The sequence below is a fragment of the Mytilus californianus genome, unplaced genomic scaffold (genome assembly GCF_021869535.1).
Source record: "Mytilus californianus isolate M0D057914Y unplaced genomic scaffold, xbMytCali1.0.p SCAF_9, whole genome shotgun sequence".
Lineage (NCBI taxonomy): Eukaryota > Metazoa > Mollusca > Bivalvia > Mytilida > Mytilidae > Mytilus > Mytilus californianus.
In genome coordinates this window covers 21,732,765-21,785,276 of record NW_026262745.1, presented here as the reverse complement: position 1 = coordinate 21,785,276, position 52,512 = coordinate 21,732,765, and the positions used below count along the sequence as shown (strand labels likewise).

Sequence of the window (52,512 nt, the reverse complement as noted above, 5' to 3'; positions counted from 1 at the left end):
GTTGAAAAAGGTTAGAAATTAGTATGTCTGAAGCTGTCAAACAGAATTCAAGACCCCTCAACATGAAATTGTACATATTTTGAATTTGAGTTAGAGCTGATGAAATTTTCTATAGTTTTGATATAGTTTGCCCCAAAAGTAGTAAAGCACACAACAAAACTATAATTGAGAAAGTGCAGGTGTGATTTTTAAATATTTTTAATTTATTGTCTGAAAGATTAAATGCACTACGAAATAACTAATCTAGTGTAAGGAATTTGCGATCCTCAGTCAATCATGGTCTGTTGACTTCAAAATTTTTCCTTAATTTAAATGTTAAAATTTTGTGATTAGGACAGTTTGATTTGTTTAAGGGCAACAAGTAATGATAGGTCAATGATGATTGGTATGCAGTTGTTTTAGCATTGGCACATCCCATGGAGATTATTTGGCTCCTCCCCCTCATTTGTATAATTATGCTATAAAAATAACATAGAGAAGCTGGGACTATTATACTAAAAATAGTCCCAGATAGAAGCAAGTAATCTCTGTGTCAATAGTTTATATATATATATATATATATCTATGTATTATTAGTTTTATTTAGTTTGACTGATGATGTAAAAGTATTTAGGCAACCTGTGTTTAAAAATTGCCCAGAACATTTATCTTGCCATAATTTATTTCTGATACTGCACATATGAATCATAGTTAATATCATTATTATGTACAAAATGTATTTTGTTGCATCTGTTTTTTACAGGTCAGTATACAATTCTTACACTGCATGTTATCCTGGCTGGACGAGAAAATATTCTAGTTCCTACGGTTGTGAATTAGGTTTGTTTAAAATTTACCTATATTTCATTAAATGGAGACTAAATATGACAGCATCCCAACCAAAAAAAAAAAGTAGACATTAAATGGTCCAAATATTGTTTCTTACTTTACAAGTGTTTTTACAGTATGCAAAGCTTTGAATTGTGCAAGGTCTTGATAAGGAATGTAAAGCCATTTATCGCTATTTTATGAAATTTTCCTTTCATCTTACTGACTGATAATTTCCTTTCTCAGCACAGTAGAGTGATATGAAAAATAATCGCTAGAAACTAAGGTCATACGTGCCGTTGTCAATTAAATTAACAACGTCGTCACAGGTAGAATAGCCGTAAACAGATTATCATTGGTCATCTCAACTTGATTGCTAATTTCTCACTTTGCCGTACCAGTACAATTGAGAAAATCAATCTCTTTGAGATGAACAATGATTATCTATTATTATAGTTCAGGTTAATGTTGACAGGATAGATATGCCACACTAAGTATTATTACAAAGCTGTTACAATAAAACACAGAATTACATTGTATTACACTATAGGGCTCTGCATTGAAGATGTTAAACCCCAAAACATAAGGATGTACATGTTATACTGGGGTGAAATTAAAATAAATTAAGAAATTTAAATTGATATTATAAGTCGGAAGAGCATTAGTTAAGAAACAAAATAAGCTAAAAATATTGATAGGTTATGGAGCTACTTTTCGTGATATTTGGATTTTAAAAAAAGGCAGGAAAAGGCTGACTCGGACTTTTACCTTATATTTGCATTGGTATTATTTGGGTCTCAAACCGAAAGAAAAGAAATCTAGAATCTGCTTAAATTTAGTAAATGACATTTTATGAGCTATTGAAGTCTTATATGGAAAGAAAAATGGGTGTTATGGGGCAAAAATATTTTACCCTGTATTGAAGGAAAAAAACCAAGGAGTCAGAACATTTGACACAAATTCCTAAACCTCACCTAAGTACATCCTTAAAGCAAAAAATTGGATAGAGCATGGATAAAATTAGTGTTATGAATAAATTGAGGATATTTATATTATTTAAAAATTTTTTTTTTAGAAAACTAGTTTTGGAAAAAAATGTTTATATCAGACCTGGGGTAATTAGAAATGTAATTGTAATTAGCTGTAATTAATTTGGGTCCCGCCGAATGGTGGCGCCTTAAAGTGATCAGCCTGTCTGTCCGTCTGTCTGTCCGTCCGTAACAAATTGTGTCAAAGGTCAAGGTCAAAAGCTTAGGTTTCAGTTGACAACCATGTCCTTCCATCCGTCCGTAACAAATTGTGTCCACTCTATATCTAGAGAACTGTTAAGATTTCAAAGTTTATACTTGACATGTATATAAACCAACACCAGAGGGTGTGACATAATGTATGTTCAACATCCTAGGTCAAAGGTCAAAGTCAAAAACTTAGGTTTCAGTTGACAACCCCATGTCCTATGGTAAAGATCGTGTCCGCTCTATATCTTGAGAACCGTTATGATTTCAAAGTTTATACTTGACATGTATATAAACCAACATCAGAGGGTGTGTCATAATGTATGTTTCAACATCCTAGGTCAAAGGTCAAGGTCAAAAACTTAGGTTTCAGTTGACAACCCCATGTCCTATGGTAAAGATTGTGTCTGCTCTATATCTTGAGAACCATTATGATTTCAAAGTTTATACTTAACATGTATATAAACCAACATCAGAGGGTGTGTCATAATTTATGTACAACTTCATTGTCAAAGTTCAAGGTCAAAAACTTCAGGTTCAGTTGACAACCCCATGTCCTATGGTAAAGATCTTGTCCGCTCTATATCTTGAGAACCGTTATGATTTCAAAGTTTATACTTGACATGTATATAAACCAACACCAAAGGGTGTGTAATAATTTATGTACGACTTCCTAGGTCAAAGGTCAAGATCACAAACTTTGGTTTCAGTTGACAAACCCATGTCCTATGGTAAAGGTACAAATTTTTTAATGCACATTATTCACATCAGGGCCCACATAGTTTTATACTATGGTTCAGGAATATGGGGACATACAAATTGGAGAGATGTACAAGTAATACAGAACAAAGCATGTCGGTTATTCTTAGGAAGTGCTTCAAATGCGTCAAATATAGCCATTCAGGGTGATATGGGACTAAAAAGTACGAAATCAGCAGAAATTTTGGAAACTTTTCGTCTTTTTCTTAGAGTGAGCAAAACTTACAATACAAGACTTACATATAAGGTTCATGTGTGGAGTAAGGATTGTGCTAGGTCATGGGATAAAAACTGTATAAAGAAAGCACAAATTTTAGGTATTGAAAATGTTATTAATGATACTTTTTCCATCAAACATAAGCTTCAAGAAATCAAATCCAAACTCTTGTGAAATAGATAAAAATGAGTGGGTTGAAAAATTGTTTAATAACAGAAATGAATGTAACGGTAATAAATTACATATTTATAGGAAGTATAAAAATGTTTTAGAATTTAGTTCTTATGTAAAATTAGTTCGTAATAGGCAGCATAGACTTGTTTTGTCAAATTTTAGAAGTGGCTGTTTACCACTGGCAGTTGAAACGGGTAGATACACCAAGCCAAAAATTCCTTTAAATGAGCGTACTTGTATATATATTGTACAGAGAATTGTGTTGAGGATGAAAAACATCTTGTTAGGGTGCGATTTTTATGGAGATTTAAGACATGATTTAATGAAAAAATCTGGTGATATTTGTGAGACTTTTAACAATCTTGATTTACAGGACAAATTTGTTTTTTTAATGTCAAATGATGCAATTCAATCATTTTTAGCAAAAACTTTACATCACCGTAAAAATGATTGTTTTATTGAAGGAGGTATTGTGTGTAATGAAATTATTAGTGCATAAGATTTAATTATTTTATGATATGTGGTTTTTTTTAAAGTGTCTCATAAGTCAGTAATTTGGCTGGGTCCCAATATTTTAATTGTAATATTTAATTTTTAATTGCATATTATGTAATTATGCATTCATTGTGTTTTATATTGGCATGTGACACTATAATACATTATTCTGATTCTGATTCTGATTCTTAACTAATTATTAAGTAAAAGTTTGTTCCTTGATTAAAATGCCAAAGGCAATTTTTGTTTTAAACCATCATATTTATATGGCAAAATATGTTCAGATGGATATCATTCAAATAATTTCTTCAAAATTTTATATACAGCAGTGAAAACATACTAGAATGGAGTCCAATTTACTTGACAATTTTGACTTGTCAAAAGACAAGTCTGGAAAATGCTACTATTACTTCTTCTGTAATAAATAGATAAGAAGCTTCAAAGTTAGTTCAAATGAGGTACAAAAGACAACCTTTTATAATAACATCTAAATTAACATTTTTAGTGGAAATTTGCAATTTTTAAGAAAAAGATTTTTTTTAAATGAAAAAGTATTTTCATATATTGATCTATAAACATATTATATAAATTTGTTTGCCTAAAAATAAGAAATCCAATCAAATAAAACAATCACAGTAAAATTCTAATGGTGATTAAATATAACAATGACGTTAGAAATTTGAAAACTTAAAACAAATCTTCTACAAATATTTTTACTGTCTAGCCTGTTGCCATTTTTACGATTTTGTTTTTAATGATGTAACTCTTACATTTCTTAGGACAAAAGTAATTGAAATGTAATTAATTACTTTGGCAATGTAATTGTAATGTAATTAATTACATTTGAAAATCAATGTAATTGTGATGTAATTAATTACATTTAAAAATCAATGTAATTGAAATGTAATTAATTACTTTGGCAAGTAATTTACCCCAGGTCTGGTTTATATCAGAAAATCACAAAGTGTTTAGATACTTTATGTTGTGCAAGGATTTCAATGAAAATCAATATATGGGAATAATATGTTATTCCAAATTGAATTTCCATTATATATAATTAGTGTCAAAATTCTCTGTCGGCCATCATAATTTGAAATGTTTGCCAAAGTACATATGTTCAGCATTGAAAAAGCAAAAGAGTACATAATCCTTAAAAAAACTTGACAGATAAATTTGTAGATGTAATATAAGTAAATTAGATTACTACAGAACCTTTTGTTTATTTTATAGCATTATGTGGTGGAAAGACTAATGTAAATGGTGCCTGTAATATAAACTATGGATATGATTACCAGAAAACTAGGGCAGGTTATTTATATTCTAGTGGTGGATCATGTACATCACCAGATACTTGTACATCCTGTAATACAGGTTTTTTTAGTGATGGCCCATACTGTCGCAGTAAGTAGAGTTATAAGACTTGTTTATATTTATTTCGTTTGGGCTTGTATTATATTTTCCCTCCGGTTTATATAATCCATTCATCCTATTTCGACTCCTTAAAATTCAAGAGTCTATCCTAAATTGAGGTAAATTATATGGCCTTCCTAATACTTTTTCAATCCCAAACATCACTGAAGAGACATTAATTGTCGAAATCCGGATATGGTGTAAAAAAAAATAAATTTAAGCACCTCATGTTTGTGGTTTACCATTTTTGCCGCAAGTTTATTGTTTTCTGTTTGGTATTAAATTAATTTAAAGATCCATTTTGTTACATCTTTGTGATCAATTTATTTGGCAATCGTTATTGGCAGACAGCAGGGTTTAAGAACATCAGTTGTTCGACCTGTTAGTCAAATGCGTTTTGTTAAAATATACTTTTTCACTCTTTTGGTCTTTTTGGAAAATGTTGTTTGTGCTGTATTTAAACCCCTCTACAACGAAATTTGTTTTACATGCACACGTAAAAAAAATGTGTTTTTTATCCAACGCAATCATAGGTTTGAACGTTGTTTTCAATTTAGACTTGTATATAAATATATAGATATAAGAAGATGTGGTATGAGTGCCTGAGACAACTCTCCATCCAAGTCACAATTTGTAAAAGTAAACCATTATAGGTCAAAGTACGGTCTTCAACACGGAGCCCTGGCTCACACCGAACAGCAAGCTATAAAAGGGCCCCAAAAATGACTAGTGTATAACCATTCAAACAGGAAAACTAAAGGTCTAATCTATATAAAAAAACAAGAAACGAAAAACACTTATGAACCACATCAACAAAAGACAACCACTGAACATCAGGTTCCTGACTTAGGACAGGTGCAAACAAATGCAACGGGTTTAAACGTTTTAATAGGTACCAACCTTCACCCTTACCTGAAACAATAGGTTAACATCACAACATAGAAATACCTCTGACAAATCTTGATAAGGATAATTTGACGAATTTGGATAAAATTTGAACCAATTTGATGCTAACGGTAGCCGAAAATGACCAATTGACGCCTAATGGTAAAGGGCATTCCTACCCTTTTATATGGATATTGTCATAATTATTTGTATTGTTTAGTGAAGAAAACTGGTAAAGATTGTCTCTTTTGACAAAGTCATCTTAAATTAATGTAAAAGAGTGGAGGAGATAACAAGGGTGGGATGGGATGGGGTGGAGGTTAAACAAAAACCATAAGTTGAACAAAAATACACAACATCAGAACCAAAAGAAAAAAAACCATTCACACAACTGTACCAAAGAAACTTAAGATTTAGAAAAAAGCAAAATAAATAACCAGGGTGAAAGCAGGTGCTCTGGAATGTTATATTTATATATTACTTTTAATTGTAAATTAAAGATGGTCGGTCATGTTGTAGGAGTAATTTTATTGAATGTGATTCATACAGTTTTAGCAAGGCAATTGTATAAATTAATTGAAGCAAACTAGTTCTGTCAAGCATTACATTTAGTTAAAAAGAATTATTCTAAATTTATATTACGGCTTTTTTGTCGGGACACAGAGGGATAACTTATGTTAATGTCTCTGTCATACTTTTTATACCCCCCCGCAAACAAATTTTGGGGGTATAAACAGGAATCACGTTGTCCATCTGTCTGTTAGTCTGTCCCTCTGTCCATCTGTCTGTCAGTCAGTCTGTTTTGCTTCTTGTCTGGTGCATAACTTTTGTATCATACAACTTGGGTTTGTCAAACTAGGTATGCAGATGCATCATGGACTGAAGGTGTGTCAGTCTGACCTTGACTTTGAACATTGACTCCTATTAAAGTAAATTCTTGTCATAACTTTATTAAAAAATGACTTAGGTTAACTAAACTTGATTATGCAGTTGCAAGGCTAAAAGTGTGTCATCAACCAAAATCTGGTCATTGTTACCTTGACTTTGACCCCTATGACAGTAATATGTCTAATTTGTGCCCTGCGTATAAATTTTGTAGCATAGAACTTAGGTTGACCAAATTTGGTATGCTGATGCATCATGGGATGGGTGTGAGTCATATATAAAAATCTGGTTACACTAATGCTGACTTTGACCTTTGACCCTAAAGATAGTGAAACATTTGTCTGATTTGTGTTAGGAGGATAAGTTCTGTACCATAGAACTTAGGTTGACATAATATTGTATTCAGAAGAATAATGGGATTGGGATGCATCAAATACCCAAATCATGTCACTCTGACCTCAAACCTTTTTATAGTTATTTGTATTTGGAGCTTAACTGTTGTTTGGAGAACTTATTTAACAAACTTAAGTTTGCAGATGCTTATAGGAAGGTGATAAGTGAACCCCCCCCCCCCCACTCAAAAAAAAAAAAAAAAAAAAAGTTGATTTACCTCTAACATTGATATCAGCAAAAATTGAACTGAAATATCTAACAAATATCAAATCATATTTGGACAAAATAGAAAAAGGTCCTTGTCTCAATACTGAATTTCACAGCAGTATGCATGTTCTGGGGTTTTTTAATCCTGCTATGCGGAAAGCTCTAGTTTTGTCTGCAGATCCTCTCCTTGAAGAAAACATAATACAATGCAACCAAAATTGTACAGATTCTTCTACAGGAGATCAGCTTGGTGCACCTAATATGTTTAGATTCAATCTTAGTGATTCTTCAGGTTTCTTATACTAAAACATGGACATTCCTGTTTTTGTTTATATTATTTGGTGACGGTAGGGGACAAATGTCTGCGTTAGAAGATTCACACATTTTTATAAGACCGCAAAAATTTTTTTGCATTGTATAATGATATGATGTCGTCGTCGGCGTCGTCTGAAGACGCATTTGGATTCCGGACAATAACTTTAGTTAAGGTAAATGGATCTCTATGAAATTTTACCAGAAGGTTCAATACCACAAAAGAAAGGTTGGGATTGATTTTGGGGGTAATGGAACAAACAGTTTAGGAATAAGGGGCCAAAAAGGGGCCAAAAAACAATCATTTTTGTAGTTTCTGGACAATAACTTGTGTGCAAGTGTCATGGATGGATACCCCATATCCTTTGTTTTTCTGTTATAGATCTCTCTGAAATTGTACCACAAGGTTCCATATTACAAAGGAAAGGCTGGATTGAGTTTGGGGGTAATTGCCCCAAACATTCAGGAATTAGGGCCAAAAAAGGGGCCAAAAACAAGCATTTTTCTAGTTTCCAGACAATAACTTGTGTTTAAGTGTATGGATCTCTCTTAAATTGTACTACAAGGTTCCATACCACAAAGGGAAGGCTGGGATTGAGTTTGGGGGTAATTACTCCAAAAGGGGGGGGGGGGGGGGGGGGGAGGGGAGGGGGTTCTAATTTTTTTTGGAAAGTTCATTTTTATCTTTTCCAAATTTTTGAAATCTTCAATTGCACAGTATTGCCCACTTGAAAGAAATCTTCAATTGCACAGTATTGCTCAATAGCAAGAAATTTTCAATTGCACACTATTATGCAATAGCAAGAAATCTTCAATTGCACAGTATTGCGCAATAGCAAGAAATCTTCAATAGCACAGTATTGTGCAATAGCAAGAAATCATTAATTGCACAGTATTGCACAATATCACAGTATTGCGCAATAGCAAGAAATCTTCAGTTGCACAGTATTGCACAATAGCACAGTATTGCGCAATAGCAAGAAATCTTCAACTGCACAGTATTGCGCAATAGCAAGAAATCTTCAATTCCACAGTATTGCGCAATAGCAAGAAATCTTTAATTGCACAGTATTGTGCAATTGCAAGAAATCTTCAATTCCACAGTATTGGGCAATAGCAAGAAATCTTCAATTGCAAAGTATGGCACAACATCACAGTAGTGCTCAATAGCAAGAAATCTTCAGTTGCACAGTATTGCACAATAGCACAGTATTGCACAATAGCAAGAAATCTTCAACTGCACAGTATTGCACAATAGCAAGAAATCTTCAATTGCACAATATTGCGCAACACCGTGCAATAGCAAGAAATCTTCAATCTACAGTATTGCACAATAGCAAGAAATTTTCAATTGCACAGTATTGGGCAATAGCACAGTATTGCGCAATAGCAAATAATCTTCAATTAAAAACAAATACAAAATTTTAATTAATTTTAATGGGATTGATTAAGTGTTTCATTTTTGGAGGTTCTAACCTTGTATAATTTTTTTGGGATATTGGGCCCCATTTTTAAATTGGTCTACATTTTTTGTCAGAAACCTATATTATGTCAAAAATTTTATCACAATCCAAATTCAGACAGTATCAAGCTTGAATATTGTGTCCAAATTGCCCCAACTGTTCAGGGTTCGACCTTTGCGGTTGTATCAGGCTGCGCTCAGCAAAGCTTTTTATCTATATAAGAAAGGGAAGACTTCTATCCAGTTTGGTTAATATCCCATTTGATAATGATTATTTGTTTGCAGATCTATATATTACGTGAAAACTCACTGCAGAATATGTACCATCATCTGTCTAGTATATTACAAGTAACATCAGATGTGCCACAAATTTGTCTTAAAATAATTTTTACAAAATAGGCTTTTAAAGAAACCCGATCATTAATATATAGATATTATATAAGATCATAAATGTCAATATAATACACAGCTTAATATTTGATGGCAGTTTTTTGTTTATTGTACTGAAATATTTGAAAATTACAGAATTATTTGATAAAAAATGACTAGAACACCTTTTTTAAGTATACTCTAAATTTAGAAATTATTGCGAAAAATGGGACAGGGTTATTATCGCAATAATTTAAACTCGCATTTGAAATTTTTTATATGAATTAAACAGGATTTTTCTCAATATGGCAAAAATCAAAATCGCATTTCATTCTAAAATGACAAAATCGCAATAATAAATGCAAGCAATAATTTCTGAATTTACAGTATTTGAATTTATATTTTAGTATGTGCGAAGATAGACCATTGCAATCACAGAGTTTGCACATCTATTACTAATCATCAATGTCAATGGTGTGAAGGTGAACTACAACCAAACCCTTATTATAGAGCTTATACTCAACATCTAGATAGAACAAAATGTCAGAGTAAGTAGAAATGTTTCCTTGACATATAGATATTTGTGGAGTTATATCTCTTACTTGTGATCATATTGACATTATTGTGTCCCTTAAATATAGGATATTGTAGAGTTATGTCTCTATGAGAAGATACAAAGAGATCATATCTGGGAACCAGAACGTGAACAAAACAAACGGCACTGTGTCCCTTACGTATGGCACTATGTCCCTTACATATATAGGATATTGTAGAGTTATGTCCCTTACTTGTGATCAATATGGCACTGTGTCCCTTACATATATAGGATATTGTAGAGTTATGTCCCTTACTTGTGATCAATATGGCACTGCATGTGTCCCTTACATATATAGGATATTGTAAAGTTATGTCCCTTACTTGTGATCATTATAACATTGTGTTCCATTACTCATTTGAAAATGTAAAGTTATGTCCCTTTCTTGTGACCTTTATGACATTGTCATGTCCCTTACACAGGGGATTTTGTAGGTTTTTGCCTATGGGAGATATATAATATTCAAAGATAGTTTGTTTTGTTCACGTTCTGGTTCCCAGATATGATCTATTTGTATCTTCTCATAGAGACATAACTTGGGAATGTTACCAGGATAAATAAACATAATTAGCGGCTGCCTTGAATTCTGAGGTAGTCCCATAATAAAGGTAGGGGTAGTACAGAATTTTAGTTATGTTTAAACTCTCAGAAGTTCGGGGGATATAAATGTTGAAAATATGCCGCACAGCCCTATATTTTGACATTTGATAAAAATAGTAGTGGATATGAGCTTTCCATTCTGGGATATAATTTTTTTCAAGACTTCATAGTAAAAGAAGTACAGTTTTAATCGTAAAAGGAGTTCCTGTGGGAAATTGTATTGTCTATATTTACAGAAATGCAACTTGTAAGGATGATCAAAAGAGTTTTTAATAGATATTAATTCAAACAATTTAGACAAGAATTCAAACAACAATTACAAAACATCTTCAAGATCTTTGTTTGAAAATGTGACAATGAGAATCAGGATTGAAATGAGCATTGAACATAGATGGATTGTATTGGTAGTGTTTATACCATGAGAAATTTTCAGTACTGTGGAATTTTTTTTTTTTCGTGGGCATCAATTTTCGTGGATAGAGAAAAAAAGAAATTTGTGAGATAAGTAAATTTGTGGATCACTGCTTCAAAATAAAAAAAAGTTTCAGATACATAAATTCTTGGATTCATGAAACAAAAGATAGAAATTCATTGTAAATGGTTTGAATTGTCATAAACCTTGCTTGGTCATTCTAGGGCTAGGTTAAAGTGTTCATCTAAGTCTTTGATTACAAGCGTGGAAATAAGGCAATTAATTATTTGTTTGTTTTACGATTTATAATTTTTTGTCAAAATTTTATAAGGTATTCAAAGCCCTGTGATTGAAAGCTATTTCCTCCAATCAGGACATTATAAGTGGCGATTAGAAAATGATCAACAGTAAGAAACATGCTAATGATTGGTTTAACATTTTGTTGAGTAAATTTTCTTTCTAAAAAAATAATGTTTTGGTCCAGAATAAATAAAAATATATATATGCTTAAAAGATAATTTGTTGTAATATTTTTTGAAATGCAATTTGTGTCCTAAATTCTCCCTTTAAAATTTTTTATGAAAAATTGTCGTTTTATCCAGAATCAAATAAATTGAGTTAATTTGTATAGTGAGATACTATACAAACCCTTGCTAGAATTTAGTAAACAAAAATGCTTAACAGCAATTTATCGAATTTTATTTAAAAAGTTTAGGATTTCTTATTAAAAACTTGTCAATAATTTTAATACATGTATAAGTCAATGGTGTGAAATTTACTGTTCTTTCTTATTCAGCAAAATAGATTATTTTATTGGGAAGGTAAGGGTTATATGATATAAATGAATTGCCAATGAGACAACTATCCATGAAGACCATTAAGGGACAGAAATGAGACTAATAACTTGTCACGGGATGACCTTCAACTATGAGAAAAATCAATATTGCATGATATACTGAAAAGTCAAAAAAATTAATTAGAAGGGACATGATGTACCAATTTATGACACAAAAGTAAAAAAAAGCCTTGACAAAAAAGTACTTAGTCTTTAAAATGAATAAAATATTATAGACTAAATTGAGGATACCCTAAAATTATCAAATTAGAAAGTGAATGTGTATTCATTACTTTCTCAAGGGGATGCACATGTACATGTAAATAACCAAGCCATCTTTGAGTACTCTTGTTCCATAGACATTCCCTCTTTTTTCCATTGGGTTGTTAGCCAGGGCTTTTATTCATTTTTCTTATAAGGATAAAACAGAAAACATATATAATACCCCTAAAAAAGATTTTTTGATCACCTGGTTGTATAGGTTGCACTTTTGTAAATATAGACAATGCAATTTCCCATAGGAACTCCCTTTGTGGCTAAGGCTGTACTACTTTTACTATGAAGTTTTGTAAAAAAATTATATCCTAAATCGGATAGTTGATATGCCCTTCCTTTTTATTCAAAGGTCAAAACATAGGACTGTGCGGCATATTTTCAACGTTTATAGGCCCTGAACTTTTAAGAGTTTAAACTTAAACTAAAATTCTGTACTACCCCTACCTTTACTTTGTGTATTCCTGAGAATTCAATGATCGACACTACAATGTGTTTATATACTGGAAACAATCCCAACTTATTTCTCTATGAGATGAAACATAGAGATCATTTCTGGGAACCAGAACAAAATATCTGTGAGTATTGTATATCTTTCCAAAAGGGGTGTGGCTTGTGAAACAGCTGTATTTACAAAATGCAACCTATAATGACCTTTAAGGCAAGAAAAATAACAAAATTATAGTTTTGGCAACACATCTGATGCCCTAAAAAATAGATTATAATATTAATTAATTGTATAAGTTGGCAAGATGCATCACTGTTTTATTATTTGAATTTAACAGAGGCATGTTCCTGGAGGACAGATAGTACTAGGTGTTTCCCAGGTGTATGTACTGATGAATTAGCTAGTAAATGTGTATGTGCTACCAACTTTGGAGGAACACATTGTGAAAACAGTAAGTAATTGATTAAAAAATTGTGTAAAACATAGTGGTGAGAGGGAGGACAGGAATTTGACAGTTATTTTTTGTTCATTTCATTATTCTCGTGCAGTGTAGTGGTAGGAGGCTTCATCTGTTTTTGAGTCTGTCAATCACACTCTACTTTCAAAACAATGCTGTAGTAAAAATGTTATAAATCCATTTCTATGATTTTTTTCTCATGAAGATATTTGTTTCTTAGAAGTGATAGTCACAAAAATAATTTGAATTCCAAATTCATGTTTATATTTATTATGATGACTTCATTTTGTTCAAAGCAATCACCAATCTCCTTGAAATAATAAGAAACTTGACTTATTATGAAAGTAAACTAGTAAATATATTACTGTGAATCGGTAATTATTGTGTGCAGTTATTATTGCGGTTTTTATAGAAAGACAATATATTAGACTATAGAAATCAACTGCATATGCATGCATGTTGTTATCGATTTTTGCAATTTCTTTTTTAGTTAATGATGCACCAGCCATTTTATGGAATTATTGTGAATTTACGGACACTGGTGGACATAATAAAGTAAAGAATGATCCAAACTGGATCCAGGATGACCACCCAATTATCTGGACAAATTTTGTGGCCTATACAAGGATTAAATTTGAGATAAATGCAAAATATTTTCAACCAGTCGTTACTATAGATGCCACTCATTATGTCAAAGATTTTAGAGTTGGTATTATTGAGGAAAAAGTCACTCTGTCTTATTATAAAGGTTTGTGAATTAACAGCGAATACGTAATGAAATGAAAAAAAAAGAAAAAAATATACGAATTAAATCTATGGAAATTGATAAATTTCAGTTGATTTTGACACAGTTTTCAACAAATTTTGAGAGGGAAATAAAAGAAGTATACAGATCTTCAGGTAAACAAGGATTTTTTGTCAGCTGTTTGAAGCCTGCATCCCTGTTAGACTGGGATTTGTTGTTGTAAGGGTTAGACAGAATATAGTGGCTCTTATTATATCCATATCATATATTTGTATGACAATTAAAATATATTGTATATTTACAGGTTCTACGTTGAATTCTGTAAAAACTGGAACAAGCTTCAAGATGGACAAAACTCAACCAGTAGATAAAAAATTAGACGATTGGGACATAATTTCTTGGCCTGGATATGAACATGATGACAAGTATGTTTATATCTTTTATCTAAATATTCTAATGAATTTATAGTGAATAAATTAACGTTGAGCCAAATTGAAACTTGCCTTTTGATATGATTTTGTCCTGATTATGCATGAATAATAAGCAGGCATCAATCAATCAGTTCCGCAGTTAGATAGTGTCCCATGAGAGGAGGAAGACCCCTTCTGGTTTTGGGAACAATTGAAATATAAGGTTTAATGTCACAGCATCTGTAAATAGACTAAAATTAGTCCTAAAGAAGTTAGTTTTGGTAGGACCTCTCCTTACACGTACTCCAAAGTCCATCGTTTCAAGTTGATGAATAGATGTATGAGAAAGAGAAACAGAGCAATTTTTGTCAAGTTTTTCTTTTATACTTTAATATAATTGAATCATTTCTCTTTGTATGCGACACATATATTTACAGGGTGATTGTTCAGTTCACAGCTACCAATGGAGGATATGTTAAAGTTGCTGATCGAGACCAGAATGCACTGGACAAGGTCATCAATACTTATTATTATAATGGTCAGACAGCTACAAGAGAATTTGAGTATCACTGGGATTTAGTTGATCCATACCATTGTTCAGTGTCTTCAGGAACATCTTGTTCCTCATTTGTATCTACTGGAACAGATATTACTAATAATGTAAGCTGTTTTAATAGATCTATTTTTTTTGCTTTTCCTAAAAAAAAAACCAAAAAACGAATGCATTTATAATCTGTTTGAGTTCTATTGATTTCAATGATGTGCAAATTTAAATCCAACAAGAAATAAGTTCAGAAACTTAAATATCAATGTTTTTAAGGTGTAGAAAAAGATATATAAATATAAAACAGACAATAGAAAACAGTCAACTAGTTTTACGACTGTACAGCGCTACAAACAAACAAACAAAATTAAAATGTATATATATATATATGTATCTTTTGGTTGTTAACCATTTACTTATGTGAACTGAAATTTACCCAAACAATTGATACATTTATTGCTGACATGGGGTCAATTACTTTTGAAAGTAATTAATTACATTCAATTACAATTACAAAATCTTCAATTAAATTACACATTACATTTGACTTTGGCAATGTAATTAATTACTTTCCAATTACTTGGCAAATGTAATTAATTACTTCAATTACTTTTGAAAGGAAAATTTAGAACATGCTTTTATTCTATCATATGTACATAGTTATCATACATTGCTTTATAGTAATAACAAATGAGATCTACAGTGACTATTTTCAAATTCAGCCAGTATCAAAGAAGAGTAAAAGTTAAATATCTGGTGTGTTACGAGAATAAAGAAAAAACAAACATAAATCTGAAGTGCACATACATGTTATACTTTGTCTATCAGGAATCGTTAAGACTAGATGTCTGGTTTAATTTAATGTGCAAAATGATAAATAGCCTTATTCAATATTTGGAAAATATTAAATTTTGTTTAATTACCTATTGAAATTTTATGTTTTAATGTATTTCATTGAAAATGATACAAGAAGAGAGCTCTATAGATTTGAGTTGTAATTGAAAAGTAATTGTCAATTACAGACAATTTTGGCTTTGTAATTCATTACTTGCAATTACTTGTAATTGAAAAAATGCTCAATTACACATTACATTCAATTACTTGAGAATTTGTAATTAATTACAGCCAATTACAATTACATATTTCAATTACCCTATGTCTGATTTATTGCCTTCTTTGTTATTTGAGTTAATCAGACAATCTGTGTATGTATTTCAGCCGAGCATAACATTTACATGGGGAGGATGGTCAGACCTCTTATCTGGAATCGATCGTTATGAATATGATCTGTTTGAACTTAAAGACGTTGGTACTGAGTTGGTTGATGGCATGGACAAAAAACTGAGTAATGCAAATGTTCCTGTTACAGATTCATCTGTGAGTTACTTTATTGATTTATGTGGTTTTATAATGTAATAAGATTTATTATAAACTATGTGGTAAAAACGGGTAAATTGTATATGCAATACACTCAATGGCAATCATACTGTTGATGAGTCAAGATTGCATAGGTTTTATCAAACCTCAAAGGAAATTATTGTTTAAGTATATAGTAAACTCTATATGCTATGGCTTTTTCAATATCAAGTCTGAACCCATATGATATATGAAAACTGTCAGGATTCCTAGGGTATATTGGTGTCTAGCTAGGGTTGAAGAATATTTTGTTCAAAACAGTTTAAAAGTTTGATATTTGTATAAGTATTTTTATAATTGAATTTTATACTTTATGTTGTAATATATGTATATAATGCAGGACCTTATTGTAAAATAGCCTCTATCTATTACAGCATGTTGGGGGCCTTGGTGGCTGAGTGGTTTAAGTCCAACTTCTGTATCACTAGCCAGTCAACACTAAGGTTGTGAGTTTTAATCCCGCAAGGGGCAGGTGCACTAAACTCCAATCTTAATTGACTAGGATAGTCAGTTTTCCTACCGAAGATCAGTGGTTGTTTCCTGCCACTCTGGCTTCCTCCACCAATAAAAACTGACAACCACAAAGTAGCACAGTAGTGTTGAAAGTGGCATTCAAACACCAATTAATCAATCAATATTACAGCATGTTTGTATGAAATGTAATTGTAAATACCTTTGTAGAAGGTCACCCTTTGAAAAATCGTTTAATTAAAATTTGCTATATAAGAAATTTCCATTGATGTACTAAAGATTTTTTTATTTTATCAAACAAACAAGGGCAAGCTGACCTTGACCTTTCAGTTTTGTTATGGTCAGATGTGGATTACTGTTCATGTAACATTAATTTAAGACTTTCATGTGATTAAAAAGTCTTGTTAGGCTGATATATGTTAACCTTGACCTCTTAATGCATTGTATTTCACCTATGATCATTATACAAGTGAGAAATTTCTTGTTTCATACTACTGTGGATTCATTTATTTTCGTGGGTACCAATTTTCCTGGATTGAGGAAAACTTGCATTTTCGTGGATATTTGATATCATTGATTTGTCAAAGTCTGCATACATTCCTATAGAAAATGTGTAATTTGTTGCACTTGGAATTTGTATATCGGGGTAACCACGAAATCCACGAAAAATTGGTATTTAACAAATAACAATGAATCCACAGTATTGTTTATGAATGAGGAAAGATCAATAAAACCAATGTTTTTTTACCTAAAACTTTTTTTAAAATTCTATGTTCTTTTCTAGGTAACCTTAGCGATGACAGAACCAGGGATGTATTCTCTGCATATGACTGCAGTAGACAAGGCAGGAAATTACATGACAGGACGAGCTTTGTTCTTGTTTGATGACAAGTCCATTGTAGACAAACAGGGAGATCCAACTTACTGTCCCACTGCCTCAGCAGATACATCATATATATGGGTTGTAGAGGATACTGCCAAGGTCACAGTCCAGTTCAAAGATAGATTTATAAATACCAGACACAAACATAACAAATGGTTGAATAGAGTACAGACATATAGTCCACAAAAAGTTATCTATGAAGATTTGTATGGCGATAGAACCAATGAACTTATTTCTAATATTCATGGTAAGTTAAATTTAGTTTTATCTGAGGAAATAGTTTTTGGCTGATTTTTGGTATGATTGCAAATGAAAAGACTATCCAATAGAGTCAACTGATATGGATTTTGCCTTCAACAATGAGCAAAACAAATACCATATACCCTAATCGGCCGTATATAGTACGCAGTTATGTATAGTCTGCACCCCATTTTCATTCCCTTAAAATCATGAAAAACAGTTAAATAAAAAAAAAAGTTGGAAAAAATAGTGGGAAAAAAATTAAAAAGAAAAGATAGATAAAATATAAAAGTCTAGTTCACTGTAAAAATCCTGTGATAGGGACCTATTAATCCATGTATTTAAGTCTATTATAAAATAAAAACAAATATAGAAAATTGTTTGTTCAATTAATATTTTTTTGTATTTTATTGTTTGTTTAATTAAATAATTTATAAAGTCATAAACAATGAAATGGTAGAGCTTTTATCATGTAATTAACATTTATTAATTTTGTAAAAGTAAAGTTATTGATCAAAATCAATTTTAAAATCAACATTTGTCTAAGCCTGTCCAAGCTGATGCACTGTTCAAATAATATAAAAGAAATAATTGGAATACTATGGATAAAAAAAAGAAATCAAACATTTATCTAAATTAATTAGCAGTAATTAAAATTTTAATCTTATATAATCTTTTCATTGATCATGTTGTTTTTGAGCCTGGGATTATTATATTTAACACCTGCCAAGAGTTGACATGATTATTTAATTGCTACACACCCATACTTAACCCTTAATTACCCCTTTTGATTTTCATGCAGGATGTCACACCTTTACTTTGAATATTCAATTATGCAGAAAAAAGATATAAAAAAAATATAATAAATGTCTCGATTGTACATTAATGAAGAAAAAACAATATTTAAAAAAAAAAAAAAAATGGAAAACCATCTATAGTTGTGTATAATCCGCTCCCCTTGTACCAACTACATATTTTAGGTAAATAAGTGTAGACTATACACGATCAAATACGGTTGTCAGCTATATATGGTCTGACATGACAAAATGTGAAATATTTAAAATTCTCTTTATCAATGTCTCTAAATTCTACATATTTCTTTTCCTTAGTAGCTGATTGGCTGCATATTTGACTACAGTGTATATATTTGTGTCTCTTCAGATCAGTAACAAAAATTATTTAATAATACCACAAGTGTGGACACAGATGAGTGTGCATAGTATTTTTGAATGTTAGACAGTGTTTTCTGACAAAAAAGTTTTCTATGGTGTCCCACAGTGACAGACACCCTGTATATCAGACAAGTACCATCACTAAAAATTAGCAGTTGTTTTTTCAATGTTTGGTTTTCATTAATACAATAGCATTACCTGATATTTATCACACACACCATAGTCTCATCCACAGAATTAACATAGTCAATATGATGTTGAAACATAACTAAAATCTAGTTAACGGTAGTTTAAAGATTTGGTGTTCAAGAGAAATTAAATCAAGTACAGTGAAAATATCTATTGTTTGTGGCAGTGGAGTAGTATAAGTAGTTCAACTACTGTTATCACTAGCCAGTCAACACTGAGGTTGTGAGTTTGAACCCCGCTCATGCAGGTGCACTTGACTATTCTTAATTGACTAGGATTGTCAATTTTCCTAATGAAGGTTGGTGGTTTTTTCCTGGAACTCACACTTCCTCCACCAATAAATAAAATAGAGAATGGAAATGGGGAATGTGTCAAAGAAACAACAACCCGACCAAAGAGAAAAAAAACAGTCAAAGGCCACCAATGGGTCTGCAACACAGCGAGGAAATCCCGCACCCAGAGGCGGACTTCAGCTGGCCCCTAAACGTGTACTAGTTCAGTGAAAATGGACATCATACTAAACTCTTAAACATATAAATGAACTAAAATTAAAAAACATACAAGACTAACAAAGGCCAGAAGCTCCTGACTTGGGACAGGCGCAGAAAAGACTGACTGCCATGAAATAGCACAATAGTGTTGAAAGTTGCGTTAAACACCAATCAATCAAAAAATGTTCGTAGGATACAAATGTTTGCAGATTATGTAATTCTCTCATAATACAAATGTTTCTACTTAATAAAATACATATATTTCATTAAGTTCAACTATGTTTTAAACAAAATGAACCCTCAATCTTTTCATGAAACATCATTGATTTACTGAAATTTGTCACAATTCACAGAATCGATACTGGTACCCACTAAGATAAAGTGTTTTTTTATCTATAGAAGTTGTTTAAGATGGAAACATTACAAATCTATCTGTTTGAAATTAAATGAATTTTACACTGATAATACAGTTAGATCTTTAAAATTTAAGATTTTTTATCAGTCTTTTTGAATTTGGCGCTTTAGAATCAAATGCATTCTAGGTAATATTTTCAAATGCCTTAAGTTAGAACAATAATAGGCTGTGATAAGCTATCAACATTACAAACAATCCAAAATTTACAAAATCAACTTATGACCAGAAGGTTTTTGTCGAGCCTGCGACTTTTGTCGCTGAAAGCTCGACATACGGATAGCGATCCGGCGGCGGCGGCTATGGCGGCGGCGGCGGCGGCGGCGTTAGCTAACTTCTTAAAAGCTTTATATTTTAGAAGATGGAAGACCTGGATGCTTCATACTTTGTATATGGATGCCTCATGTTACGAAGTTTCCGTCAGTCACATGTCCAATGTCCTTGACCTCATTTTCATGGTTCAGTGACTACTTGAAAAAAAAGTTCAGATTTTTTGTAATGTTAAATTCTCTCTTATTATAAGTAATAGGATAACTATATTTGGTATGTGCGTACCTTGCAAGGTCCTCATGCCCGTCAGACAGTTTTCACTTGACCTCGACCTCATTTCATGGATCAGTGAACAAGGTTAAGTTTTCGTGGTCAAGTCCATATCTCAGATACTATAAGCAATAGGTCTAGTATATTCGGTGTATGGAAGGACTGTAAGGTGTACATGTCAAACTGGCAGGTGTCATCTGACCTTGACCTCATTTTCATGGTTCAGTGGTTATAGTTAAGTTTTTGTGTTTTGGTCTGTTTTTCTTATACTGTATGCAATAGGTCTACTATATTTGGTGTATGGAATGATTGTAAGGTGTACATGTCTAGCTGGCAGGTGTCATCTGACCTTGACCTCATTTTCATGGTTCAGTGGTCAAAGTTAAGTTTTTGAGTTTTGGTCTTTCTTTCTAATACTGCATGCAATAGGTCAGCTATATTTGGTGTATGGAATGATTGTAAGGTGTACATGTCTAGCTGGCAGGTGTCATCTTACCTTGACCTCATTTTCATGGTTCAGTGGTCAAAGTTAAGTTTTTGAGTTTTGGTCTTTTTTTCTAATACTATATGCAATAGTTCAACTATATTTGGTGTATGGAAATATTTTATGATCTATATGTCAGTTACGCAGGTTTTATTTGACCTTGACCTCATTTTCAAGGTTCATTGCTCAGTGTTAAGTTTTTGTGTTTTCGTCTGTTTTTCTTAAACTATAAGCAATAGGTCAACTATATTTGTTGTATGGAAGAATTGTTAGCTGTACATGCCTGCCTAGCATGGTTCATCTGACCTTGACGTCATTTTCATGGTTCATTGGTCAATGTTTAGTTTACTTGGTTAATGTTAAGTTTATGTGACAGTTGTAATAAAGCTTTATATTTAGGACTATCAACATAATATCAATGATTAGTAAAGAAGGCGAGACATTTCAGCGTGTGCACTCTTGTTTTATTTTGGAGTACAATTCAACAATGAAATTTCATATAACGGTTTGATTCTAAAACAGCCAATTTGACATCATAAGAATTTGTTTTTGATGTGACATAATACTAATTTTGATAGGTTTATTTGAGTATGGACATAATTTGAAGTGTAACTGATCATTTATGTTTACTTTAGGTATAGATAGGGTCTAAATTAATATCCATAGATTTGTTGATAATTTGCCAAAATGTAACTTATATCATGCTTTTTGCAAAAATGAAATAGAGCATATGGGTCACATGACTTGTTTCAAGCTATAAGTTGTGCAAAATTGGCAGATTTTGTATAGAGTATGCAAGGAAACTCCTGTTTTGTGTAATAACAAGAAAACTAAACCATAGAATTTAAAGAAAAGAAGATAGCTCTTATAATAAGGTTTTAGAAAACAAAAAGAAAAATTGGGGTCAAGGGAGTCGTTTTCTTGCTCGAAAACAAAATAAGTAAATTCATAACATTCCTTTATAAAAATAAATTAATCTGAGTTATCTCCCCTTAAATGGCAAAGCTGAAAACAACTGAATCAGACAAAACATATTCTGTATTTGTATGAATCAGGAATAAAAATATTATAAAACACATTATTATCTTCATTTAATTGAAACGTTTTACAAATGAATTACAAATCCCCTCGAAATTTGTCCATTTCTTTAAAGATCTAGACCGATTGTTTCCTGCTATTTTACAAATGTATTGGCTACAATTTGATATACTTGAAAGCACCTACCGTGCAAGGGATGTACATCCAGTCAAGGTCGTTAAACACTTCCAGTTAGTTACTTTAAAGCATTATTACTATTATTTTTACAGCCATTGTTGATTTCCAAGTGTCATATGAGGTTCATAGTGCACCCAATACTCTGAAGGATTCACGTGCTCTAACATCAATATCTCAATTAAAGAACCAGTATGACATCCTAACATTAAATTGGGCTGATGGAGATCGTCTGACCTCAACAGTTCAAGCTTTTGATGTTCTTCGTGAATCTAACCAAGAGACTATTGTCATCTACAGAGATGCCACACCACCTCTATTAGAAAATCTATGGTTGACAAAAGGTGACAGATTGAACATCAGTGTACATAGCTTGGAAGATTTTACCCAAATGACGTAAGTCGTTATATCTTTTATTTCTGGCTGCCGTGATAAAAACGGAAATTTCACTCATGTGAATTTCATATGAATTGAGATTGATGTAAATCTTAGATGAATTTCACCTCAAACAAGCTTATACTTGAAACACACATCAACTGATTTCATGTGAGTTTCATGTGAATTTCACTTGAAAAACACATGAATTTCCGTAAAGAATGGATTGATTTAACACTCTTTATTTTTCATGAAAAAGTGGAAGGTTTATAATACCTGCAGAGTATGAATTCAGAAAATTTATTTATAATTAGATTAGAACTGTTAAAGCCATATGAAACAGCAGACATTGAATATCTGATTAGTTTTATTTACATTCAACAGGATAGAATGGGAAGCTTATGACATGCACAGTGGCATGGACTCTGTGAATTGGAAGTTGTATGACCATAAGACTGGGGATGTACATGGATATGAAGATATCATCGCTCAAGGATCAGCTTCTGTAAGTTTCAAATAAGACCAATGTTGACTTATTGTAATCAGTACCATAATCAGGGAATAAAAATAGTTGACCTAAATACCTGGTTGTACGATATTTAAATCATTACCCATGTTCTGAAGGTACAATCTTCTAATATGTCAATTGACTACACTCTTGTTACTATAAAATGTGTGTCTAATTAATATTTATTTTCAATAGATACAACAGGCAGGGATGAATATATATATATATATAAGTATATGTGAAGTAACTCACAATACAAAAAAATCATTTTAATTCTTTTAATTCATTTTAATTCTTTTTTGCAGATTTTGTTAGAAAAAAAAATGAACTGGTTATTAAAAAGGTGTTCAGAAATGTGTTTAAGTAAAATGAGACTCTGTGCTTTTCGGGTTGTAAATTGTTATTTAAGACATGTTGATTGTCTTTTCAGGATTTATCATCTTGTAACAGTAAATATGGTTCTTATGCCAGGGGAGCTAACTGTTACTGTACACCCTTTCAAGGATGTTTTCATCGCCATTTCCAGATTAAACCAGAAATCAAGCTATCTGGAGGGCTGCTGCAGAATAAAGATAAAGGAATGCATGAATATGATTATTACATTGAAGTTTCTGTCACAAATATTGCTAAAATTACAACTGTATTAAAGAAAAAGGTCTGTTACTTATCTACTATTATTTTATCATGCATGTGTTTTTCATATTGATGCATTTGTAAGAAATATATTAGCAATTAGGTGTTGTGGGAACAGAATGAGTTTTTCCTCAACCGAATTTTTTGAAATCCCTACAGTTACATTTACCAATTATTAGGTTCATAATTTTTAAATGAAGTAGATTTATTCTATGGTTAACTCTTTGAATAGTAGTTGACATTGATATCTTTGGCCATTGAACACTATTTCTTGTCTTTAAATTATTGTCCACAATTCATGTAGATAACGTCTCTTGGAGAAATTGCCATTAATGTACCAGCTCCTTTTATTATATTTTGAAAATATTTGCAGATAACAATTGATATAAGCCCACCTCATTCAGGAATGGTGCATGATGGTATCAAAGGTAACCCAGAGATAGACTATCAACAAGGAACAAACCTTAAGGCATACTGGGAAGAGTTTTTTGATAGAGAAAGTGGGGTGTTTTTCTACCAATATATAGTTGGTACTAATTGTGCTGGCAAGAATGATTTTACTCTTAATGGAACAAACTCAAATGTAAGTAGATAATAAAAATGAATAGTACAGAGCAACCAAAGACAACCACTAAATTAAAGGCTCATGACTTGGGACAGGCACATACAGAAACCAGGTAGGCTATGTTGGTGTTCTTTGATACAGAACTTAGTATATAAATTTAAACATATATATCTACTTTTCAAAGCAACATGCACAAGGACACTATTTGTCCTCAACACAAAATAACCATTCAGTGTTGATGTTTCTTTAAGAATCAATCATTAAATTTAACCAAACTTAAATGTTCATGATCATGAGTTATGTCTCATTCTACTTCTTTGAATGTAGCTTATCTATTAAAATGATCATGTAACCTGGTATAGAAATTAATGTACAAGAGTTTGACAATAAGTTTATCAAGAAAAGCATCTTTTGTGTTAACAGACCTATACTGCGGATTCATTTTTTGTGCATGGAGGAAAAATTGTACTTTTTTAGAATCTTGAAGTCAGGGATTTGAATAATTCTGCATACAACCCTTTATGAAATTTGTACTAATAGTTGCGTACACTTAAATTTCTGGTTTACCTATACCCATGACATCCACTTCAAGAATAATATTAAATTCACAGTAATCGCAACATTGAGCTAATATTTAGAATAAGAAATTTCTAACAGATGACTCTAGACCATGCTAAGGTTGTTATTGTAGAGGTAAATTGTAAAATGATGGGAACAATAAATGTGTATTTACACTTCTGGTATTTCGCTGAATTTTGTCTCCAAATGACCTTAGATCTCACTTCGAAAAACAATCTTACGTCAAGCAACAATCACTTAAATTATGACGTCAAATTTTTTAAATTGTGATTTTAAATTTTATGGGAACTTTGTGTGATTTTAAGTAATGGGGGACAAATTTGCATATAATTGTTAATATGTCTATAGAAACTTCATCAGTATGAAGAAATTATAAGCTTTCATCAAAACATTAAAAAATCAGTGTTTTGTCATGCAGATAAGAATACAGAGTTTACAGCCAGTTATTTTATCATTTCAGCTAGTAGAGACCTACAACACCTTTGGCAGCCATACTACAAGTGGTGATGGGACTTATTATTTCACTGTGGTAGCATATAACAGAGCTCTGGATCCCTCAGATCCAGTTTGTTCAGATGGAGTAACCATAGACAGTTCAGTCCCAGGAGTTCAGGAAATAGTTGTGAAAGATTCTCATATCACGGGAGGACTAATAAAAGATTCCACAAGTACTAACTATTACATTTTGGGATCTGATCGTATGAGGAGACTAATACCTAATCCCACTGCAGGTTGTGTGTAAGTAAGACTTGACACCTAATCCCACTTTAAGTTGTGTGTTTGTAAAAATAAAACCACACAGTTGTTTGCTTGTGAGTAAGATTTAAATATAATGGTAAATCTCATTGCTGGTTGTGTGTAAGTAAGCCTAACACCTTATCCCACTTTAAATTATGTGCAGGGGCGGATCCAGCCATTCTTAAAAGGGGGGTTCCCAAACCAGGATAAAAAGGGGGGGGGGGGGGGGTTCCAATCATATGTCCCCATTCAAATGCAATGATGGACAAAAAAAAGGGGGGTTCCACCCCCTGAACCCTCCCCTTTGATCGACCACAGGTGTGTAAGTAAAAATAAAATCACACAGCTGAAAGTTGGCATGTAAGATTTAAATTTAATCTATCCCACTACTGGGTTTGTTTAAGCAATAATTCTTGTACCAGATCCAACTGCTGTTTGTGTGTAAACAAGACTTGTTCATAATCCCAATGCTGGTTGTGTGTACATAATCCTACTGCTGGTTGTGTGTAAACAAGACTTGTACAAAATCCCACTGCCAGTTGTGTGCAAACAAGACTTGTACATAATCCAACTGCTGGATATGTGTAAACAAGACTTGTACATAATCCCACTGCTGGTTGTGTGTAAGCAAGACTTGTACATAATCACACTGTTGTTTGTGTGTAAACAAGACTTGTACATAATCCCACTGCTGGTTGTTTGTAAACAAGATTTGTACAAAATCCCACTACTGGTTGTGTGTAAACAAGACTTATACGTTCGGGTATTTCACATCCAATCTTTTATGGTAATATTCTTTACAAAGCACAAAAATGTCAGTATTCACCTCAAAAGCTAACAAAACTTTAAACAGACTTATTAAGAAGGGATATAGTTACAATACTGTTGTCAGGTCATTAAAATTGCATATTTTGGCTTTAATATTGATTCACTTGCATCGGAATTAAACATATTTATTCTAAAACCAGGTGTTGGCATGACACGGGTTATGTTCTTCTCATATATTTTATGACGGTATAATACTAAACCCCTAACAGGAGGGATTGTGCCTGATATTCATATGATGAAGACATAATCTTTCATTCAGTTTAGTTGAGGTCTGGAGCTGGCATGTCAGTAACTGCTAGTAGTCTGTTGTTATTTATGTATTATTGTCATTTTGTTTATTTTCTTTTGTTTCATATTCTGACATCGGACTCGGACTTCTCTTAAACTGAGTTTTACTGTGCGTACTGTTGTACGTTTGTTTTTTTCTACATTGGCTAGAGGTATAGGGGGAGGGTTGAGATCTCAAAAAACATGTTTAACCCCGCCGCATTTTTGCGCCTGTCCCAAGTCAGGAGCCTCTGGCCTTTGTTAGTCTTGTATCATTTTAATTTTAGTTTCTTGTGTATAATTTGGAGTTTAGTATGATGTCCATTATCACTGAACTAGTATACATATTTGTTTAGGGGCCAGCTGAAGGACGCCTCCGGATGCGGGAGTTTCTCGCTGCATTGAAGACCCATTGGTGGCCTTCGGCTGTTGTCTGCTCTATGGTCGGGTTGTTGTCTCTTTGACACATTCCCCATTTCCATTCTCAATTTTTTATTGTACATAATCCAACAGCTGGTTGTTTGTTAGTAAGAACTTTAACCTGATCCTTGACTGCTGGTTGTGTTGAAATAAAATGTGTACATTGTCCAACTGCTTGTGTATATGTGAGTCTTGTACTGCTCTCACTTCTAGTTGTGTGCAAGTTAGACTTAAAAATACAATTCCACTATTGTCTGTAATGCCTTTTATGTTTTGTAGGAGTAAAGCAACATCACTGAACGACATAGATCTATACCCTCAGGAAAAGTTTGACAATGGAAGTCTGGTAGAAGTGGATGGAAATGTTTTCTGTGGTAACTCTTCGGGTGCACCAAGTAACATAGGATTAACATTGTATAAATCTTCTTTGGTAAGTCAAGGAAAATAAAAATTATCTTACAACGACCACTTTATCTTTATAAAAGTAAAGACATTTGGTATGAGTGCCAATGAAACAACTATTTATCAGACAGTAGGACTAGAATGTAAACATCTGCAGAGCACAATATAACAAATGAGCAAACCCATACTGTAGAGTAAACTGAAATGGCTTATTACAATAAAATGTGAATCCACCCAAAAGACAAAATCAGCAGTTTGATTTTTAAGCTAATAACAATTAATAATTGACAATTATGGCAGGGTCCTTATTTAGGACATAAAGAATATTGTGAGGTTATAATGTTTGTAGACAATTATAGCCCTCGCCTTTACTGGGACAGTGTTAACACAGTATAAAATTAGAACATACTATAAAAATCAATTGAAAATGACTTGGTTGGTAGAGGGTATGGAAATTTTGAAACTATTACCTTATTGCAATCAGATAATTAATTTTTAGAAATTTTGTATGCAGAGGTAGACTAAAAGATTAATGAACAGATTTATTATGTAAAAAGGGAGATGTGGAGTTTACCTCAACGAGACAGGAACCCAGAAAAAAATATTGAAAGACATCTCAAGGATTGTATACAGTCGTCTCCAAAAGACAGGTGTCTGTATTATCTTTATTAGCATAAGTAGGCCAGTCAAATTGATAAACACATAGATTTTCACATCAACATTTCCAACTTTCCACACCAGCTGTACAGTTGCCGACATCTTATGTCTTTTCACTGATTCTCAAGGTCAAAATATGTTAAAATGTAAAAGCTTAGTCAAATTATGAAGATCTGATAAAAGCAAAAGTGACCAAGATTATAACCAAATCAAAACTTGGCAAGGAATTGAAGCTATGCATGATCCACAAGCATAACTAAACAGGGAATAAGAAAACGTAAATCTTCTTTTTCTGTATATCCCTCCTGCCTAGGAGCAACTAGAATTCTGGTAAAAATGTCAATGATTACCTTTCAGATGGAGATATCTTGGGAACCTGTAGAAATTCCAGCCAAAGTATATGATTATGAACTAGGATTTTCATCAACATCAGGAAGTGCTGCACCAGATATCATGGCATTTGAATCAACAAAACAACATGCCCACCACAGAGTGGTTCATACAAACATACCAGATGGAACACAATTCTATATCATAATAAAAAGCATCAGTAAATCTAACGTAGAAGGATTAACAGTACGTACTAATTTATTATGGGTCCCTGATTCTAAGTATTAAAATACTGCAAGTTCAGAAGTTATTGTGTGCATTTATTATTGCAATTTTGGAGACAGGACAAAAACGAAAGATTAATTATTGCGATTATAGGAAAATCTGCATACAGTTATATGTATAAGATATGGTATTGTGAGTTCTTTTTATTGGGTCATTCACACAGTTGCATTATTCACTTTAATAAAATCTCACAATAATTTCTGAGTTTTCAGTATTGTTTAAGATTTGACTAATAGATGAAAAATGTTCTTTCATTAATTTCCAGATACTAATTGATTTGCATATTATTCTAAATCGTAACCTGGATCACATCCTATTAAGGTCATCATGATCATTTGAATGGTTTTGTTTATGTTATTTTTTACATATAAGAATAGAAATAAAATACACAGTTAAAAATGAATTGAATTGTTGTTTACGTTAATATGTTTGAATTTCTTGGAAAAAAAGTGTCATGAAGAGCATGGTTATATCTTATAATTGTGTAAAAATTAAGAATTTCAGCAATATGTGGACCACAAACATATTTGGTAGAGTACTGTAAATTCAGAAATTATTGCGATGTTTTTATTATTGCGAAAAATGCGACAGGGTTATAATCGCAATAATTAAAACTCGCATTTTGAAAATTTTTATATAAATTAACCAGGATTATTCTCAATATCGCAAAAACTAAAATCGAATTTTAGTCTAAAATGACAAAATCGCAATAATAAATGCACGCAATAATTTCTGAATTTACAGTAAGTCAAAATATCAAGGCTTTGTAAAGCATTTGATTTTAAGACATTGTACTTGAATTTGAAGATCATTTATTGCCCTGCATATAGCAATATCATACATCTTTATTTATATTTTTATGTTTTTATTATCTATGAAGTTTTTACTGTGACTTTAAACAAGTACATTTTTTAGACTTTAGGTCCATGTTTTATGGATACAACACCACCAGAGTTTGTTGGTAGCAGCAGTGTATTTACAGTAGAATTGTCAGGGGACTACCTTATAACTTCATGGCCTGAAGACGCTGTCTCCGACAGTGAAGAATTCTTCCAGCTTGACTACAACTTTGCTGTTGGTGAGTCTCAGTCTTATCATACTGCTGATTTTAATTAGGGCCCCGCCGAATGGCGGACGCCCTATAGTGATCAGTCTGTCTGTCCGTCTGTCTGTCCGTAACAAATTGTGTCCGCTCTACATCTAGAGAACCGTTATGATTTCAAAGTTTATACTTGACATGTATATTAAACAACACCAGAGGGTGTGTCATAATGTATGTACAACTTCCTAGGTCAAAGGTCAAGGTCAAAAACTTTGGTTTTAGTTGACAACCCCATGTCCTATGGTAAAGATCATGTCCGCTCTATATCTTGAGAACCATTATGATTTCAAAGTTTATACTTGACATGTATATAAACCAACACCAGAGGTGTGTCATAATGTATGTACAACCTCCTAGGTCAAAGGTCAAGGTCATAAACTTTGGTTTCAGTTGACAACCCCATGTCCAATGATAAAGATACAAATTTTTTACCACACATTATTCACAGCGGGGCCCACAGAGATGGCTCCCATCTCAATGATATCTAGTTAGATTTATTTCACTGTCTAAACTCATTCAAAGATTGTGATTAAAAATCCTTAGGGTATCTAGTATAAAGTTTGTGTTTTCTGTTCCTGTCAATCAACCAGGTGTTAAAATTTATTATCCCATATCTTGAAAATTCATTAAAGACAGAAAAATTTTATGGGGCAAAAATTCCCCAAATGTCATTTTCGACCGTCTTCCCTTTTTCAGAGTTATTACCCTTAAATGACAGTATAAGTTTTGATTAAATTTGAAGTGTTTGCTTATTATCTAATATTAGAAATATTACAATAACTTTCAGGTCACACAGCATATGGTACAGACATACAAGATTTCCAACCATTACAGTCAGGAGATAGCTGTACCTTGACTTATCCACCAAACTGTACTGCAGTCGATATAACAAATATGGACTGGTTTCTGCATGGCCATCACTCATACTATGTGTCAATCAAAATAACTAACAGTGCAGGACTGGTAACCATTCAGACATCTGATCCATATATTCATGATGTTCAATTGCCAGCTGAGGGAGTTATTATAGATATTGACCCACAGGTTTGCTAGTCTTCATTTAATTTGAATTTACATCATAAAATTTTTCATTTTACATTTGCTAGAATTCATCAACAGCATAGGGAAAAAGAAAACTAGACAAACTATTAAGTCAATATTTTCATAAATATATGTGAATAAAGTGCAGTTAAACTGATATATACTGGTATTGTCAATAAATGCTTTCACATATTTTTATTGAGCAAAGTTGTCAAACACTAAGGGTCAATCAAAAGTCATCAATTGAAGAAAAACAAGCAATGTACATCACAGCCAAAAAACAAAACAACTCAAAGATAAATAACAGTCCACAAAATGCTATACATAAAACTAAAGTTTGAGAAACATAAGTTCAACCAGAAACCAGAGGTGAACTCAGAGGTGCTCCAGAAGGGAAAGTAAAAATCCAGTGACAAGTTGAATACATTTTCATAATTAAACAATTATCAGACACCAAGTTGCATAACAGAGAACTTTCTCTTATGTTTAATATTCCATACTTTACAATCACTCTATTTAACACATTTCACTTTCATTGCAAGAAAATATCACATTTTTTGTTTACACTTGTAAATATAACTGTATTGTTTCTTTCAGAATTTTGTCACTGATATTCCATTAAAGGTAAGATCATTACTTAGCATTTAGCATTATAATATTTAGTAAATAACTACTTCAATTCTGAATAATTTACAAAATGATGTGGCAATTTATTTATAAGATTGAAATTTATTTTTATTACTTCTATTTTTGATGTATCAAAGGACAAAATGATACTTATTTATTTGCTGTTATTGTCTCACAGTCAGTTGGATAAGTTTTTATTAAAGGTCTTTCAAGATAATGAAATTTTCAAGTTCTCAATTTTTTTCTAGGACATAGAAGATATAGATTTTCAGACATCTGCTAACAGCTTGTCAGCTCGATGGTCAGGATTTGCTCATCCACATTTAGATGTGACGTACAATATAAGTATTGGTACAACGGTAGGAGGAAGTGATGTAGTGTCTATGAAAGATGTCGGTACAAGTTTGTCTCACGAAGAATTAGGATCAACTCTGACACCATTTGAGGTAAAATAAGTAATATTCATTGTACAATTTCTCTTTGTTGGAAGTATAGCTCAATTTAGCACAAGTGCTGTTAGAATTTAGATATCTGTACTGTTCAATAAGGTGCCTGATTTCATCTTTAACAACGAACAAATCTATAACTTTACCGATACCACTCGTTGACCACTTCAGGGTGTTGGTTCACTGTACTCATTACAAATCTTTAAGAAGTTAAACACTGCCTTATGATTTTGAATGAAACAAAGGCAAACAATATTTTTTATTTGATTGTTTCACCCCCGAGGAAAGTCACTAAATCCGAGACAATGGGATTACAATCCTGCAGCTGCGGCAACAGTGTTAGATATTTGTATAAAGTTAAACATTTCATAGGGTAGAAGACCTAGATGCCTCATACTTTGTATGCAGATCCCTTATGTTACGAAGTTCCTGTCTGTCATATGTCCTTTATCCTTGATCTCATTTTTAAGGTTCAGCGACTGCTTGAAAAGAGTTTACAGTTTATTTTTTGTGTGTAAATTTCTCATTTTATGAGTAATAGGATAACTATATTTGGTATATGGTTTCCTTGCAAAGTCTACATGTCTATCCAAGACTGGGTTCACCTGACCTCATCCTCATTTCATGGATGAGTGATCAAGGTTAAATTTTTGTGGTCAAGTCACTATATTTGGTGCATGAAATGATTGTAAAGGGTTGACCTTGACCTCTTTTTCATGGTTCATTGGACAATGTTTAGATTTTGTTGTTTGCTTCTATTTATCAGATACTATTAGCAATAGGGCCACTCTATTAGGTGCATTGAATGATTGCAAGGTGTGCATATCTGTCTGGCAGGGTTCATCTGACCTTAACATCATTTTCATGGATCATTGGTAATGTTAAGAGTATATAATGCTTGAAGTGTAAACCTTCATATTACAGACTTTCAACATAAATTTAATCATGGTAAGTAAAGCAGGCGATACTTTTCAGCTTGTATTATATTTTGAATTAACATATTATCAGGTCACATGATTTTTGTCAAGCCTGCGACTTTTGTCACAGAAAGCTCGACATAGGGATAGTGATCCGGCAGCGGCGGCGTTAGCTTACTTCTTAAAAGCTTTATATTTTAAAAGCTAGAAGACCTGGATGCTTCATACTTTGTATATAGATGCCTTATGTTACGAAGTTTCTTGTCCTTGACCTCATTTTCATGGTTCAGTGACTACTTTTTTGTAATGTTAATTTCTTTCTTATTATGAGTAATAGGATAACTATATTTAGTATGTGCGTACCTTGCAAGGTCCTCATGCCCGTCAGACAATTTTCATTTGACCTCGACCTCATTTCATGGATCAGTGAACAAGGTTAAGTTTTCGTGGTCAAGTCCATATATCAGATACTATAAGCAGTAGGTCTACTATATTTGGTATATGGAATGATTGTAAGGTGTACATGTCCAACTGGTAGGTGTCATCTGACCTTTTTATGGTTCAGTGGTCAAAGTTAAGTTTTTGAGTTTTGGTCTTTTTTTCTAATACTATATGCAATAGGTCAACTATATTTGGTGTATGGAAATATTTTATGATGTACATGTCAGTCTCGCAGGTTTTATTTGACCTTGACCTCATTTTCACAGTTCATTTCTCAGTGTTAAGTTTTTGTGTTTTGGTCTGTTTTTCTTCAACTATAAGCAATAGATCAACTTTATTTGTTGTATGGAAGGATTGTAAGGTGTATATGTCTGTCTGGCAGGTATCATCTGACCTTGACCTTGTTTTCATGGCTCATTGGTCAATGTTAAGTTTTCATGGTTAAGTTTGTTTCTTAGATACTATAAGCAATAGGTCAACTATATTTAATGCATAAATTGATTGTAAGGTGTACTTGTCTGTCTGGCATGGTTCATCTGACCTTGACCTCATTTTCATGGTTCATTGGTCAATGTTAAGTTTTCTTGGTTTAGACTGTTTCTTAGAAACTATAAGCAGTAGGTCAACTATGTTTGGTTTATTGAATGATTGTGAGGTGTACATGTATTTCTCGTTAGATTTATCTGATCTTGACCTCATTTTCTTGGATCATGTTAAGTTTATGTGTTACTTGTAGTAAAGCTTTATATTTAGGACTATCAACATAAAATCAATGGTTAGTAAAGAAGGCGAGACATTTCAGCGTGTGCACTCTTGTGATATGTTAATTACTAGACAACCAATAATCTTTTCACTATTGCAAACCTTCATTTATTCGCTGATTTACTAACAATATTGTTGTATTTATTACAGGAATTGCTGGTAGCAACACTTTAATCATGACCAGATTTGAATATTTTTGATTTTCCATTTAATCAGTACATGAAATCTTTTAAACATTGTCACATCTTTTCAGACATACTATTTAACTGTGACTGCTATAAGTTCAGCAGGTGATACAGCAGTGTCGTCTGATGGTGTAACCATAGTAACAGAAAATGATGCCCTATCAGGAATTACAATCAATGATGGGAAACCCTGTAATATGACTGGTAAGTTAGTTCAGTTAATATTAACCATAGCAACAGGTCTGATTTTATAAACTGAGTCACACAATTTTCAGATTATAAGATATGTTCTCCATGCAGACTAAGTTACCCTCTGAGTTAACATATTGAAAAGTTAAGTATAGTTTAAAAATAAAGTACAAAGCAGTTTATTTTGATGTCATATTAACATATTTGTATCCTGATACCACCTCTGTGGTCTCGTAGTAATGTGTTTGCCTTGAGTGTGTGAGGTTGTGGGTTGAACCCTGCCTGGGTCAAACCAAAGACTTAAAATTTTTATTTGCTATTTCTCGGCTAAGCACACAGCATTTAAAGTAGTAACAGCAAAGACTGGTCGTCTCAGATGCATAATTTGTACAGGTACTGGTAGGTTGACATGTCTTCCTGCGAACTGTTCTTTGTGAAATAGCTCGTCAAAAAAGCTGGTTCAGTGTGTTGGTCTAGTACAGAGCCAGGTTAATATTCATATTACATTAACAAGTTCTCCTCTTGAATATGCATTTGATTTGCTGGACGCTGCTGGACACTGATTGACATTGAACAGCCATCCTTCATCATCATGTTAGCATCCTGAATATTTAATATTTGCCATTGAACATTAAGAGGTCAATATTTATTGAATCTCTAAAGTTTTTGCATTATGCCTTTGAGCATATAAAATAACAAAATATGGGGTCTATGATGTGAGACTAATGTATGACTAAGATGACAGAACTGATGACACTGATCTTCTCTATCCATGATGGTCTATCATGTCTGTTCTATTAGCAGTAGTCAAATGAATATCAAATAATTTTGAAATGTTTTATTCTGTTTATTAGATGGCATGAACTGCATGATGATGCAATATAAAATAATACAACCAATAAAATTATTTATTAACGTCATATTTTCGAAGTTTTTTTTTCATTTTGAAGAATAACAAGAGTTAGTCATGTGATTTATATACTGTGATAACCATGTGTCATTCTGTTTCAGATATAACTTTGGGCCATCATGAAGATGTAAGTTAAAAATATAATTCCATTATAATTTACATAGCCTTGGTATTATTATACAAAATAGGACCAAGGAAGTTGAAGCATATTTTGAACCTATTAAAATATACTGTAAACCAACTGTTTTTGTGAGCAAATTTATTTTTGCTACTTTTGCTAGTAGAAAAATAACACAAATATAAATCATTGCAAATACATAAAAGTTATACCTTCCCTTGTTTAAATGCATCCAGAAAATTATAAAATCACGAAAAATAAATCGTTGCGAAGTGGGCCAAAAAGGGCTAAATGAGAAATAATGTATCAGTAATAATGTATCAGTGAAAATAAGTATTGAAGTATTGAAAAGTGTAACAACCTATTTCTATTTCATCCAAGTTGGTTAAACATTCCTAAAATGTCATACATTTTATGGATTTTTTTTTGCCCTTTTGATATTAGAATCATTGAATTTTTTTTTTGTACACTTATTCAAATTTCTCCAGTTATTGAGTATAAACTTTTGCAAAACTAAAAAAAATATCTAAAAGGACATTTCACTTACTATGATATAACTAAATAATTCTACTGTAAATATAAAATAAATTGCTTTCACCAACATAAAAATTTAAGGATCAATCATTTGAATATCTACCAGGATTTTACATGGCTTATTGTTTTAAAATAACTCAATTTAAGAAATGCCTCATCCAAACAGTTATATTCCTTTAACATTTAGAATTAATAGAAAATGCATTTTCATTACTTTTTAGGATTGGAATTTACGATTTTGCTTCTGATGAAAAAAAAATTTGCAAAGTTAAATTTCTTAGGTTAATTCCTTGAAAGGTATGATGGTATTTTAATGACATTTTGCTATAAGAAACTGTATTATATAATACATGGTTCATACTTCAAACAAGTACATTTTAATGTCAAAGGTGTGTGTTTTTGATGCAGGACAACAGAATATATTGTGCAGATGATGTTGATGTTCAGATGTCCACTAGCTCTCTTAAAGCGTACTGGTCTGTACCAGTAGGTCTACAACCATACACAAGAGATGCTTACATTGCTATAGAAAAAAGAACTGGAACTGGAAGTAAGTCAGAAAAAAGGAAATTAACAAAAATATCGAATTCCAAGGAAAATTCAAAACGGGAGTCAAATGGCAAAATCAAAAGCTCAAACACTTCTAACGAATGGAAAACAACTGTCATATTCTTGACTTGGTACAGGCATTACCTTGTGCATAACATGGTTGATTAAACCTGGTTTTATAGCTAGCTAAACTTCTCACTTGTATGACAGTCACATAGAATATACAAAGGGAAGTAATTCACCTTTCAAAATGGAAGTGCTTTCATGGAATATCTAGCATGAAAAGTTGTCAGTACCTTATAATGCTATATTAGAACATTTTTTCTATTATTTAATCTTAACGTTTGGGGTAAGATAAATACATCTGTCAGAAATGTTCAGTTACTGTGAAAAGCCATTATAACTGCATTACAATTTTGAACTATTGTTACATACACATTAAATAGTCTGTTTAACTAGATAAAAAAAAAATTGAAATAAATCATTTTTAGAAGACATTTTCAGATATTTTTCGATAAGATAATGAATTTTATTATTTGTACTGCCTGTGCTTAAGTATGTCTTTGAGCCTGAGATGTTTTTTTTATTTGTTTTCAGATATGTGGACTACTTTTAGAGATTTTGTGCATTATTCAACCGTTTTTGATGTTAGTATAGATGATCTGATATTAGATCCAGGAATTAAATACCGTATTGTACTGAAACTGTGTGCGAGGACCATTTGTTTCCAAACTATCCACACGGATGGTGTCATGGTGATAGCAAATCCTCCCACAGCAGGAGACATTACCATAGAACATCTAAATACCACAGAAGGAAATGGGGTTGAGAAGGTATGTCACAGTTGAGATCAAGGTTAACATTTGAAGAGCTAAGAAAATAGGTCAACTTTTAACTGGTGCTGATTTAAATGATTAGCTAATAAAATCAAGTGCAACAGAATTCAAAACACAAATCATGCCATTTTCCTCAAGAGTCTAGTGCTATACAATTGCCATTAATCATTAGGCAAGCAACAGTTGATCAATCCAACACACTTAGTGGTTTTCCACACATAGAGCACTAATAAAGTTTATGCTAACAAGTGTGCATATTTTATATGTTTTTACACAAGTTCCATGTGTAGTGTATGCATTTTGGATAAATCAGTTTTAATAGAAGAAATTTTCTCTACTGTCCAATTCATATCATTTATGAATTATCACTGTTTTTGGATATATCTGGTATTTCATAGTTAAGAATATCATATCTGGGATTGATTTCATCAAGATCTACATTGACCCCTTCATATTTTGCACCAAAGTCAGCATCCATCCACTCCAAAAAAAAAAAATATCTGAAACTTATATCCACAATCATTTTGTTATTGTTATTTTGGCAAAAATATGATTGAATTGAATTTAATCTGCTGAAGAATTCCATTTTGACCAATAATTTTTTTTTCTTTTTTAATGTGTTGGAAGAATTGGATTTATAAAACCTGTCTTGAAAGATAAAAATTTATTCCAAAATATATGTGCATGCACTATTGTTATGGTTAGTCTCTCTAATGATGCTCAGCATGTCTGTGTCATACTACTGTAGACGTGATTTAACTTATATTTTAATTATCATTTTCAGTTATTGGTGTCTTTCAATCAATTTTATGACCCTGATATTGAAGATACGAAAGAAAAATATGATGCTGTTGACAAGTATGAGTTTGCCATCACAGATAACTCTATACACGGAAAGCCCTACATGACATGGACTAATCTAGTCACCTTTACAACTACTGCAAATCAGGTAACATTCATATGAGTTCATATGCTGACCTTTAGTTGCTAACATACATATCATTTGGACTCATACCACATCCCATAATTATTTTATATGGCAAAAATGTTTCAGAATGTAAAGAGTTACTATATTTTAAATTTTATTTTTTAATTAAGTGTTTAGTCTTTTCTTGCTACAGATGAACCAAAAAATATGTGGGGTATATGCCAATGAGATAGCAACCAAATGAGACAAAAAAAACAAGGTATCTGTACTGTGCAGGTTCTGCCTTTAGGATATATTGTCTAGAAAGGAGAACTTGGAGGTTTGTGTTCACATAATACTGGTTTAACCTCACCAAATGTTGTGCCTATACCAAGTCAGGCTATCCGTACAGTGACCTATAGTTAATTTCTGTGTCATTTGGTCTCTACTGGAGAGTTGTCTCGTTGGCAATCATACCACATCTTCTAATTTTTATATCTTGACCATGTGTTGTTTGTTGTTTGTCTTTTTATTATTGTATGTTTTCAGCAAAGTTATTGGTTTGTGTGGTCTGTTGTGCTGTGTGGTATTCTCTCCACCATTTCCTGTAATCAATTTAATGTATTATATGGTCTTCAATAATAGAAAAATGTAAAGTTCTGTATGAAAAAAATTATAATTTGAATTTTGCAGGAAGCTGGTCAAACCAGTGACTGTTCGGTTAATAGCAGAGCACTTGTTTTTAAAAATATCATATAAAGAATGAAAGCAAAATTTGTTTTTTCAGATATCATTTGAATATGGATTTAATGGTACAATGGATTTTTCAAAATGTAAAAGATTTTCTATAAGAGGATACAACAATGTCAAGTTATACACAACCATATCTACTGAGGTTAAAGACTGTGATGCATATAACCCTGTACTGATAATACCTAATATTGTCATTGATGCTGTTGGAGCTCCTGATGCTTTAGGTAACAATATTATATATTCTAAAAAGAAACCTTTAGTAGAGGAATTTGACCTTGTAAGCTTAGAAAACAATAATGGGAGTATCCTATTGTCAAGGATTGAAATACAAATATTTTCTAGTGAAGGCTTTAACTTCATATGAACTTCTACTCTTAATATACAGTAAAAGTGTAAAACCTAGCAAAGGGTTGAATATCAAATGATTTAATGCTCTTATATAGACAACTATGGATTTGTTTATTTTTGTGGCTACCAATATTCTTGGATTAAAGAAAAATGATTTATTACCTGGATTTTTTATTTCATGGTTTTGATGAAGTCTGCATACAAGCCTATAGAAAATTAAAACATTGATGGACATTTAAATTCATTGTTTCCCTACACCCACGAAATCCACAAAAATTGGTATCCTAAGAATAACAATGAATCCACAGTAAGGGGCGTACTGTTACCTGTAGTGGATGAATTACAGATAATTTACTGTTCTAATATACAACATGTACAATAAGGGCTGGAAATATGAATGATTTACAGAATTTTAGGAAGAAAAGGGTTTTACATCTGGTTAGGTGTTGAATTGCGAATAAATTACTGATCATGTATAGAGAGGTTGAATTATTAAATACATATTTTGGAAGTATAAATGTTTACCTACTTTGGCTTTCAAATTTTTGTCGACTTTGAGCGCTCCTGATGAAGGTACATCCAGAAAAGTACTTTCAGACTCATGAAATTTTTGTGTTATTTTCATTTTTTTCTATTGATATAAGATGTAATAGTTTGAGGTCCTGTATTATTACATATTATAAACTTTGTGAACAGTCTTTGAGTTAATGCCATATTGAAGCCGATACTTTGCAATAGTGCAGAAAAAGAAATGCACTGTCTATGGTAATTTATATTGAAGCTGTCACAAACCAACTGTTTATGTGAATTTATATAAATGTCTGGAATATTTCAACTCTATATTATAATTGGTAAAACTTTTTTTTAAAGGTTATAATATATAATGCATAGTTTGATGTATATGTATTTTGGATCAATTTAAATTGGAAAAACAAACGACATTGCAAAAGTTAAATTTAATATGAAAATGATCTAATTATCAGGAATGAATACATTTTTTGTAGCTCTATATCTGTTTAAAAAAATTTGTAAGGGTTCCGCGGAACCCAGTGTCTCGCCTACTTTTGCTGTTAATCGCAGGCTCAACAAAAATGAGGAAAAAAATTAATAAAAATATTCCTCTCTATACTATCTTTTGATTGTAAGTAGCTTCTGTCCAAGTTTGGTAAAAATCCAGGCTAGTTTATGAATCTAATAAATGTTTTAAAAACTTTAACTGCAGACTGTATGCAATGTTACTTACTTCTGACTGACTTAATCCTCTTCATTCCTTGTGGAACATAGGGCTGCCACAGTCGCTTTCCACCTTACTCTATTTTGGGCTATTCTTTTTGCTTCGTTCCAGGTATATCCAATCTCCTCCAGCTCCTTGCGCCTTGATCTTCTCCAGCTGTGAAATGGTCTCCCCGGTCTCCGATGTCCTTGGGGGTTCCATTCTAATGCTTGTCTAGTGATGGTACCTACAGGTTTCCTCAAAGTGTGCCCAATCCATTGCCATGTTCTATTCTTTAGCTGTTTAATTGCGGGTTCCTGGTTGGTCCTTTCCCATAAGCATTTGTTACTTATTGTTTCTGGCCACCAAAATTTACAAATTTGGCGCAGGCATTTGTTGATAAAAACCTGGATTTGATGTTGTACCCCTGCTGTGAGTCTCCAGGTTTCTGCTCCATAAAAAAGGACTGATTTTACATTGGTGTTGAAAATTCGAATTTTGGTGTTTTCTGTAAATGCTGTTGATTTCCAAACTGGCTTCAGCATAGCAAAGGCTTGTCGAGCTTTACTTATTCTTGTTCTTATGTCTGCATCTGTCCCACCCATTCTATCCATGATGCTTCCTAAATAAGTAAATTGGTCTACTTCTTCAAGATCTTCTCCTTCAGTTGAAACTATTCCTCCTTTTCTAGTCTTTACTTTCATAATTTTTGTCTTCTTAATGTTGATTTTTAGGCCTAGTTTTTTTCCTGTTTCATGGAGTTTGGTGGTTTTGTCTCTCATGTCTTTCAAAAGGTGAGATAACAGAGCCAGGTCATCTGCAAAATCTAGGTCTTCTAGCCTTTGTGCGAAGTTCCACTGTATACCTCTTGGTGTAGTATCTAGTGCTTGCTTATTTACCCAGTCTATAGCTATCAAGAATAGTGTAGGGGAGAGTAGGCAGCCTTGTTTCACACCAGTATTTACATGTAAAGGGTTGGTGAATGATGATTCATGTATCACCTGTACTGTGAAATCCTCGTACAATGCCTTGATCATGTTCACAATTTTTGTTGGTATACCATAATGCCTTATCAGTTGCCACATCCCTTCTCTGTTGACACTATCGAATGCCCTTTCAAAATCGACGAAGTTGATGTAGAGGGATGATTGCCATTCTACTGATTGTTCAATGATGGTACGTAGTGTTGCTATTTGGTCAGTGCAGCTTCTGTTTGATCTGAAACCTGCTTGTTCATCTCTTAGTACCTGATCAATTGCATCTTTAATTCGGCTGAGTATAATTTTGCACAGTATGCAATGTTAACTGGAAGAAAAACTAATTCCATTTATAAGTAAAATACGGAAAAAATGGAACAAAATTTTAACAAAATTTCCTACTAGATACTAGCTTTTAATCATAAACAAGCTTCTGTCCAAGTTTGGTACAAATCCAGGATAGTTTAAGAAAGTTGTAAAAAATTCAAAAACTTTAACCACAGAGTGAATGTAATGTTAACTGACAGAAAAACTAAGTCCATTTATAAGTTAAATAAGGAAAAAATGGGATTTTTTTTTTACAAAATTTACTTCTGGATACAATCTTATGATCATAAACAAGCTTCTGTCCAAGTTTGGTACAAATCCAGGATAGTTTAAGAAAGTTGTTAAAATTTCAAAAACTTTAACCACAGAGTGAATGTAATGTTTCCTGGCAGAAAAACTAAGTCCATTTATAAGTAAGTTTTTACAAAATTTACTTTTGAATATTATCTTATGATCATAAACAAGCTTCTGTCCAAGTTTGGTAGAAATCCAGGCTAGTTTAAGAAAGTTATTAAAATTTCAAAAAACTGTAACCACAGAGTGAATATTTGTGGACGCCGCCGCCGCCGACTCCAACGGAATGTAAGATCGCTATGTCTCGCTTTTTCGACAAAAGTGGAAGGCTCGACAAAAATGGATTTAGACAAGTATATAGTATGTAGCACTACTAATCCATATAAGGAAATGCAATTGCCACATGACGTCAAGCAAGCAACAATCAATCAATAAATCTTGCAAAATTACCTGCAATCAAGGTCATTAAAAACTCCCATAAGTAAGCAGTTCATTGATTTACATGCCTATAAAATCACTAAAAGTACATTAAGATTTTAAAATATATATTTTGAATATTTTCAGATAGTCATGGGAAACTGATTTATCTGGAAGAAAATGCATATTGGCCAGAGCCAGACATGGATTATACCCCATACAAGAATCTAATATCTGCTGTGTGGCCTACTCTACGTCATAAGGATTATGATTATGCTATATTAGATGCAAAGACTGTAGATGTAACAACATACTACCGTCAGATAAGCCAGCTGAATTTAGAAAAGCCTTGTGATCATCCTGACAGTATAAGATGTGGCCATACAAGTAAGGATGCAATGCACTTGTCATTATTTTAATACTGTAATGCACCTTTTTTTTTATTTTCTTAATTAACTATGCTGTAATATCCATTTAGAAGATCTTAGTTGGACATATTCTAAACAATTTATGATAAATTCAACTTATTTTTCTACTTGCAAAAATCCAAATAAAAAGTTGTTCATGAAAATTTGTCATTATAATAACAATGTTGAAAAGTCACAACTACAAATTAAAAGAATGCTAAATTTTATGAACATACAAATTTGAAACCCTAAAAGTTTGAGATATACAGAATATTTATGATTTTAAAATGTGAATCTTATTACACAATTATCTATACACAGAACATATGAAATCACTCTCACAATTTTCTAAGCATTGTACATATGAACTCACTTTTCAATACTTTGAAAAACCTAGTAGGCAGGGTAGAACATTGATGTTCACTGTTATATAGCATGGCTAAAAGACTTGCAGACCCCTTGTCATTTTTAGAAATGAGTGTAGAGAGCTTTAGCATTTAGGTCAATTTTAACCAGATGACTTGCTCAGTATAAGAGACGTGTTCCCATAATTATTTTGACATGGTTTAACTTCATTCAGATATTTGATATAATATACTGTAATGAAAATTTATAGGGTGTGGAAACTTGGTGTTTTAGGACCCTAATATTTGGGGCTAACCAGCTATGACTAAGTATTACATGGTGCTTTATGGTCCTAATAAATTATGGAGCCTGTAAGCCCTGGTAATACCTGGTACACGGTAGCCCTAATATATATGGTGTCCATAAGCCCTGGTACCCATAAGCCCAGTTGCCCATAAGCCCGGGTGCCCATAAGCCCTGTATCCATAAGCCCGGGTGCCCAGAAACTCTAGTGCCCATAAGAAGCCCATATGGCAAGTGAAGGTATAAAAGGGAGTGATTATTGTGATACAGTAGAGCTGACGATAGAGAACGAGATTGGAGGATTGCTAATAGTACTTAGTGTGTATTCTGTATATACTGTATATTCTGTTATTACTGTGTATTGTGTTTAATGATACTTAACATGATTTCTTTAATACACTGTTGAACTTTACCACAGCGACTTCGTGTTTATTTTAGTTAGTCAGAGGAAAAGGTCCACGCAACACAAGAATCCCTTATTTTATACGCAAAAGGATCTTCTCAGGTCACGAACTACCCGTCGATAACACCACCGGGAAGGTTCCCCGAATTTTTGCGTTGCAATACATAAGATAGAATAAGACTCTTATTGCTGTTGTAGGCTGACAGTATCTAAAAATAGAAATCTTGATCATTTACCTGGTCAGTTTCATTTAAAAAAAACGTAATCCTTTTGTGATAAAAGGTTAAATTAAAAAATTAAAATCAGTTTTTAGACATTGAAATTTATCTTGTAGGTAATGGTTTCATGAATGAAATATTCAGTAACAATGAGCTTGTCCATGGAACACGCTACACTGTATGTGTACATGCTAATCCTATACAAATAATGAGAGAGACGTGGATTGAGTATCTAGAAGAAATTAATTCCTGTAGTGATGGTATTGTTGTTGATCTTACACCACCTGTGGCAGGCAGATTGTGGATTGGTTTAAATCTGGGTATAATTTATCAGGTGATTATAGACTTATTTATGGAAAAATGCATAGTTTCACAAGTTTTTGCCTATTTTTATAGAGACAAAAGAAAATTTGCCAATTTTTATTTCACATGTATTTTCTTTAGGATACAGAAGTAAGACTCATAGATAGGAACTTAAAGCTTCCCTGAACTTCTGCTATGTAACTTAATTGAAATTTACTATTAACAAGAGAATAAAAATAATCTATTGATTAACATATATACATCATGTACATTAGCTTTGGTTGTTTAATCATTTGGTGTGAATCCTTTAAAATGGTAGAGTTTGGATGCCACTTTTGAAGGATTCCAGGGTTTCAGACATACCTATTACTTCAGGTAGTGAATTCCATTCTGAGATGGTGTTGGGGTAAAAAGAATATTTCTAGAAATCTTTATTAGTTGAAATTTGCTTAAATTTATGTTGAATCCTAGTGTGTCTATCAGATTTACCGGTAGTTATATTGTCCTCTGGAACTTCTTCTAACTCCCATATATTTTGAATAGCATTGTTTATCTAGTTTTATTTTAATTCTGGTTTGTAAAGTGTCCTATTGTAAGGAATTAATCATTTTGGAAACTGCATCTGGTGTTCAGTGTCTTAATTTATAATCATTAAAGACTTTATACAAAATGTGCTTTTATCAATATTGCAATTTCTTTCATAAATGAAATAATTGTATTTTTTTAAAATTTCTAATTTATACAGAACTATATCATAATATGACAGGGACTTTTTAGTTTATACTGATAATCTGTTTTACAACTTTAAACCTGCAAAAAGTTTGGGTACTTTACATTTGCATACATTTGGGGATTAATTATTTTATGTTTGCGAACACCTTTTTTTGGGTGCTTATTCATTTTATAGGTAACACAGATAACTATAAAGATCATTCTTAGTAAATGTATCAAAAGTTATTAATTTAAAAAATATTTATAATTTTAAATTATATTTTTTTCACATGAATTCTTAAAAAATATATGAAGTGATCATGAGAAATCCCATTACTCTTCAGATTTGCTATGTTTTTACCTATTTAGTTTTCATATTTTAAGGTCTTTGTGGTTGTGCATCATAAAATGAGCCAATCCTGATTGAGACCACTTCCACCTCCTCATTGGTGAGCAGGGGAATTGGACTAACAGAAGGGGTACTAAATAGATAAATAAGTATAATTTATCTGTGTTTACCTGCAAAATGAATGTGTGCAAATGTGTTAAAAGCTGTGTGCAAATGTAATGATTTTTAGGCACAAATGTAAGAGTAATGTGCGTAAATGTAATTAATGCACAGATAAGTTCTTTACCTGTTAATCAAATATTTATGAATTTGCAATCTGCAACAACAAAAATTGAAAAATGCACCAATTTGTAATCCTCTATTTTAACCATAAACCACTAAGTTATAGTCCTGAAAAAATTTGATTATATATTAAATATCCTATGATTATACTTCAGACTTCTAATACAGACCTGTATATAAACTGGGATGGTTTTCATGATGTAGAAGAATATAAAACTGGGCCCCATGCCACTGGTATAAAGGAGTATGTACTGGGTATTGGTAAGTATCTGTAACAGTCTTTAATAGCCTAATGCTAATCATGGTTTTATGTATATACAAGTCTAAATTGAAAACAATGTTCAAACCTATGATTGCATTGGATAAAAACCGCAATTTTTATACGTGTGCATGCAATAAATTTCTTGGTAGAGGGGTCTAAATACAGCACAAACAACATTGTTCCAAAAGACCAAAAAAGTGAAAAAGTATATTTTAACAAAACACATTTGACTAGCAGGTCAAACAATGGATGTTCTTAAACCCTGCTGACTGCCATTGGCAATTGCCAAATAAACAGATCACCAGATGTAACAAAATGGATCTTAACTATTAATTTAATACCAAACAGAAAACAATAAACTTGCGGAAAAGATGGTATACCGCAACCAAATGCAAAAATTAGTACATCATATCCGGATTTCGACAATTAATGTCTCTTCAGTGATGTTAGGAATCGGTAACAGTATTTGGAAGGCCATATAATTTACCTCAATTTAGGAGGTTTTTGTCGAGCCTGCGACTTTTGTCGCAGAAAGCTCGACATAGGGATAGCGATCCGGCGGCGGCGGCGGCGGTGGCGGCGGCGGCGTTAGCTAACTTCTTAAAAGCTTTATATTTTAGAAGATGGAAGACCTGGATGCTTCATACTTTGTATATGGATGCCTCATGTTACGAAGTTTCCGTCAGTCACATGTCCAATGTCCTTGACCTCATTTTCATGGTTCAGTGACTACTTGAAAAAAAAGTTCAGATTTTTTGTAATGTTAAATTCTCTCTTATTATAAGTAATAGGATAACTATATTTGGTATGTGCGTACCTTGCAAGGTCCTCATGCCCGTCAGACAGTTTTCACTTGACCTCGACCTCATTTCATGGATCAGTGAACAAGGTTAAGTTTTCGTGGTCAAGTCCATATCTCAGATACTATAAGCAATAGGTCTAGTATATTCGGTGTATGGAAGGACTGTAAGGTGTACATGTCCAACTGGCAGGTGTCATCTGACCTTGACCTCATTTTCATGGTTCAGTGGTTATAGTTAAGTTTTTGTGTTTTGGTCTGTTTTTCTTATACTGTATGCAATAGGTCTACTATATTAGGTGTATGGAATGATTGTAAGGTGTACATGTCTAGCTGGCAGGTGTCATCTGACCTTGACCTCATTTTCATGGTTCAGTGGTCAAAGTTAAGTTTTTGAGTTTTGGTCTTTTTTTCTAATACTGCATGCAATAGGTCAGCTATATTTGGTGTATGGAATGATTGTAAGGTGTACATGTCTAGCTGGCAGGTGTCATCTTACCTTGACCTCATTTTCATGGTTCAGTGGTCAAAGTTAAGTTTTTGAGTTTTGGTCTTTTTTTCTAATACTATATGCAATAGTTCAACTATATTTGGTGTATGGAAATATTTTATGATCTATATGTCAGTCACGCAGGTTTTATTTGACCTTGACCTCATTTTCAAGGTTCATTGCTCAGTGTTAACTTTTTGTGTTTTCGTCTGTTTTTCTTAAACTATAAGCAATAGGTCAACTATATTTGTTGTAAGGAAGAATTGTTAGCTGTACATGCCTGCCTAGCATGGTTCATCTGACCTTGACCTCATTTTCATGGTTCATTGGTCAATGTTTAGTTTACTTGGTTAATGTGAAGTTTATGTGACAGTTGTAATAAAGCTTTATATTTAGGACTATCAACATAATATCAATGATTAGTAAAGAAGGCGAGACATTTCAGGGTGTGCACTCTTGTATGTATATATATATATATATATATATATATATATATATATAAAATTGAGAATGGAAATGGGGTTATATATTTGGCTTTTTACTTCCTGGACTTTAAAGGGTTTATAATGGGTGATGTTAAGTATGACTACTAGTCAAAGCTTTATGCTGTTATAATAAAAGAGAAGGAGCAGTAGTAATTTATTGTACCATTCACAGTTCCATGCTTCTGGGGTATTATCACTGCAAAATGTTGATGAATTGTTTATGAATCATACAAAAATTATTTATAAACGCATTTCATGAATCTTTATTAAAATATCCATGAACTGTTAATGAATTGTGCATGAATATTCTTGTCTGTTTTCTGTTCATGAATTTTTTATTTACAGTTTATAATTTTTGATGTGAATATTTCTTAAACTTTACTCATGAACAATTCCAGTTCATGAAAATATGAGTTATTGTGTTCATGAACTATTCTTTACTGAATAAGTTCATGAACATTGTTTGTCCACTTTTAGTTCATAAAACTGTTCATTTTAAGTTCACAAACTTACTAAGAATATTTCATGTACCAGTTAAGGCAGTTTTGAAAACTTATAGTTGGCTTTTTTGTAAGAACTACAGAATTGGCAGTCCTGAAGTGGTTGCTTTGCTCTGAGTGAATCAACTCAGAAACACACATTCAATGGCTGTCAAGTTCAGATAATACAGATTATTTCTATATGTTGAAACAAACTTTGATGATAGTAAAGAAGAATAAACAGATAAGGTTTTATGTAAGACTAATCAACACATGTTTTATTTTTGACAGGAACAACACCAGGAGGTAATGATGTGTATCCATTTGAAAATGTAGGCGTGGTACAGCATAAAGCTTTACATAGACTCGCTCTTCAGGATGGATATGTGTATTACGCAACTCTTAAAGGTAATTCCTTCTATGACCATAATGTCAATATTACATCTGAGATTTTGAAATAGAAAAAACAAAAAAAATTTGAAAGAAAAGAAATTGACACTGCAAAATAAAAGATAGTAGTATACGTTTTCCTGCCATTTTGATATTTGGATGAACTATTAGACTTCATAACTATTTGGAATTCTGCAACACTTGACCTGAGATTATGCAATACTTGACCTATTGACCTCATACAATAATCATTTTGCTTTATGCTGTCAGATTTTCTCCTGTGGCATCAACATTTTTAAGGAACGTCTGTGATATACAGTAATGATGGACAAATCGTGATAAGCGGTATTGGTACATAAACCAAAAATAGCAATAAAATTAGCATAATTGTTTTGAGAATTTAGAAAGATTTTGCTACAATGACATAGAGATGAATTGAATAATATTAACTTTGCTCATTTTTTTTAGCTGTTGATTTTGCCAATAGAGAGACAGAAAAATTTTCTGATCCGCTTACAATTGATGTCACTCCACCAGACAGGACAGATAAACCAATCACTTTGATTAATCGTCACATTACATCAACAACAGAAATAAGTCCTTGGTAAGTATATAAAAGGTCAACAATATGGTAGCTTCTATTTTTATGCCCCACCTAGGGGCATTATGTTTTTCGGTCTGTGCATCCGTCCGTTTGTTCGTTCGTCCATCTGTCCCGCTTCAGGTTAAAAGTTTTTGGTCAAGGTAGTTTTTGATGAAGTTGAAGTCCAATCAACTTGAAACTTAGTACACATGTTCCCTATGATATGATCTTTCTAATTTTAGTGCCAAATTAGAGTTTTGACCCCAATTTCACGGTCCACTGAACATAGAAAATGATAGTGCGAATGGGGCGTCCATGTACTATGGACACATTCTTGTTGTGCTTACTGTGGATTCATTATTGGATACCAAATTTTCTTTGGTATAGAGGAACTACGAATTTAAATTTATAACAAAGCAACTTCCTATAGGCTTGTGTGCAAATTGTGGAAAAACCATCAAATCAAGAATCCACCAAAATACTATTAAAATGTGTAGTTGTTAAACATTTCAATTTGTGGTTTACATTTACGCAAAAATCCATGAAAATTGGTATCCCAGGCATCCACAGTATGTGTTTTGACCTTTTTTTCACTGTGCTTGCATATGTTTACCTGATTTTTATTGTGTACTTATTATTTAATGATAAGCTATGAGTTTGCATGCTTTTTTAGTTGACACAGTTCTGATCCATTTATTGCCCTTGGTCATAGAAATATCTAGAGAATTGGTTGTGTCAGTCTGTCAGAAGTGTTTACAATTTATTTATTGTATTGATATATATTTGGAGTGTTAAAAAAACTCATTTTAAATATGAATTGATGATTAATGTTTACAAATTATCGATAATGTTCTTCAAAGTTTTGATTTAGATTTTAGACTTGATGCTTTGAGAAAAAGGCATATAAATGAAACAACTAGAAATACAGAAAAAATAAAGATTAAATTAAAGAAACAGAACATGAGTTCAAAAATCAGTGCCGATCAATAATGTTTAATTTTTGGAATATTGCAATGTTAGTGCTCTCATGTATATAATAATGAGTCTCAAAAGCTGTTTTAATAAATTTATGAATAAACAAGCAATAATTTCATTTACTCAAATATATATTGTTAATTTTTGTTTATTACAGTTGGAAAGAAGTGTTTATAGATTTTCAAAGTGGTTTGGATTATTTTCTGTGGTCAGTTGGTTCACAACCAGGATACACGGATATGATGTCATATATAAAAACCATAGACGAATGTGGAATTACAGACAAAAATAATCCTCTTTCACTACTGGATGGCCATTCTTATTACATCAATGTCAGAGTAAGGAAATAAATTTACTGACATTGTTTATATTTTTCAAAAAACAAGGATATTTTTAGGTCTATATAAGTTACCCTTTAAAAGACAACTGAGAATACCTATAGGTATCCACTTGTTTATTGGCCTTGGAATGTGGCCTCCCTAGTGAGCTCATACATGCTCAAGGGGGGGGGGGATAAAAGAGTTATGTTTGGATTATTTACCCTACCACACACTTGTCACTGAGTTGTTTGGTCAGTTTGTTTGTTTAAACAATTATAGTTCTAAATAAGTTAAAAAATGACTTGTGGTTGTAAGACACTTTATATAAGATATACATGTTTGGTTAATGTGGCTTAGAACATTTTTCATGATATAAATACACTAAAATAGTTTTTCCAACCCCCACATATACATTTTTTACTAAAAGATCCTTAATTTACTTAATAAAACCAAATTAATGTGAGTTATAGGGTGAAATTCATCAGGCTTTAGTTTTGTTTTGCTTTTAAAGTTATAGTATGGGACTTAGATCTTTTGTAAAATACTCATAATGGCCCTTAACTCTGGCCCTTTTTTCCTTGTTTCTCACTCTTTACAGAGAACACCTATTTTGTATTTAAGAATACTTGTCAATTTCAGTCAGTTATTTTATTCTATGAATTTCCAAACTTGCATTCCTCAAAAACAAACATAAAAGTTTGTATTTTAGGCTGAAAAATAAATTCGATATAGGCAAGAAGTCAGATTCAAAATATGATTAGTTTTTGATGGAACGTCTTTGTTATAAATGTTTTTATTATTTTATTTAACTATAATTTACTTCAAATGCTTAAATAGTGAGAGAGGCTCATTATCCTTTTTATATTGAACATGTGAATAAATTATATATTTTAGGCCTTCAACAAAGCAGGATTGTCCTCAGTAGCCACATCCTGGGCTTTTGTGCTGGACACAACACCACCTACACCGGGTCATGTGTATGATGGTGATAAAGACCAAGTGACAGGAAGTGTCAAAGATATTGACTATCAAACAGAGACCAAAGTTTTACATGCTCACTGGGAAGGCTTTCATGAATCTCATTCAACTATCAATGATTATTATGTCTCGATTGGAACTTGTCCACAATGCGAGGACATTTTAAAACTACAAGCCATTGGAATAGCATATGGTGAGCAAAGTAAACTAAACAGTTAAACTGAATAGTGTATGCAGCAAAACTCAAAGGATTAGCCTGTGATATACATGTATTTAAGAAATAACTTTGTGTTTCAATAAACCTTTAGAATTACAGATAGTAAGGGTATGATCAATTTACCGGAGTTTCTAAGACTTTTGCATTTTTTTGTATTTAGAACAAAGGCTGGATAAGACAGGTTCAAGCAGGGTTTGGAATAGAGTTTTTTTTTATGAAGGTGAAAAGCATATATGTATAAGATATGAATTCTATGAGGTCTAATGATAGAGCAGGGGCGACAATTTTCTTGCT

The 52,512-nt window shown here is 32.3% G+C and overlaps 1 protein-coding gene across 1 annotated transcript; it reads left to right on the top strand.

The window, feature by feature from the left end:
- Positions 1-25,177: 25,177 nt before the first annotated feature.
- Positions 25,178-43,914, top strand: LOC127715818 (uncharacterized). Its single transcript, XM_052221959.1, has 16 exons — positions 25,178-25,213; positions 25,560-25,837; positions 27,632-27,782; positions 28,769-28,987; positions 29,942-30,104; positions 30,916-31,172; positions 31,767-31,793; positions 32,045-32,242; positions 34,616-34,751; positions 35,748-35,773; positions 36,707-36,848; positions 37,445-37,680; positions 38,468-38,632; positions 39,378-39,567; positions 43,067-43,306; positions 43,907-43,914. Exons 1-16 carry the CDS (start codon positions 25,178-25,180, stop codon positions 43,912-43,914), a joined length of 2,472 nt encoding a protein of 823 aa, XP_052077919.1.
- Positions 43,915-52,512: the final 8,598 nt, after the last annotated feature.

Excerpts from the sequence above, each read along its gene's own strand:
- LOC127715818 (XM_052221959.1), top strand. The coding sequence starts at position 25,178 with ATGACTCTAGACCATGCTAAGGTTGTTATTGTAGAG. Across the intron at positions 31,794-32,044 it reads TCACTGATATTCCATTAAAG|GACATAGAAGATATAGATTT; the intron begins GTAAGATCATTA and ends ATTTTTTTCTAG. Across the intron at positions 34,752-35,747 it reads GAAACCCTGTAATATGACTG|ATATAACTTTGGGCCATCAT; the intron begins GTAAGTTAGTTC and ends ATTCTGTTTCAG.